The 53681-nt window shown below is 40.1% G+C and overlaps 4 protein-coding genes across 5 annotated transcripts; 3 read left to right on the top strand and 1 right to left on the bottom strand.

Moving 5' to 3' along the window:
* Positions 1-2665: 2665 nt before the first annotated feature.
* Positions 2666-11087, top strand: tlcd3bb (TLC domain containing 3Bb). Its single transcript, XM_074662838.1, has 7 exons — positions 2666-3096; positions 4464-4664; positions 4988-5071; positions 6487-6712; positions 7584-7679; positions 8607-8716; positions 8871-11087. The coding sequence occupies exons 2-7, from the start codon at positions 4540-4542 to the stop codon at positions 9136-9138; spliced, it is 909 nt and encodes a 302-aa protein (XP_074518939.1). The 5' UTR covers positions 2666-3096; positions 4464-4539; the 3' UTR covers positions 9139-11087.
* pagr1 (PAXIP1 associated glutamate-rich protein 1) lies at positions 11068-14795 on the bottom strand. The gene is made up of 5 exons (XM_074662839.1): positions 14584-14795; positions 14080-14290; positions 11714-12023; positions 11550-11638; positions 11068-11457 (listed from the first exon to the last, which is right to left on the bottom strand). Exons 2-5 carry the CDS (start codon positions 14246-14248, stop codon positions 11222-11224), a joined length of 804 nt encoding a protein of 267 aa, XP_074518940.1. The 5' UTR covers positions 14249-14290; positions 14584-14795; the 3' UTR covers positions 11068-11221.
* A 262-nt stretch (positions 14796-15057) lies between these two features.
* On the top strand, positions 15058-24111 carry kif22 (kinesin family member 22). Of its 2 annotated transcripts, none has more exons than XM_074662837.1 (13): positions 15058-15339; positions 15529-15725; positions 15832-15959; positions 16205-16356; positions 17977-18186; positions 18523-18919; positions 19312-19432; positions 19840-19960; positions 20134-20314; positions 21549-21643; positions 21906-22103; positions 22249-22308; positions 23926-24111. In XM_074662837.1, exons 2-13 carry the CDS (start codon positions 15538-15540, stop codon positions 23953-23955), a joined length of 1881 nt encoding a protein of 626 aa, XP_074518938.1. In that variant the 5' UTR covers positions 15058-15339; positions 15529-15537; the 3' UTR covers positions 23956-24111. The 2 variants fall into 2 exon arrangements, with proteins under 2 accessions (XP_074518938.1, XP_074518937.1); XM_074662836.1 differs by having other exon boundaries at positions 15060-15252.
* A 91-nt stretch (positions 24112-24202) lies between these two features.
* Positions 24203-40226, top strand: prrt2 (proline-rich transmembrane protein 2). The gene is made up of 5 exons (XM_074662585.1): positions 24203-24691; positions 27875-28160; positions 28259-28554; positions 37017-37146; positions 38006-40226. The coding sequence occupies exons 2-5, from the start codon at positions 27938-27940 to the stop codon at positions 38020-38022; spliced, it is 666 nt and encodes a 221-aa protein (XP_074518686.1). The 5' UTR covers positions 24203-24691; positions 27875-27937; the 3' UTR covers positions 38023-40226.
* Positions 40227-53681: the final 13455 nt, after the last annotated feature.

The raw sequence follows: 53681 nt of genomic DNA, 5'->3' as shown, positions 1-53681 counted from the left end.
CATTTTTAGATTTATGACATTTGAATAAGACATACATTTTTCAGAAATGTGCAAAAAAAAAAAAAAAAAAGAATAAAATAAGAAAAATATTTTTGCAAAAATTTTGAAGTTTTGAAAACTTGCCAACATTTCATACATTTCTTAAAAACCTAAACAATGCCATTTCGAGAGCTTAATTTTCAAAAAATGAAAAAAATTCCATAAATGCATTATTTTTAAATAAATTTGATTTAAATAAATATTTAAAAAAATGCAGAAATTAAAAAATGAAATTTGCAAAATCTTTGAATTTTTTTTTTATTAATCTAAAAAAATTTAAATAATTGAAATAGAAAAAAATTGCAAAGCTTGCAAAAAATATGCAAAAAATACAAAAATAATTGAAAAGCTTTATTGCAATAGGTGATGCATTTTTAGTTCAACCAATGTAAACACATATGTCTATTAATTGTCAATGTCTTTAATCATCAATACCCTCTGAAAGAAAAATAAAATTGTTTTTTTTAACAATATTTTTTCTAAAGCTACAAGGAGCCACTGCAAAGGAGTCCAAGAGCTGCATTAGGTTCCAGAGCTGCAGGTTGCAGACCCCTGACTTAGAACAAGTTGATCCAGATTCCTGTAACCACAAAGCCTTTCTTAATAACACCCCCTGCCCAGACAGACCCTCTGAGAAACATCAGAGAAACCTGCCACCTCAAAATACAAGACCTCCAAAATCTCTCCAAAACTCACCTGGTATCTACAGACAGAGGACAAAGCTTCTTACACTCACAACAGTAAAAATGAAATTAAATCCATCAATAAACTAGAATGCTATGACTTATTGGACAGAGAGTGTTCTCTAGCACAGTATGTGGTCAGCATGAAAGAGCCCAGACAGAGATGCACATTAACAGCGTATAGACTCAGTGAGCATCAGCTACAGGCCGAAAAAGGACGGTATAAGAAAGAATGGAAGCCCAGAGAAAGGCGAGGACGTCAACACACCATACACATTTGGCTGCTCAGGATGTAACACTCCGCCATGACAAGAGGGAAAACATGTTGATCACAGCTCCCTGATTTAACATGTATCACCATTATTACACTCAGAGAATATTGTGAGCTTATCTGAGATGAACTATGTTAACATATCTTTGTCATTGTATCTCATTCAACATTGAATCCAGCGCCCAACAGAACCAGATTTATGTCAATATTGTATGTAATTGTTTAGCCATCATTTCATTCATGCCATCAAAGCTTTCTGAATCTTGAATCTCACAGACTGACACTCTCTGTCCATCTTTCTCTCTGTCTCTTTTCATTTAATTAAATTTTCATTTAAGGCTAATTTCTTGATCATTGACACCAAACTGGTTGCATGTACAGCAGTGCTTTTTTTTTGTAACCATGGTCACATTGTTTACACTCAAGATAACCTGCAAACCCTACTGGGGGATAAAACTTGTATTGTTTTGGGTAAACGGAAAAAACCATTGATCATATACAGTATATGGAATAGGGATGCAATAATTATTTTCATTTAATGTTCCATTTTAAAATGTAAAAAAGAAACTATTTACCCCAAAACAGCTTAATTTACCTTTATTTATTTTTTTCTGCGAGTAAATTTGAAGCCATTGTCACAGTTGTAGTGGCCCCAAAATTCTGTCGATAGGGCTAGAATATCATGTAAATACCTGGACAGTGATTTGTTGGCTTCATTGCGGAATGTCATAGCAGGGGCGGCGTCATGGGTGGGCCCAACGGTCCCAGGCCCACCCACTTTCTGGCAGGCCCACCTCAAACTTTTCTTTGAATTTTTTTTAAATCAGTTTTAAAGAGGAATATTACAACATTTTGTCACTTTACACTCTCTTTGTTATTGTTTGATGCCCTGTCCTTTATAATATGCGCCAAGTTTAGCAAATGTCAGCCTGTTGATAAAAAAGGTTATGACTCATTTACCCTCATGTTATACTGTTAGGACTAGACAATGATTTTGGAAAAAAAAGTGTAGATTTTTTTTTTTCTTATATTTAACTGTGGTTAATGTTGCTGCTCTTACAGCCTATAAAACATGGAAAGTTGAGAGCTATTGCTGTCTGATGAACTAAAATTTTATCAATTATTAAAGGGCGAAAAAAATATTCATAACTGATTTAAACATACACGGTGACATTACTATATCTATACCTGTTTAGTAAAAATTGTCTACTAACTTTTGTAATTTAAGGCCCCACCCAAAATTGAAATCCTGTATCAAAGTGTGCAAAGTGTGCAAAGAAGGCAAAATGTCAGGACCTTGAACTTCCTACACACTCAGCATCACTGATTCTGTTTAGTTAATGATTTATCACCTTATATGCAAGTTGTGATCCATTCAAGGGTCAAATAAGTTACCACTCAAAGACAATCACTCATCTCTGTCAGACAAATTTGCATTCAGGGGCTTACCATGTCCCCGAGTTATACATCAGTGCTGCTTCTTTTGTTTGTAAATGATAACATTTTTAAATGGAGAGTCATGTATTTAAAATCATGAATGCAACTTGAACAGACTGTCATCTCAAGTTACTGTCGTTCAACGTTTCCCTGCGCCGAAAAGATAAAACCACAGTTATCAAAATGCAGAGCAATGACTGGTGCAAATTTCTCGTCATATCATGAGCCGCTGTCTGGACCTGTTGGAACTAGCTGGCGCAGCAGTCCACTGTGTTGAGTCAACGTTGCATCTGCGAGGCTGAGGCAGCGGCATCACTGCTTTGCTGTGAGGAGATAGATGAGATGACACAGCGACCGGGCCGGCTAGTGTCTCTCTGACGACTGGATCAAATCGCACTGCTACTGTTTAACCGCGTTTTGAGCCGCTGTTTACTTTATATCGCGGGTTGGTCACCAATGCTCTTTGCGAGCTGCCCTCTCATAGATGTCGATCTAACTTGCTGCAAGCTAGCGTTAGCTCGCTGCTGCTACCCTTCAGACATTGAAGTGGTCACATAAACATGCGGATCATCGAGGCGGAGACCCCCGGAACATCTCCAACATTAAACGCTGCCTGCAGGACACGAGTTTCGACTGGCCGCTGACCGGACTCTGTACAGTCTCTGTGTAAATGCTGTTGATATTTTTCATCTATTCTACACATGTGCAAACTCAGGTCTTTTAGCCAGCTAGCTACGATTAGCGTTGACGGCATCGTCAAGCTATGTTAGTGGTTGCTGCTAACTGCTACAAACAAATAACAAGCTAGCAAAACAGTTAAATGACAGTATAACGTGACCATGAATTCATGACAAAACATGAATAGGGTTGCATTTGGTTATCGGTTACTTATGTAAGGGGTCGACATCTTGCTAACTACTTTTATTTGAATTTGGTTACAACGAAATGGTTGCTAACTAATCCAGTAGCGTAATATTTGCGAAGATGCTAGCGTCATTGTTAGCCGGCGATTTAACAGTGCAGACCGCTGGTCATGCTTTCCAAGGCAAAGGAAGACACGTAGAGCTAGCAACATTGTCTGTTTATCAGTGGTACTCTGGGTGACCTATTTTTTTTTGCCTATAAGTTACCCTAACAATAAAGCTAATAGACTAGCGTAATTTATGCATACATGTTGAAACTGTTAGCAAATAGAGTAGCTGGAACCTTATTCAACGGGAGGCGGTATATGTCGCTAGCTAATGGGCTGTAATTGAAGTCAAGTTTATTTAACTGCTTCCAGAAGAACAGAATTAAGACAAAGAAGTCAAGAAAAACATTGCATTGGCGAATAGGTTTTTGTTACCTCATGGTTATATATGTCAGTATGAACTAACTGATCAATCCGAAGCCATGTTCATTTCTTGTATTTGATTTATCGCCTGTCAAACTAACAGTAATTTGTAGTTTTTGATAACATTAGCTAACATTGATGTCATGAACTACGAGCTCCAGCAGTCCATGCCGGTGTCAGTAGTTTCGACGTTTAGAATTTCACAATAGCGCAATGCGTATTTTGCTAATGGACTTCAACTTTTTAATGAGTCAGCTAGTGTAGTGTAAGCAAACTGCCCAAACGCATGGAATTAGCACATGGCTGCCTCAGGAGCTCATGTGAATGACGCTCTCAATGTCATCATATGGACAGGCATCATTCTGCACTAAGGGGCCTCCTTTCTGATACTCTGCCTCAGTACTCGGCACCTGTGTAGCCTACCCTTTAGTAACCATGCACTGTCCAGTGCCTAGTATTACTGACCTGTTTGCTATATTTTATGTCTTGACTGACTTGTGGAACCCCCCTTTGTACCCCATCCTGTGTTATTGTTATATGTTAAACCCTTAAACAAGTTAAAGCACTGTATGACAAATATTTAACTTCTGCTCCATTCATTATTGTTGCAAAAGCAGCCAGTTCCATATGTGTTGGAGTTGTTTTAAGTCAGAGAGATCAAAATGAACTGTTGATTCACTGATTGTTCTGTGCTCTTTAGAGAGAGGAAAGAGCGACGAATCGTAAGGACTAGATTTCCCACCCAAATCTTCGCCCCACACAGAACACCAGGGACCATGCTGACTATCCTTGCTGCTGGATCTGTATTCTTCCCGGGCCTTTTTCTTCTGTCTAAACAATGCCTGAAGACAATCCCAGCACTGAGGTGGAGCGAAGGAGATGCAGTCATTGTATCTGCCAGGTCAGACAATCGGAAAAAATGTACTATGGTTTTTTTATTTAAAGGTGTTTTTGTGCAGTTGTGTACATGAGCAAATTATGCACTCATACTACCTGTACAACCCCCCCTCCCAAAAAGCTTACATGCAATTTTCCCATGAATTTTTAGAGTCAGAGGTTGTAGATTCATATGCCCTGTGGTTTAGGTGAATTCTTACTTTGTTACTTCATAAAATAAGATGGGGTCATTTTTTTATATCGCTAAAAACCTTTCCCCATGTGGCATATAGAAAGATAAGATGGCTCTTTTATTTTGTTTCATTCAATTCTGTTCTGTGCTGTCAGGTTGGTGTCATCAGTTCAGGCAGTCATGGCTTCCTCAGCTGGCTACATCATAGCTTCTTCCTGCAAGGACATCATCGAGGACCAGTAAGTCAAGAAAATTCCAATTAAAATGTATTTTAACCATTCCACCAGCTGTCAGGATTTGTCATTTCCAAGGAGATAAGGGGCATTAGAAAAATTTTGGGGGTTTGGATCTCTTGTCATATACCTGACACAAAATATAAGACAGGCGTATGACAGAGGTCTTCATGTTTTGGAAAGTAACTCCAATCTATGGTGTTGCATCTATAAGCAGATTGAGTTGGCAAAGAAAGTGAGTTGTTGCACAGCCACTGGGTAATGTGCTCTTTTCTCTCCAAGTTGGATTTTGGCAGGTAACAGTGCCACTGGGATTTGCTTCAGTGTTTCAACCTGTTTCACTCTGGAAAATGATTTAAAAAGTGGGCTGGTCAAAGGAGCAACTAGGAACACTGTGTAAAGTATTGTAAAAAGTAGTAGTTACTCATTACTTTCCCAAAAGAGTAATTGAATTGGTACAGGAATTAGTCCTAAAGGGAATTAGTTACTATCTAAAGTAATTATTGTGTTACTTTTTTTTGAAAACCTTCAAATATGTAAAATAATTCTGAATTTTGAGCAGGTTTTGCTCTTGAGCACAATGTGTTAACCTTCCTGCTTCAGCGTCTAGACCGTGGTCTGGGGTGACTTAAGTGGTCTGCTCCAGCACCAGAGTTAGTACTAACTTCAGGGCTAAACCCACTTAACCAGACGGCAGCAGGCAATAAGTAGCACACGGGAATCTAGCTCGGCTTTTGGAGAGCTGTGGCTTTATCTATACATGCACACAAACCTGACCTTTCATCTTTTCACTTATCATTTACGGTTTCCTAACATTTGAGGCTACCACTTGCTTCCTGTGGGCTCCAAAAACTTACACATCACACACACACACCTCCCTCTCTCATACTCAAGTAGTCTTCATATCATGCTTTACACACAGCTATTCATAAACAGACATATGCTGCTTGTACAACAGTTCACTTCACATTTGTTCTTACCTTTTACATCATTGGCTGAGGTAACCTTGCTTACTTCCTGCGCAGAAACATCCTGAAACAACCAAAACATGAACAACCAGGTAGAGGAGGGGGTTGAGGCAGAAACTGACACTGACACGTGTAAAGAGGCCCAGAGGAGACTACTGAGCAGGCTTACTCCTGTAAAAGTTGATATTTTATTTTTTAGGGAAATCCTGCAGACTGTACCTTTAAGCTCTGGTCTCTAGCACTAACATGAGTTGGAGGGAGGAGGTTATAGAGAGTTAACATGCATTTATGTGTGTGATGTTGTAATTCTGCAGAATTAAACCTTAGGTCTTGTCCTGACTTCTCGGGACATGTCAGTGAGGTTGTGCTGTTGCTGCTGAGATGATCACACTGTTTAACTGTCATTTTTTTCTTTTCTTTTCTTTTTTAAATCTTCCTCTTTCCTCTACCTAGGCATTGGTTGACTAGCACTTACATCATATTTGCTGTCCCCTACTTTGTCTACGACATCTACGCAATGTTCATGTGCTACTGGTACAAGCTACGGGTCAAAGGGCACGAGGAGGCCTCCGCAGCTCCCCAACAGATGAGCTCAGCACTGACCAGCTACTTGCGTCGCGAGTTCCTCATGGTGCTGCACCATGTTGTGATGGTCACCGTCTGCTTTCCAGTCTCTGTGGTAACTGTCACTGTCCCTGTTGTGCTGATGTTTGAGGCAGAAAAGCAAAGCCCAGATTATCAAAATGAAACTTCCCAGTCCAAAGTGGTTTTCAGCAGCTTTTAAGAGACTTTAATTTTTTAAGGGAAAGTTGGCGGTTTGTTTTTCTTTCACTCTATGATTTACATTTATCAGGATGATTTGAAGTGTGCATGATAAAAGTAAGCTCACTAGTGAAATTCTTAAGACTTGCAAAAGCAAACATGACCTTCAACAAGACTGATGTTTTCTTTTTCAAACTTTTTATAGCCTGATTCCACTTCCGCAGAGATTTGGCTTTTAAAAGAAAGCAGGGTGAGATTTTATTTATTTGTTTTGTCAGAGAAGAAGATGGTCAAAGTGATGAGACGTACGTCTTTACCTACAGGGAGGCACCAAATACAACACAAACTAAAAGTTCCTTACAGGAGTTTTTTTTTTTTGTTGTTGTTGTTAATTTTTACTTTTTAATTACTGTAATGATTTAAAAAGGACCTTTTTCTCATCAGTTTATCTATTGCAGTTCATGTTGACACGTTTCTGTGTATAATCTTGATAGCAATGGATTAGAAGTGTGATATAATCTTAGTTGTACCTAAAAATAACCTCCCTTCTCATAGAGAGGAAGTTGCTATGTAAGGCCAGGGACATCTTAAAGCCTCTTTTCACCATGCTGCTTGTTGAAACGTTGGAGTTGTATGGCGTCACATTTGCTGGGCTTTACAATAAAAGTCTTTTCTTAAATCAAGGCTAATAATTCAGTAATAGAAATGTATTCATTGAAAGTATCTCCATGGCCACGAAGAAACAAAGTTGTTCAGAAGTATTCATCTGCTTCTTTCCCTCTCCCTAGTTTTGGCGACAAGGAAAAGGAGATTATTTCCAGGGTATAATGTTCATGGCAGAGCTCAGCACCCCATCAGTCTGCTTAGGAAAAATCCTGATCCAGGTGAGTGCCTCCATTCTGCAACCAAGAGGTTGGAGTGCATTGCTGCATGTGCATCTGTCACTGAAGTTGTCCTGCACTCTTCACTTCTTCCCCCTCCTCTCACCTTTTCACTCAATGGGAAAGATTTTCCAGTCTCTCCCAGCATTCAGCTCGTTAATGCCCGTTGGCTGTGTCTCACAGCCACCCTGTCAGAAACATCACCCATTAAACTGGTAACAATGCTTGCTTGAAGAGTAGAAGTGCACCCCTTCAGTTTGTGTCGTAGGCTTGTTTGGGTGTTGTGCTCACTGTGTCAGTGTTGTGGGTAAGTTGTCCCTCTGTTGCTTTCTGCCTGTCCCCAGTTCTAGGCTCCCACAGCTGTTAGTTTCTCAATATAGCCCCCAGTATTTAGACAGGATATTCTACAGATACAATACGGCTTGTCCTCTCACCCCCTATCACTCAGCACCCTGCCCTGCCTGTCCCTGACAACAGTGCATGTGGTTGTTTGATAAACAGCGGGCTAGTAGCTGTGGCTTCTTGTACCTGTGGAATAGAAAATAATGAATGTTCAACATAAAAGTAGTATTTATGAAAAGTGTCATGTCAGTGAGGGGTATGAGACTAAAGAATGGAAACGAGGTAAACCTTGTCAGACGAATGTTTTCAGGCTTGATGTCAGTGTTATCTCACAGGAGCAGGTTGACCGTTCAGATCCAGATCTAAAAACAAACAGGCCCAACACCAGGGTCTCAAGCAGCTCGCATGACGTCCTGTGTGCCCCATCAGCAGTCAGTCAGTCAGTCAGTCCATGCAGATATTAACAAACATAACCATGTCAGTATTAACAGTGTTAGGTAAGCTTAACTCCATCAGCTCTCACCAGACTATACTGCTTGCTTTTCTTCCTCCCTCACTCTAGACCTCTCCCTCTTTTTTTTCGCTCAGTACAAACAGCAACACACTCTCCTGCACAAAGTGAATGGGGCTCTTATGCTGATCACTTTTTTCATCTGTCGAGTCCTCCTCTTCCCTTACCTCTACTACGTCTATGGAAGGTATGTCTGTCTTTCCATCTCTGTTTTTCTCATGTTCTGCTGTCTCGCTGAGCTTGGGTCGGCAACTTGCACATGATCTCTATCTTGATGGATTTTTAGAAAGAGACTCAGAACCACTGCTCTGTAACCCTGTGTCTTTTTCATTTGGATTCAGGTATGCGTCCATTCCCTTCCACATGGTCCCTCTGTCAGTGCCGTGGCACTGCAACCTGGGTGCAGCGCTGCTCATGGCCCCCCAGCTCTATTGGTTCTCCCTCATTTGTAGGGGCGCCTTGCGACTATTCACAGGCTCTTCCCGCTCTCAGAGACCGAGCTCCAACACAGCCGCAGCCAAGGAGCGGCAGACAGATAGCAGTGCGCTGCCGCAGCCTGCCAATGGCTACAGCGCACGCTCCACAGAGTCCGAGCTTGCCACCCACTGAGAAGGGTTTGGGGAGGGGTGGAGGGAAGGAAGGTCGAATGTACCAATGAGTATGTAAAGGAAGGAAAGATATGAGGGAGAAATGAGACTTGAAACAAGTAGCAATACGAAGAAAGCTACTGACAATTGCCTCAAACAGCGCTGAAGTCATTGCAGCCAGCAGTCAAACTCTAAATGCCAAATGTTTGCTTGTTGGCCTTCAAGCACTTCAGCTTCTCAGTTTGTAGGAAACACACGGAGTGTGAGTGCACTCAGTATTTAAAGATGTCATCAGGCACGGTGACAGATAGGAATATGCACTGACCTGAGGAATTTGCCTGGATGTATAGCAAGCATAGGTGGCTATTTCCCTCATGTAGATCAAATTCAGTCCTCTCTGCCTCACTGTACAGGAAGAGCAGGAAATAGGAATGTATTATATTGTATGTTAGTACATCAGCTGTAGATGGAAGGCCTGATTCAGTTTAGTAATGAAGAAGACCTTCCCAAAAGAAAAAAAGCGGCTAAGCAGTATTTTGACTTGTTAGTGTTTATTATCTGTATCCTCTATGTAGTCACTGTCACTCTAACAAAATGTAACCAACCTGCAGACTGACTCACCTTTTTAGAAGGGAGATGATCTCATAAGACTGTATTCTGCTGCCTTATCCCTTTTTCTCCTGTTCTCACTCTTTCTTTACAGTTCCATTATTTTTTTGTCCTCAGAGGAGGAGGAGGCTCCGTCAGACATCCAAATGTGACAGGTGTACATAGCTGATGTAAAATTGTCCTCATTTCCATGTCAGTATTAGGTCAGGTTTGATTTTTATTTATTTTTACTTTCATTTTTTGTCTTATTTCTGCAGCACATTTTTTAATCACATTTCAGCATCAAAAATACGTTTTACAACTCAGTGAACAACTCTTATTGTTTCAGTGTAAATACAACTTCATTCCATTTACTGCATCCACAAAGGTTGTTTTCCGTTCTGCATTCAACAGAGTGATGCACAGCAGCACTCACTTTTAAACATTTGTTTTTGTTTATTGCTTATGTTGCCATGGTTTGATTGGCTTCACGAAGGGATCCATGAGATCGGAGTATGTCTTGCTTTGTGAGCAGCCTCCTAAATCAAAGGGAAACAAATAATCCAGGGAAGCATTCCCTTGTGATTGACATGCAGCACGTGTCCATGATCATTTCTACCATTGTTGTTTTTTAACCATTCTTGAGTCTGAGTCATTTTAGCCTTTTACATTTTAGGGTTTGCTTTGGTCGTTGAGCTTTTTTTCATTTGAGCCACTGGTTCTATGAACCGTTTATGAGCAAACTCTCTAAGTTCCATCATCTTATGTTTTGTTTACAGCAGCTTCACTATCCTGGCAATGGGTCTAAAAAAAACAAAGCTCAGAAACCATTAAGACAGGGCAGCGTGTGCCAAAAACCCATCTGGACAACTGTGGGCATGTTGAACACAGAGTATCCATTCCCCTGTTCCATGAACTCATAGGGTACTGCTTCTAGACAATACTAAAACATTTCAACTGATGTACTGTATATTCCACAAAATGCTTGTTATTTATTTGTAAGTATTTATTTATTTATTTATTTGGTTTGTGGTTTTGAATGCATATTTATGCATACATATTATACTATATGCTTCTGAGCCTTATGTGAAGGCTGTATTGTTACTCGAAACTTAGCTAAAATATACTTCTCTGTCCTGAATCTGCCTGGAGTGTTTATTTCATATACATTTTGTTTGTATAAAAACACTAATTTTGTCACATTTAGAATCCAGTGTTACAGTGTTTGGTAATAGGAAGCCACTAGATGGCGCCAGACCCCCCTACTTTATCTTATAGTCCGATATAGAACATTTGAAAGGGAACAGACCTTTGCTCTCACAAGTCAGCAGTGGATTCTTTCATATCCATGATCTACACTCACAAATAGACTGTGTCACGGTTCAGGGTTTAAAAATTTTATTGTCATGTACAAAAAAAACACATTAAAAAAACATATAAAACTTAAAAAATTCAAGTTTTGAGAACACCTCTGGAAGGTCTTGGCCTCATTTGCTTCATAAAACAAGTCCCACACGTCAGTATCTCCTCTGTCTCGGGGAGAAGATGGTGTTTGGGTTGCTGTCTCGTTCCCTCTCCTTCTCACGCTCCTTCTGGCTGTTGGGAGACAAAGCCTCCTCCAGTTTCTTCTCTGATTTAAAGACATCCCGACCTGTCCGCAAGATGTGCTCCTCGATTTTGCGATGGCGCTGCATGTCTGACAGAACCTTGTCGAGGCGAGCTTCCCTTTTCACCGAGGAGCGTGCTGAAGATCCTGGAAGAGAAAAAGGAAAACAATCAAGTTTTTTTTTTCCCCCAGAAAAAAAAAGGAAAATAACCTTTTCACCATTTTGTTAAGAAGTGTACCTGGTGTTCTGCGTCTGTTGATGAAGGAATTTTTTGGAGTTGCTTGAGTCTCCTTTTCATCAAAGTCAAACTCTGTTGGAGTTGGAGGCCTGGGAAAAAGAAAGTCATTCAATACACACCAACTTTAAACAAAGTAGTACCACTCTAAAAGACCAGATACTGACTTGCGTTCTCTCTCCTCCCGCTCCCTTTCCCTTGCTGCTGCCTCTTCATCATCTCTCTCAGGTGAGGGGGTACGCTCCGGTGTAGGGGGCCTTCTGGGAAGGGGCACAAAGTTCAATTCCAGCATCTCCCCTTTTGCGAGGAGATCATACAGTCTTTTGATCTCTGCAGGAGGGGGCATCCAGTTTGTTGAGTCCTCCATTTCCTCGTCGCTGTATGCAATTTCCCATTCGTCCTCGTTACCTTCCACTCCAGAATCTGTTTGAGCTCCATCTTTGTGCTCCTCTACTTCGGCTGTGTCCATTTCTCCATCTAAAAAGGCAGCAAAAACACAATGAAAACAGCTTTGACAAAGCTGTTCAGTGGTTTCAAACTTGTATCATTTTTTTAAGATTATACTGATACATTTCAATGTAGAATACTTCTGTAAAACCAAAACCAATAAATTATGTTTGATGCTTCATTTACTTAAAAAAAAAAAAAAAACAATATTCACACACACATTACCAAACAGACAAAATATACTATTATTCACCATCAATCATCAAATCTTAAGATCATTCCTGGACCAACAGATCTACATCTATGCCATAAGCTAAACCACATATGTTGTATGCACTAGTTGTATACATTCTTGACATATTTCATGGATTGTGTACAATTGTTCCTCAACTTTTTGCCTTCAACTCTGAGAAAAAGAATCTAGAAAAAAATCCAGAAAGCACATTGTATGATCTTAAAATAATTAATTTGCATTTCATTGCATTAAACAAGTATTTGATACAATTGAAAAATAGAATGGTCCAGAGGAGGCATAGGAGAAGGTCATGTTTTTTTGGTATAAACTCTACTTCACGTGTTGGAGGAAGAGGAAGGACGAGTTCAATCCCAGGAACACCATCCCAACCGTGAAACATAGGGGATCAAATTATAACACTTTGGGGGGGCTTTTCTGCAAAGGGGACAGGATGACAAAACGGTACTGAGGGGAGGATGAACAGGGCCGCGTATCACCAGATTTTGGGGAAACGACCTCCTTCTCTCCGTAAGAGCAGTGAAAATTGGTCGTAGCTGGGTCTTCCAGCACGACAATGACCTCAGACACAAGGCCAGAGTGACCAAGGAGTGGCTAGGTAAAAAGCATTTCAAGGTCCTATAGTGGCCTTGCCAGTCTCTGATTCTGAACCCCATCGAAAAACTTTGGAGGAAGCTGAAACTCTGCATTGCCCAGCGACAGCCCCATCATCTGGAAGACCTGGAGAAGATCTGCATGGAGGAGTGGAGCAGGATCCTGCTGCAGGGTGTACAAACCTGGTCCAGAACTACAGGAAACATCTGACCTTTTTTTTTTTACTGCAAACAAAGATTTATACACCAATTATTAAGATCTATTTTTCCGTTATATTAAATATTTATTTAATGCCATAAAATGCAAATTAATTATTAAAAAACCAATACAATGTGCTTTTCTGGATTATTGCTCTTATAACTGAAGTGTACCTAGGATCAAAATCACAGACTTCTCCATTCTTTGTAGGAGGGAAAACTTGCAAAATCAAGGGTGTATCAAACACTTATTTTCCTCACCATATTTTCTAGGTATGCACGATATTATCAGCACATTATCCGTATCAACTGATACTGGCTCAAAATTAAAACATGGGTTATCGGCCGACACTCCAAATTCAGCTGATATAATTGATAAAAAATAATGGGCTGATGCTGCAGAAATTTCTTGCGCTTTTTGTGATTTTGTTTGCACAGTTCATGCTGAGAAGTCCCATATTTGGCTCCTGTTTTAAGTTAAAGTTGAATTTAAGCAGCAGTCTGTAAGGTACATGAAGCTGACTCATTAAGCACGTTTACCATTTACCAACGTTAACCATTCTATTCAGTTTGGGTTTAATTACTGTACAGCTTCACCTCTCATATGTTCCCTGTGAACAGAGGTTAGGTTTTCTGACTGTCAAATGTGAAAATGGTTGAAGATTTCCCTGGTTGTGGGTAATGTGATTTTCCAAGACAGTTTCAGGTACATATTTTTCTGTTTTTGCCCAAGAAATGAATATTACATAACGAATGTGATTAGAGTATGCACCATAATACAATATGCTACTTCCACTACAGAAGAGAGCTGATAGTCTCTGCAATTATTTGTGCAGAAGAAAATATCGGTATCGCATAAATGAGTTGTTACATATTGGTAAATAATCCAAGTAATCCCAGTAATGTCCAGCAGTGACCAATACTCGAATCTTTGTCATATAGTATCAGTACATCTCACAGCTCCTTCTGTGAGAGATGTGGTGCTGCCATTAAAACACCACTCCTCCGGGTATTTCCATTTCTTTTTTTTTCATGAACCCACCTTTAGCATCTTTGATAGCTGTATCTTCCTCTGCAGCGTCTCTCAACTCTGTGTTTGGTTTCTCTGTGTTGCTCTCCTCGTCTTTGCTCTCTGTAGGTTTGTCTGTGTCCTCCACTCCCAGAGACTCTACACCCTCCTCCAGCAAAGAGTCTGTGGCCTCAGCCTGCATCCCTCCTGCTGCTGCTGATGATGATGTTTTTGGTTTACTGTTCTGAGTAAAAAAAAGGCATTTTTAAAGAAACACATTTCAGAGCACCTAAAACAAACTGTAGAATTGAACTCTAAAGTCCTTGAAAAACACAATGATAATAGATTATAACCGGCAGCAACATGACTCCTGTTATGTGTGTTAGCTGAAAGTTAAGCATTCATTAATGCCACAACCCAAACATAACTCCAGTCTTTAGTTGGCACAACTAGCTAGCAAACGCAGCCCCGAACAGCAAGCTATCCCTTAACAACTAAATACAACAGGATAAAACACCTGCCTCAAACTGTCATTACCAAGTGTCTGGTTGATCGTGGATCCGTAACGGTGTAGCTACACAGAAGACCAAGTTATATTTGCCAGCGAACAGTCACCAAATGTCTTCAAGAAACTTGCTAGGGATAATAAACGACCATGAAGGGACGTAAACATAGCGCCATTTTGGTTTCAAGAGCAGTGTGACGATGAACTCGGTTCTTCCAGGCTGTGAGTTTCCGCTGATTGTTAATCATATGGACAGTTAACTAACGGAGCGCTAAACCGGCAGGGATTAATACGTGTGTAGTAGAGATCTACTTTTTGCATGACTTCCTGTTCGTAGCGCAAGCGCACGAATACCTAGATGCACGATCAAAATCCATTGACCATGTTTTACCTTGTCAAATTTGCTAAGGACTACTAATAAAATGTAGCCTATATATGTTTGAACTGCAAATTACTTCTCAAATTTAAATACATGAGTGTATATAATCAACGAGGGTTGCAGACGTCAAACAGGCGCCAGAGCTTCGGATTGGTTACTGCTCGTTTCCGGTTTAAGCGCTCCTCATTTGAAAATGTGCGGTTGGTCGGAGAGGCGCTGTCGCCATTGTTAAAAGTCGTCGTCTGCAATGTTGCTAAAGCAACTCTGGGGATAAAATAACTTTTTTCTACAAGTCGAGATTTCAAGTTCTGCGATAACCCTGGTAAAATTCAGAAGATCATATTGAGTTTTTATACGCAACTGACTTTAAACGCTCCGAGCAGCTTTACGCCGTTGGAAAGATTACGTGGTCGGTTGTATGCTAGCTTGTTATTAGCCTTAGCTTTTCAGAGCCGAAGTTAATAACCAAAAAACCTACCATATAGCTTTCGTGTTTGTTTACGAAAAAATGCCCTTAAATGCATTGTCTTGTTTTCTATATGACCATTTACGTTCCCACTGTTCTAACTTCGGGTTTGTTTGATCTTTGTATTTGAAGGGCTCTAACATGGCCCAGCGCGTAGCGGTATCTGATGGAGGAAACAAGAAGACATCCAGAGTTCGGGTGGCGGTTCGTCTGAGGCCCTACATGAGCAAACAAGATGAGAAAGACGAGGGACCGTGCGTAAGAGGCCTTGACTCCCAGAACCTGGAGATAGTTAACTGGAGGAACGCTACAGAATCCGTCAAATACCAGTCAGTATCCCAGTATCCACAGAGTGACTATCACTGGACTCATTTTATACCCGTTATGTTGTGAGTTTTTCCCTCCAAACATGAAACGCTGTGTGTGTTCTTTTAGTTTTGATGCTTTCCACGGGGAGCAAACAACGCAGCAGGAGGTTTTCCGCTCATCAGTGAAGCCTATCCTGCCTCACATACTGTCTGGACAGAATGCCAGTGTCTTTGCCTATGGACCAACAGGAGCTGGTATGGACCTGCTGTATTGTCTTTGTCACATTGTCCTTTGTTTACCTGGTGCAAAGGGGATGGTTGATAGAGTTGACAAGTCTCCTTCTTCCGTTGATACTTGTCATATTGGCATAAAAATCAACAGTGGAATCTCATTTTGTAATAGCTTGTCTTAGCTGTTCAATTTTAAAATCTTTGATTTGAAATACTATATATTACTGTGTTGTATATAGATAACTTAATCACTGCGTTCTCTCTCACAGGTAAGACACACACCATGTTGGGTACCCCAGAGCAGCCAGGCGTGATTCCCCGGGCCGTGTGTGAGGTCTTCAATTTGGTCAAAGCTAAAGAAGAGAGTGGAGGATGGGACTACAGCATTGGAATGTCTTATTTAGAAATATACAACGAGAAGGTAAGGTTGACTGGCTGTCTTTGGATTTTAGTTTGATGTATTATCTGCTTCTTCTTTTTTTACTTCTCTTAAAGTAGAGTAGTATTAAAGTTAATGTTGGACAAGTTACTTCAAAAATTGATACATTATATATAAGTATTTAGTTACTGTCATTTGAAAGTAATTAGTTACATTACAATTTAACTGTCTCTGAGATTTGGTACTTCTATACTGGGAATTTTGGTATGAGCCAATACTAAGTCAATACAGGGCTAGCATCAGTGATATCGATGCTGATACCAATAACGATACTTTTTACTTGAAACTTCATGATCACGTAATAATTTGTGATATTGCCTCAAGTTGGTCGATTTTGATTAACAAAAACAGGGCTTTTATGAGAGAACAAAACAAAACAGGATCTCAGGCAAATTGAAAAGTTTTTATTACGAACTACAATGACAAAACAATAGTACCGTATTAAAACAATGAAATAGTTACCTTGTATTTCCTTCATTATTTTCAGCTTTTCTGCTGATCGGATTCTTTTACAATTGTTGGGATGCTGATTCCATTACAGTGGATCTGATTTTAGTGATGTTAACTTTAATTTTTATTAACATCAGACAATATGAAAAAGTTGAATGATAATGATGATGTCTACAGACTATATTAGGTGACGTATTTTTCTAAAAAAAATGCATAAAATATGAGTCACTTTTTAAAATTTATCTGGGGGTCTGACATCTCAACTTTTTTCTAAACCCAGATAAAACAAAGATTAAAATGAAAGATTTAAATTCAAGAAAAAAAACAAAAACATAAAAAAGAGAATCAGTTTTTAGAATTGTTAAACAAAAATCATAATACTTAGTATTTTTATCATCTGCAGTGAATCAAGTCCCCATAGCGCTTCTCTTCCTCTGTCTCACCGGGGCAAACCTGAGTGACCAGCAGAGAGAGCAGTGCGCTGTTTGCACAGAAAAGCTTAGATACACTCTTATTCACTGGGCTTTTCTCTGTTGTTAAAATATCTTGCAGAGTTGGGAGGTTGGGGAATTCTTATAAACCAACTCTTCTCAGCTGAAAATGCACTGTAACACGTATAACTGAGATTTATACTGAGTATATTACCAAAATATTATTCATAAGGCATTACTGCTTTAGAGCAAAAAGTAATGCATTACTGTAATTGTGTTACTTATGTAATGTGTTGCTCTCAACGCTAATTAAAATGTAGTGAAATAGCACCAGTGTGAGAATGTCAGTTGCAATGTTAATTTGTCCGCGAATAGAGCGCCAACAGAGCTGTATATCTGCTACAGATGAGCTCTGTGAAGAAGTTGATTCTTTGAAGTGTATGTGGTAATTTGATGATTGTACTGTAACTGATACCAAGTCTTTTCAAAGTATATCTATTGCTTAAAATAATGCAGATCAGATCATCTAAACCTCTAGTTTCCTTTTTTTAAACGTTAAACCATGAGCACAGTTTGACAAATTTTCTCTACACAGTTCTTAAACTCAGCTGCTTGGGATTTCAGTGACCTTCTCAAAGCTTCATACATTTTTTCATTGTGACAACTTCTTTTATCCATCTCAGTGACACAAGCCACTAATGTTTCCTCTATCATCTCTCAGGTGCTGGATCTCCTGTCACCGGGCTCCCAGGATTTACCCATCAGAGAGGACAAGGACAAAAACATCGTCTTACCTGGTCTCACCCACACGACCATCTCCACCTTCTCAGATTTTGACAAACATTTTATCCCTGCTAGCCTCAATCGTACCACAGCGTCTACCAAACTGAACCAACGCTCCAGCCGCAGCCACGCTATCCTCCTCATCAAGGTCTGAGTAGAGCTTCATGTCCAAGTTGTTTGTACTGACAGTCTGTGGTGTGATCCATGAAGTAGCCTTTCCATGCATGATACCTGGTGTGAGTCAGACAGCATCTTAAACAGGTCGTGGCCTCTGAGCAGTAGGCCAGGATTTGGTAGCTGGTGCTAAAATCAATTCTCTCTGGTTGTTCCCTTGCTTGCAGCTGTGGGCTTTCTGGGACTATTCTTGGGGAGAAACAAACTGGTGTTTTCTGTTCTTTGTATTTCTCAAGTCTTGAATTTTGATGCCTGATGATGCCGTAAAGTGCCATCCTTTCTTCAAATCTATATTCCTTCAATAACCCAGGTTGTGCGGACTCAACACGCCCTGCCCCACAGACAACAGACAGGAAAGCTGTACTTGGTGGACCTTGCCGGGTCGGAGGATAACCGTCGCACTGGCAACCAAGGCATCCGTCTTAAGGAGAGCGGGGCCATCAACCTGTCTCTCTTCACACTTAGCAAAGTGGTGGACTCTCTGAACTCTGGCACCGCCACCCGTGTGCCATACAGAGACAGTAAACTAACAAGGTTGCTACAAGACTCTTTGGGCGGCTCAGCGCACTCAGTCATGATAACCAACATCGCGCCTGAGTACAAATATTACTTTGATACCTTCAGTGCACTGAACTTTGCAGCCAAATCCAAGCTTATAGTGAACAAGCCCTTTACCCGTGAAACCGTGGCGGTACCTGTGCTGCCAGGTGAGTCAAACAGTTTTTATTTTGTGAACTGTTAGGTAAAGAAAAAAACATCAGCGTAAAATAGACTCCCACAATGTTTGATCAAGCAACAATAGGAGGTGCCAGTGTCACATTATTTTGAAGTGTAAGCATGTGGCTGTGTCTGGGAATAATGGTTGTTGTGAAAACTTCTGAAATTAACTTTTATGATTTTTTTTTTCTAATTCTTATCTTAAGTACTCTCCCAAACCCAGTCTTGCTCACACTATAACCTGGGTACTGCATTGCAGCCTTGACCAGATGCTCTGCTGTCTTCAACTGATAGCTTTACGCTCTAGAGAGCCCCTAGAAACAGTGTTGCCTGACTGCGCTGAATACTAAACTGTTAATTTCCTTTCCGCCCTCATCTCCAGTGAAGCGAGCCAGAGAGGACCACAAGGCACGGGGGTCTGGCATCGAGCCACACAAGAAGAGACAAAAAGAGGAGAGAAAAACAGAACAAGATGGTTCCTCACCCTCTGCACATATCCACAGGTTACTATTACACACACACACACACACACACACACACACACACACTTTAAGCCTGTTCATCAGACTCAGCAACAGTGATGTGTGTCATCTGCCTCAAGCTAACACATCAGATCTGCTCCATACAGCTGCGCCTCAAACAGGCCGTGGCCCCAGAGCATCCCTCTCCAGTGCTCTGATTGGCTGCAGCTGCTGTGCCCAGTGGGAGCTTTTTTGGAGAGAGATGCAAGCACAGGTGTTTTTTGTTTGGGCCATCTGTTATCAGGTGTAAAGGTGTACCTGAGCCTTGAATCTTATCAACTGTTATAATTGTTCAGGCTTTCCAATGACTTCTGGCTACACTTTAAAAACCCCAATCAAGAAACCACCTTCCTTTGTATCTAAGATTTTTTTGTGTTTGTCTTTCTTAGTTCATCAGACCCATCAGTAATGGACAGACTAATAGCTCTGGAAAAACTGATGATGAGCTGCCAAGAAAAAGACAGACTCAGCATGCTGAAAGATGTGGCCCAGTATCGCAAGGAGATCCAGGTGATGACACTCACCAACACAACAGCTGAAGCTTTCCCACCTGGGTGTCTGAACCCCTGGTTAAACTTCAGCCCCCTCTATATGTGCTGATGCTGTTGGATCTTTCCACTGATCGACTGTTCTTTCTCAGGGATATTTGATAGCCAGCAATACTGCTGTTTTTGTTTTGGCAGGAGCTTAGAGAGAAGCAGAAAGAGTTTGAAACCAAAGCCGGGCTGTTGGGTCGCCTTGGAGGGGATGTGTCTAATGCCCCTCTGGAGTCTGCCTTCAAGAATGCCACAGCTCCTCCACAGAAAAAACAGTCCACTGCAACAAAACCAAATAAGCAACGGGCTGTGGTCCAACCTTTGCAAGGTCAGTTCAAAGGGGAATAAACAGAGATGATTCTGTTAAAATGCTGATACAGGAATTGAATATATGGTTCTTCTTAGACTCAATTCTTCTGTTTCTTATCCCTCCCTACATTTTTTTCTATTCTTTTAATCTATTCAGCTTGTTTAGGACAAGTGTGCTGTGACATCACATCTATAAAACTATTTGACTTTTTCACTTTTTTTTGACATTTTTTTCCCATTAAAATGAATTGAAATTCAGCTTTTCTTCAACCTAAAACTCTTTTACCTTTGGGACTCTAAAACTTCAGCATACTTCCACTCACGGACTTCATTTTTGCCTTAAAATGTTCACACATTTTTCAGCTATTAATATATGATTTAACTTTAAATATTTTTCACAGTTTTTAAAATTTAACTGTTTGAGCAACATGAACTTATGGAGTTGAAGAAATCACAATACTGACTGTTAGACCAGATCAGACACCGGGAACTTTTGTTTGGGTCGGTATAAAGAAGTCTTAGGCCCCGTTTACACGACAACGTTTCATCTGAAAAAGCTAAAATGCGGTGAAAACGCAGTGAAAAAAATCAGTGTTTACACAGAAACGCTGATGGACTGAAAACGCTGTAGTAAGCATGCCAGGCCAGTAGGTGGTGTTATGTCTTGTCCAGAAGCCGCTTTTGGGAGATCTACACTGAAGTAGAGTTGAGCCAATCATCTGGTGTATTGGGGAATACTAAGCTAAAAAGTGGAGTAAAAGATGCACATTTTGTTGAAAGACAGTCAGCAGATTGAGCAGCACAAGCACAACACGGTAGTTCACGACGATCGTAACAACGATACTGTTGTTCTGTTGTATGCGTGCGCGAGGCAGAGTGTGACGTCAGCGTTTCCACTGAAAACGCCGGCTTACTGTTTACACAGCAACTGTGTCGGGAGTGTTTCAGAAATATTACACTCTAGAGGCCGTTTTCAAAAGTTTGCGTTTAAGGTCGGATAAAACACTGTTTCCGTGTAAACGCGAGGCTGAAACGCAACAAAACTTTTGCGTTTCACCCCAAAACCGTTGTTGTGTAAACGGCCTCTTACTTCACCTTTGGTGAAGTGTTCTCCTGTGGTCTAAATCTCCCTGAAGACTAGTCACTCACCATTCAGTCATGTTAAATAACTGCCCTTAATAGTGATACTATTTTTCTGCTTTCAGATTCAATATTAATATCATCCTTTGTTTTTGTGATTTTGTAACCACCAGTGTCCCAGCTCCAGCCGTTGCAGCAGCTTGCAGTCGTCAGGAAACAATCCGTCTGCGTCAAGAAGAAGGAGAGGAAGCTTTCAGACCAGGTTGAGGTCAGCATCCATGCCGTACAAGCCTGACACATCTGCAGAGTTGCAAGCTTTGCAAACAGGCTGACATTACGCATTAGCTCTAGTTTACTGTTGGACTAGAGGGGAGCTGCAACATCTCAGATTTGTTATGACACAGTTAGCCTCCTTTTAAGACCATTAAGAGCAATGGAGATGTGACACAAAATTGGAACTTAATGATCAAGTCAAAATGGAAATTAAAATGTAGTTTGACAGAACGTTAATGTAGATTTCCTGCCCCCAGGCTCCGGACGGTAAAGAAAACATGCAGCATGGCTGGGAGTCCCAGCTTGACAGATCTCTGCTGGACCAGTCGAGACAGAAAATCCTGCAGGTTCTTAACACTGGCTCCCTCAAAGACCTAAAAGGTCTGCAGCAGATTGGTGACAAGAAGGCAAAGCTCATCCTGGGCTGGAGGGAGATTCACGGTCAATTCACAAAGGTTGGTGGAGAAAATTAGGTAGAGTCTACTAAAAATTTCTTACTACAGAAACCTTTTTGAAAAGGATTTTTTTAAACTCTGACATTTTGTAAACAAGTGTTTTTCCTGCTCATGTTACCTTAATGAATTATTTGGTATTTTGCAGTTGGAAGATCTGGAAAAGGTCGAGGGCATGACAGAGAAGAGATTTTCCTCCTTCATGAAGGTAGGTTCAACTATGCTGATCCAATTAAATTATACCTTTTGTTTGATCATACACTATATTTAGAGTGGACAGCATGGCTCTACATTTAACCATTGTACGGTATGAGGCCATAACTCCCCGCCACATGCACTGCAATTGTGCAGCTGGAGTCTGCCCAGTAAAGACCATAAGTATATCTATATCTATATTTATATATCTATATCTATCTGTCTATCTATCTATCTATCTATATATATATCTATATATATGTATATATATAGATATATAGATATACACACACACACACACACACAGGAGGTCCTCGACTTAAATCTTTTTGACTTAAACCGCGCCAATAAATATATGTACATAGAAAAATAGTAAAGGTTTTGAAGTTTTGGCGCTCCGTTCATTAGCTCCTGCAATGTGTACTAGTTTTTTGATGCACTGTGCGTATCAACATCTCCACTGTCAAACATTATCAATTGTGACAAAACCCAGTTTTTAACCTCTAATAACTAATGAAAAAACTTTAAAACAAAGAGGACTGGAACACAGTACAGCCAAATAATCTCTTAGTATCACCACAATAAACAAATGTGAGAAACATTTCTACCAGGTGTTTTTAATTTTCAAAGTTTGACCACAGCCCATCTGGAATGACTAGGGGATTGAGTTTTAATGTATACTGCATCCAGCCACCTGGGGGAGCAGTTTTAGTAGTGTCCTCCATTTGAGCTGAGCGAGTGACGTCCTTTTTTTGGTGATGGTTTTGATGCAAAGATGTTAGACCTTGAAAAAGTGAATTGTTATATTCTGAGCAGGCCCCTGACTTTTCATCTAGTGCTGACATGAGCCCAAAACAGTGGTTTATGACAAAAGTTTTGCCGTGTACATTTAGCCACCAGTTTCTCAGTATGTAATGTTTACATTTAGCACTAGAGATGGGCACTGAATTAGGTACTTTTATAGGTACCGACCAAATCCGTCAAAAGTACGGAGTACTGATTCCCGTAAAATCAAAAGGTACCATGTTTAGATACCTGAATGCATCCTTGTGACTGTGAGGGAGTGGAAAAATAGGCAATTTTCAATGCTGGACATGAACACAGGACTGCAAGTTTATATATTAAAGAATAAATATGTTAAATTGAAAAAACAACATTTTATTATTAAAAGAATTGATATTTTTTACCACATAAACACAAAAAAGTACTGAAAATTGGTACTGTTGAGTACTATTACCGATTGCCAGGTACCAGGCATCGGTACTGTATTGTTTCAGATGTGAAAAGTACCCATTCCTAATTAGCACCAGTGAAGCTGTGGTCTCCACCTGCTATGTACTGGCTACAGAAACGGGTCATTGCTGTTTATATTTGGAAGCTGTTAAATCAACAACTTTGGAGATCAGCCACTGATCTCCATCTTAGGTCCATAGCCCCAGACTCGTGCGTAACATTATGTACACACAAAAACTGTTTTGGGTAACGCATATCTTGCCTTTTTATCAGGATAAAAAAATTGTTAGCTCTGACAGTAGCTAATTGCTGCACTGTACCCCTACAAATAACGATGGAGATTAATGAAACTGTTTTGATTTTTAAAATGTGATTTCTGTTTTTTTTTCTCTTACAGGCAAACATTGTGAGTGCCATGGGGAAATAAGATATTTTATATTTTTTTAACCATCTCTGTGTAATGTGTATATATTATAGCTCTGAAACCTTTGTCCTTTTATTCTTGGATTCATGGTGTTTTTGTAGATACAGCTGTACACCAGTTGGTGGCGTACCTTTTCTTTTTAATAAATTCTGAATGTCATTCAATGTTTGAGTGTTTATTTCTGGGTCATACATCAATCTATGAGTCTGTTTCTCTTCTGGCTAATATGACACTGCCCTGAATCGTCCCAGAGATTTAACATGAGGGACGTTTTTACCAATTTGAAAACACAGTTTTGCCATGATAGACAGTTAGAGGTCTTGAGTCTCCAGCAGCAGAACATGATAAATATTCATCAGCATGTTGTGGATCGGATGTAGGAGAGGATGCCACAGACCAGGGTCTCCTCCCCCCTCCTCTCACATCACGTACCCTTCTGGATTTCACTTTCCATTTCACACACACCCCTCCTCTCTGATCCAGCCTGACATCCAGGAGCCTCCCCCTTCATCCATCCATCCTTCCTGGCACACTGCACTGGAACACGGCGCTAAAAACATCCCGCTATCTTGCGCCAAAACAACGGGAATTTGACGGATTTTCGACCAGCGGCGGAGGTTTCTGATAACACCGAGGCAGTGGAGAAGAGGTGTGATGGTCAATGTTTTTATGAAGAGACGTTTCCACGATGCCAAATTCAGGGATGCTTCGGGTTTAAGACAAGCGCGGGATTAAAAAGGTAACTATGGTTAATGGTTTAACCCCGTCACACCGTCGTGTATCACAGTAAATGGAGATGTATCATCGTCTTGTAGCGTTGTTCTCATAGTTTATGGAAAACAAATTCATGGAAATGTGTGTGTGTAGGCTTCATCCTCTGAATTCAGATCCTCAGCAGCAGCAGGCTCATTAATGCTCCTCGTCAGTTTCCTGCCCGAGGATTTTTCCCTTTGTCATCATCCTTTGTCTGTCCTATCCCTTTTTACTCTTTGTCTTCAGCAAAACAAGCAGCCAGCGTATGTCAGTTTTAGTTTGTGTACACATGATGAAATGATCTTATGTACACACCTGCATAGAAACCATCGCTTCCAAGGAGCTGCCTCCACCTGCCATGCCTTTGTGCTCCTGGTGTCATTGTGACCTGCTTTTTGTTCTCACCATATAGCTGGCTGCTCTATTTTAATCTGTGCAGTAAACACAATGAAGGCCCGTCTCACTGTGGATCAAGCCTTTATTTCCCTTTATTTACCATAAGTCAGTGTGTTAAGTTTTTAAGATGACATAAGCTTTTTTTCTCCTGATAAACCGCTTCTGAAGTCAAAGTGTGCCTGGATCAAAACTTTGAATTATTTAGAGACAACATGAAATGAGTGCTGGAGACAGTGTGACCCTCCATTTTCCTTCTATCTTGACTTGGAAAAAACACCGGCGTTACACACTGCTAACCAAGTATCACCATTCTGCCTTAAACTGGCAGTATGTAAGAGCTGGATGGTCTCTTTTTAGGTACTCCAGGCATACATCTCCAATTTTTCAGTGTTTTGCTGGGTTCTTATAAGCTGGACATATTTTTTTTTTCTAGTATTTGTAGTCTAAAACACAAGACATCAGACCAACACTGAAAGATATAGATAATATTTCTGTTTTAAAACTGGGAAATGACAAGTAAAAATTTACTAAATCCTTTAAAGAATGTGCACAAATATATCCCTAAAGTCACTGGAGGTTAATATTCAAAGATTTGTTTTTCAAAGAAGATGTGTCAAAGCAAGGTTGACAAACTTGATATTCTTACTGATGTCATTTTTAACTTCTTTGTTACAACAGTTAGACATTATTGTAAAAAAACAGCTGTAATGATCCTGCTCTGTTTTATACATTTGATCAAAAACTAGGTTGTTGTTTTTTTTAACTTTAAGAGCACATGACTGCATAAGTCACAGACTGTGCAGTGCAAGAAATAATTTTCCTTCAGCTTCATTCTTCACTTTTCACTTTTACAATTAGGGATTTACCGATCCAACTTTTCTTGTCCTGATACCGATACCGAAATCTGGGCTTTGGGTATCGACCGATACTGATCTGACACCAGTGGTAAATAATGACCTGCATTCCCTACTGTGGGATCAGACTGGTAATGTTTTGAGCATAAGCCAAAAAATGTGTTTAAATGGAATGACTGAAGTTGATATTTATTTAAACTATAAGTGTTAAAACAGCAGTTTGGTCTAGAAATGCTTTAGAATGTACAGAAATGACTATTTAATTGTAAAATTGTGTACCATGTAGACCAAATCACAGTTTAGCCTTAGTGTCAAGTTCAGACAGAGTCCTTTCCCACTGATACTAGATCCAGTTTTTTAGGGGCTGGATCGGGCCGATAGCAGGATCGGATCAGTGCATCCCTTCTTGTTTTAGGGTATTTCAGTATGATAATGGCTAACTCTTTTTAGAGATCAAAGCAAGATCATTTCAAATATCAAAACCTCTGTGGCTTGGACAGCTCAAAGGGATCCCTTTGTCTTCAGGCTTAGTATTTTTTGTTTGTTTCGTTTTTTTATTTTGAGGGGTGTGTCCTACAAATATGTAATTTGTGATACGCTACACTAGTGGTAACCCCCCGGCCATGAGAAATGAAGTCCATATGGAAGTGCGTAAAACTGCAGTACCTCAAAGTCCCGATCAATGCTGTCCGCAGAAAGAATGAAAACTGCTTACATGCCAAGCCAAAAAATGGATTCTTACACCATTATTAAACATACTTATGCCTGGAGGTGGGGGATATATCGAACATGCTCTGTGTATTTTTTATTTATTTATTCATTTACTTAACCTTGATTTAACCAGGAAGGTCCTATTGAGATTAAGAACCTCTTTTTCAAGGGAGTTCTGGCCGAGAGGCAGCAAAGTTACACAGTAAAATTATGGCAATTTACAATCAAAATTAATATTATGAAAAACAGGTACAATTTTAGGAGGCTGTCTCAAGTGGTCTCAGTCTGGATTTAAATGCATTTATAGAAACAAGATCAGTTAATTTCCAGTCTTTTTGCAACATGTTCCATGCAGAAGGAGCAGAGTATACAAATGCCCTTTTACCCTGTTCTGTGCGGGCAAATGGAACTGAAAGCAACAAGAGGTTGTTTGAGTGCAAACCATAGGAATCAACACATCTCTGAGTGATCAGGTTGTAAATGTAGGAAGGCAGGCTGTTGGACGTGAGATGTATGAATGAATAGTACTGGTGTCATTGTATGCATGAAAGTGTTAAATGTAAAATTTATATAGTGATTTCATGGAGAAATCAGAATATTGAAGTATACATTGTGCATCATAATATCACGATAGCTTAAAAAGATCAAGATATTGGTTTTAGGCCATATAGTGCAGCCCTACTTACAGCCTGCTTCAAAAAAAAAAACCTTTTTGATCTGAATGGCTCAAATGGTGTACACTGTACAGCAGGTAACTCTTTTTATGAATCAGCAGTTTAGACAATATCAAGACCTGTGAGACAGGCTACATCTGTAAGGGATGAGACCTATATCTTGAGTCAGCATTTCTAACATGGCCACAGCCAATGATTGGCTTTAAAACGCTGTATCAGAAACAAATGTGTGACATCACAGATACTATGTCCATACACAATCTATGGTTGCACATACAAAATAAATGCTTCTGATGGAATCATTTGATACTCTTAACATTTTCAACCAGAAATTGATGAAACTTGAATTTACAGAGTAAAACAGTAGAAAAATAATCCCTAAATTTCAGCGATACATCCCTTTTCCAAAATAATCTACAGGATCCCCTCCCTTTCAACACTCATTCCCATCACAGTAATTCAGATACAGATCCCCATCTGTCTGGAAGGAGCCCCCTCTGTCTAAGAAGGCTGAACCTCTCTTCTGGCCCCCAGGTGTATCCACAGACAGCGCACACAGGACAGGACCACAAACAGGGGCTTGATTTTGCTGTCAGCATGGCCGTGAACATGATGCCAAGTACTGCCATTTGGCCAGGGGAGGTGCAGCCATCTCTGATGGACCAAGAGGCCTCTCTGTCGGGCCAAGCCTCTGCCTCGGTGCAGTGCCAGCCCATCGGAAGTGAACAGCTCATCCACAGTAGCCCTGCCAGCACAAGACCCACCCGCAGCAAATCTAAAGGAGAGCTGGTCATCGTGATCAACGAGAAGCTGAAGAACAGTAAGTGACTGAGTTTGGCTCTTTGGGTGGATGTGGGCTGGTTGTGGAGGGGTCGTACATCAGCACGGTCAGCTCACCTTTGTGTCCCTCATGTGCAGGTAATGGGATCCACCAAACACCTGCAGAGAGCACCTCTCCAGTCATCTCCTCCCCTCCAAGAAGACAGCACTCCATCTCTTACCCCCATCATGGCAAGACCAGGAAGGGGAGCAGGGCAAGCTCCATAGGCTACACCGCCTTCTCGCCAAGGCCGTCTCTTTCTCGCCACTCCAGCATTGCCACCAACCCACCTCTGGACCGCACCAAAGTGAAAGACTACCTTCTCCTGTCTGTGCTGGCCTGCTTCTGCCCCGTATGGCCCATCAACATCGTTGGCTTCGTCTACTCAATCATGGTAAGAACCATTGTTCATTCTGCTGACAGACCTGTTTTTATTTCTTCAAATGATCGGTTTACCTAACAGGCAATCTTTAGTGAACTTTTCTAATGTGGAGGTCTAATGTGACATCTTTGCTGAGTCATTAATCAGAAATCATCGCTAAGTTGCTAAGTTGCTAAGTTGCTAAGTTGCTAAGTTAAAACTCCACTGAAAAGTTTGGCAGTGAGAAGTTGGCCAGCAGGAAGAGTTTTATTTCTTTAGATAATTTTCTTTTGAATAGATGTCTGGTACTCATAGAATAGAATAGAATAGAATAGAAAATACTTTATTTATCCCCGAGGGGAAATTCAGGAGTTACCGCAGCATTCAAGAAAACAAAAGTAAGAAAGAGTATAGAAAGTGCAAAAATGTCCATAAGAAATTAGATGACGACATCCCGTCCACCACTCCTCCTCCACTCTCCAGCCCAGTCAGCCTCCACCTCCACAGGGTCCAGGACTGAGCCTCTGTTCAGTCTCTGTTCATGGCTGATATTGGGGCAGGATTAGCGTTACAATCTGGAGGAAATATTTTTGAATTATGTGAGACAGCTCTGCTACAGGGTTACGTGGGATGATGGAACAAAATGGCCACGTGATCACTGTCAGCGGCTGGCGAGTGAGTGAGTAGTGCCCGAAATGTTGTTTTAGTTTTTCTGAGTGAGTGGACGATAGAGTCCACTATATCTTATTCACTATATAGTGAGTAGGGAGTAGGGGATATAGTCTGCAGTTTGTTTGTTCTGTTGGGTGTGTTGTGTAGCATACTACTCTGGTTTGAGTTTCAGAAAGCTGAGCTAAAGGTGATGGGTTTTATTGCCTGTATTATGAATGTACTCCACAAACTATGAGTAGATCTTGAAATTTTAGTTATTTTGTTAGTCATGTTACAGCAGAATCATCATATTTGATTTTTAATCTAACACCTTAAGTTATTTTGTTCACTGAAAATAAATCTGGAAGGGATTTTTATTTTTACAGCTGATGGAAAAACCTCTTCTATATAATCTACATGTGGTTTAAAAAAGTGAATCAGTGTTTTATATGGGTTTTAATGATTTAGTAGGAGAAAACGCCTCTTTTATAACTGGAAGTAACAAGATTCACTTGTTTTTTTCTCATGACTTCACTTCTATCTCACAGACGGTCTAACGTTAGTGTTGTTGTATTGTAGTCATCATGCTGACTCATTCCAGTACATGGCGGTAATTCACCAAAACCTGACACCTGCATAGACAAACATTGTTACCGCCGTGCATTGTGGGAAACAGTATGCCAGGTGGACTGGTTTGTTGCATACTGAGAAATTTTCCTGGATCAGTAGGACGTCCATGGATTTTTGGCATACTGCAGATTTAGCAAGTTTTTGCATAATGACTACTACAGACTGAATATCAGCCAGAGTAGTAGGACTGCTAGTGTAGTAGGCGGTTTGGAAAACAGCCAGTGATTTCGGAAACAACCTAGGTCTCGTATCAATTCAATTCAAATCAATTAAAAAAAATGTATTTGTCAGAGTGTGTTCAAGGAACACAGAGCAGGAAATTAACAAAGGGAAACTACTAACAGTGCAAAAATAATTAAAATCAAATATGTAACCTAAATCAGGGCTCTTCATCGTTTTGTAGAACAAGGACCTCCTTTATGATGGAGAGTTAGCCCCCCACCCCAATATATATACACAATAAATTGTGTTTTATAATAAATTGGACCTGGTACCATGTACAAACCTTGTTATTGGGAATTCAGTACTAAACTATCTAGATAATACACAGACTTTTACATTTATATCTTTTACATTTATATTTTCATTTGTAAGATTTGTGAGGTACGGAGGGTGCCTTTGCCACTGTTCATAAACATACCTTACCAACTGATGCCACCATATCAATTACTGACAGTCAAGTGTACAAGCTATTCAAGTTGACATTTTTATATTAAACACAAGCCTTTCTGATTTAAAGATAACATTTTTGCCCTCCATGTATTAATCAATGTGTGTTTAAAGACATTAACATATATAATATTGAATATTTGTGAAAAAAAATGGAAACAAGAAAAAATTTGCCCAAATAAAAAGCATGTCACAGACCTCCTGCAGTACCTCCACATACCCTCTATAGCATGAGAAATTTGATTAAATAATTTCAAGATTTGCTGAAATGATGATGTCATCATCAGGCATAAGGATCTCCTAACTGGTTCATGACACATTGAAGAGCAGATCTCAAACACCAAGGTCTTTCTGCACACAACAGGCTTTCGGAGGGCTGGCCAATCAGATGGAAGGTGGTGGTGGAGCAGGGGGTCTTAAAGAGACAGGAGCTTTTTTGATGTCACACCAAAAGTTAAATAGTTCATTGAAATTAATCTCTGTCTTCATATTTAGCAGCTGTATGGAGGCCTAGAGGAAAAAAAATGTAATATTTAATTTCAGTAAACAAGGACTTTTAACCCTGCTGTTTATATATCACATCACCTTTAGCTGCTCTTAAAAATGATCCACTGAAATGTTTCCTACACGTCACATCAATACTTTCAACAACACTGAAAACAAGTGAAACCTCAATGTCTTTGTTCAGGAATAAATAAATGTTTAAATGGATGAATGAATAAATGAACCATTTCTGATGAACCTTGTTTAGAAAAAGTGATATTCAGTATCTTCATCAGTGCATTTCTAAACCATACAGATCATTCTGGTAATGCTGTTATTCTGTTTGAAAGACAGATTCATAAGGACATGGCTCTTTTAAAGCATCCTCAACCACACACACACACACACACACACACACACACACACACACACACACACACACACACACACACACACACACACACACACACACACACACACCGGTATACATAACAATCACATCAAGAAATACAACATAAACAATTAAAAGATCAACAATGCTTTAACATCATTTGTTACGTTGCAGACTCTGCAATGTTAAAAAACAGATTTTGAAGCAGAAATATTGTTTTGTTTTTTTGTATTTTTGTATTTTTGAATTTTTTTTTTTTTTTTTGCTGAACACACATTTACAAACACATTTAATAACACATTTACAAGCATTTAAAGGGAATGAGAATTATTGTAATGTTTTCTGTGACTGATCAAGTGTTTACACTCAATGAAACACAGGCATTACAACAAACAAAGTTAAAGGAGGAACAATGGGGGAACATAGGGGGTTTCAAAGGGGGTTCAGAGGGGCCGACTGGTCTCGTGTGAGGAGGTCACTGGCCATCACTAGAGGTTCCTCTGTTTCTTCTGAATAGGCCCAGGAACCTTTTCCTCAAGGATTTCTTTGGTTTTCTTTGGGCCACCTCCTCTATTTGACCATTAAGGACTGCAAGAGTGTCCATCACAGAGGTTGCTGGTCTTACTTCTTCCTCCCCTACAAGAGTCTGCTGGGTGTTGTTGACAGACTCCAGGAGAGTGGCCTTCTCTTGCTGCCACTGGTCCTGCTGTAGCGCCAGATCTTCTTCTACTTGTTCAAGAGAGGCCTTCAACCTGCAGGTCTCACTCTGCTCTGCGAGGAGCTGTGACCTGACGATTTCCCACTGGGACTTCTGGGTCGTCAGCTCCACCTTGACCTGTCTGAGCTCTTCTGACATCCTGTGGGTGTCCTCTCTGTGTTTTGCAGTGAGGCTTGATCTTTCCTCTTCCCACTGGTGTCTGTAGGTCTCTAGGTCCTCTCTGGCCTGGCAGAGGGTGCTCTTCATCCTGTCAGCTTCTGATTCTTGTGCAGACAGGAGATGTGATCTTTCCTGATCCCACAGACGCTGGAGTCTGTCCATGTTCTCTTGTGCCTGGTTCTGTGTGGCCTGGATCATCTTCATCTCCTCAATCTGATTTTCCAGGAGATGAAATCTTTCTTTCTCCCACTGGAGCCTCAGGCTGTTTGTTTCAGCCTTGGCTTGTTTCAGAGCAGCCGTCATCCTGGAGGTGGTCTCCCTCTGTTGTTCCAGGAGACCAGATCTTTCCTCCTCCGACCGCTGCCTCTGATTCTTCAGCTCCTCTTGGGCCTGATGCAGGGAAGCCTTCAATCCACTGGTCTCCTCCTGCTCTGACCGCCGATGGGATCTTTCCTTTTCAACCAGCTGCCTCTGAACATCCAGATGCTCCAGAGCCTGGCTCAAAGAGGCTTTTAGCTTGGAGGTTTCCACTTGTTCTGATCGGCGCTGTGATCTTTCATCCTCCAGCTGCTGCTTCTGATTTTCCAGGTCTTCTTGGGCCTGGCTCAAAGAGGCTTTAAGCATGGAGGTTTCCTCTTGTTCTGATCGGCGCTGTGATCTTTCATCCTCCAGCTGTTTCTTCGCATTTTCCAGGTCTTCTTGGGCCTGGTGCAGGGCAGCCTTCAGTTCACCGGTTTCCTCCTTCTGCGTCTCATGATGGGACCTCTCCTCTTCCAGCTGGATGTTTTTATTTGTGGACTGATCTTCTGGAGCCGTGATCTGTTCTGGCTCTGAGACGGTTTCAGTCTGAGCCTCCTCAGGAAGACTGGACCTGGACTCGGCTGACTGTGTCTGCTGCAGAAAGGCATGAAGCCGATGGATTTCTCCACAGAGGAAAAACCTCTCTTGTGCCCACAGCTGTGCGTTGGTTTGTATGTTTCCCACAACCTGGGACAGATAAGCTTTGGCCTTGTTGGTCTCCTCTGTTTGCAGGGCCAGGCTGTTTTCAGTTTCTCTGCACCTCTGCTTCTCAGCCTCAAGACTTTCTTTGAGTTTTTTCACCTCACTGCTTGCTTCTCTCGTTGAGGCTTCGTGATTTTTGAGCTGCTGTTTAAGCTGCTCTACCTCCTGAAACAGAACCAACTTTTCCTCCTCAACTTTTGAGACCTGGTCCCTTTTGCTGATGAGGCTGTGAAACTCCTGCTCAGGGATCTGTAACACAGCCTGTTTGGGCTCCTGGTGTTTGATGTCCGGCTGGGTCAAAGGTTTCTTTTCAGTCACCTTTTGTTTGCCAGAAACCACTGCACTGAAAGACAAAGCAGAAACAGTTTTTTTGTGAGTTTCTGCTGGCTGTGGTTGTTTTGTTGGTTGACCAGGCTGTGGTACAGGCTGTGGTGCTGGCTTGGGTCCTTGCTGGGGTCCAGGTTGGGGTTCAGGCTTGCTTTGAGGCTGTGGGTTAGACCCTGCAGGCGTTGGTGTTGGTGGCGCTGCAGAGTCTCCTGTCCATTTTCGGCACCCCTCTGCTTCCAGTTCCTCCTGAGTGTAATCCCTGAGGAGGAACGGAAAGGATGATGCCAGGTTGACCTCTCCTTGCCTTTTATTCTTCTTTTTCTTTGAGATCCTGCTCTCAAAGTAGTACTCGTCTAACTCCTCCTCAACAAGGTCGATGGGTCTTGCCCCAGCGTAGGATGTCTGAGTCGTTGGGTAGGAGACGACGTTGTTCTGAGTCTTGTTTCTGCCTTTTCTGGCATTTTTTCTCGTTCCTTGAACAGTTTCCATTGTAGAAATGCTTTTGGATGCTGTGATCTGCAAATGTGGCTCTGTCTCTTGCTCGAGTAAGTGGAATGAGGATTCTGATCTGAGGTTCTGAGGTTAGTTCATACAAGGCTCTCTATGACATCACCACTCTGTGACATCACCACTCTGACCTCACAGTGTGCCAAGGTAAAGGGACAGTCTGTGTTGTTGTTTTTCAAATTTGAATAGAACAATCATTTAAAAAATGCTTTTAGGAAGGTAAAAAAAATGGATGAATGTTTATCCATTTAAAAAATAAATTGACAAGAGTAAATTTATAAATTTACGAGAGCAAAGTCACAAATTTACAAGTATAAATTTATGAGAAAAAAGTCAAGTATTTATGAGAATCAACTTGTTATTTTAGCCTAAAACTAGGCTATCAGAAGAGCAGACACAGACACTAACACACGTAAATAGAGGCCCATAGGTAACAATTCAGCAGGTTTATTCCTGTAAAATGTTATATTTCATTAAAAAGAAAATTCCTACACCTCTACCACAGTCTGTAAAAAACATGGACGTAGTCTCCCCAACATCACCCGTCTGTTTCTGAAACAAAAAATGAAGCACATCGGCTATAGCGGCCAAATTGGTAGTGGCAGGAACTTTGCCAACAGCAGTGATTCCCAACCAAGCGGCAGCCTCTGGTCTGAGAATATGAGACAATGCGGAAGTGCTAAAATCTGCTGTTTCTCCAGTGTTTGCTTGAGGCTGGCTCCGGAGGTAGCGGAAGTCACATACACACCAAGCCAAAAAAAGGCATTTTCAAAGCAGAAATTAACCTATTTACAGCCTGGTTCACAAAACGTCTCCTGTCTGAGTCGCTAATTTTACTACCGGCTCCCACTGCACGGGGGGTGAATTTTTTCCTAACGCGGCCGTTCAGATGATATTAAGCTCGCGAGCACCCCCAATAAGAGACACAGCTGAGGGTCAGGTGACGGCCGGCGCCCTATGGCTGTAGGCGAAGCCCTTGCCACTACCAATATGGCCGCTATACCCAATGCGCTTCATTTTCCATTTCAGAAACAGATGGGTGACGCCGGCGAGACTACGTCCATGTTTTATACAGTCTATGTTCCCAACCTGTGGGCCGTGAAGGAACTGCAAGTGGGCCGCCAAAGCTTATTCAAAATAGTTTGATTTTTATGGGGATGTAATTATGTAAAAATAAAAACGTTGCAACATGTAATAGATGATGTGTTAGTGACTGTGTGACGTTTCTTTTGTATTCAGTTCAGTCCTTCATGTTCAATCTTTATTTGAAATAAAGTGCTCTCAGAACGCATCGTATGGCTGGGTTTCTGCTACATGTATAGGATCGTGGCACATCGCCACGACAAAGTAAAAGCCGCCATGCCTTCTGAATTATGATCTTTTCTTTTTCCGATGTTTCAGACGTAAATTACAATACACATGGCTCTTGTATGCAACTAAAACATTAAGAATGCCACAAACATTTTTTGACGCTGCCCGAAATAAAACACTTATCTTTCAGAAGTGAATCATCTCTCTGTGTGGTTGGATCATATCACGGTCTAAAATAATAAAAGACAGAGCTCTGGTGGGTATTTGGCGTTCACAGTTCTCAGCTCTCAGCATCACGCACAGCGGAGTCCCGCTCCGATGCGCACAAGATGCACGGTTACTGGAGAAAAAACAAGTCCATGCTGACCCTGATCATTCATCAGTGTTTACAGATGCATGTTTTCTGTGTATAGAGTTAGCGCAAGCAGAAGTGCCCCTGTCACTCTGTGGTTTATATTTGCTTTAAACTTCATCCTGATCAGTTAGTGGAGCCTGTGATGATGATCAGTGTGGTGCTTATGCTATTACACAGCAGCTGATCGCTATTCCTTCTCCCGCTCATCCAGGAGTCACCTTTCTGCTCTCTTTGGGACAGAAGTTATAGTTTTGCTGATTTCCTCTCATTCTTTAAAATCAGCAGAGGAGTTTTCCTCCAGCTTTCAGAGATCAGACCTGAAAACCTTCATACCACACTGTACCTCTGTGCAGGGGAGTGTCTAGACTTTCAGACTGGGGGGGCACAATGAGAGCAGCAGCAAACATACAAATTATTACCATTTGTCTTGACTCACTACTTGAACCATGAGTAACTATGGTTGTATAAATATCATAACCCAGTGTATGATTTTAGAATAAAATGTATTATATATTACTGTGCATCAGCCTGTCTAATGAATTTAAAATACTTTTTTAAGCCCAGATAAAAAGATAGAGCTGACTGTAAACTGTGCCATTAGATAAGGCTAAACTATGTTTGTGTTAAATTGATAATTCATCTATAAAGGTTTTAACTTGTGGTATGCTTTTATGTATTAACCAGTTGGAGGTGGGACGCGAAAATGTCCGAGACTTAAAAAAGGGCCCTGAGTTGGAAAAGGTTGGGAACCACTGCTCTAGGGGCCACAGACCTCCTGTTGCAGACTTCTGGTATATAAAGATACAAAGCGTCAAGTATAGATATAAAATTTCAAATAAAAATGTCAAATATAAATATTAAATTTCAAATAAATGTTTTAAGTATAAGTATAAAATTTCAAATAAAATTGTCAAATATAAATATAAAGTTTCAATTTCAGAACCACTAAACACTTAAACTGAACTTGAAACAAAATGCAAAAGGACATAAAGAGAAATATCAGTGGATAGTGGTTAGGCCAAAAAAATGAAAACAGATGTAAACAGAACTATGTACATGTAATGAGAAATGAACAGTATAATGAACTATGATACAATGAACTATAAAGATAATTACTTAATGAGTAAGGTGAACACAGTGCAATGAATCTCTGCTGAGTCTTTAAATTTTTCTGGCCTGTGTCACCTCATGTTATCAAAGAATCTGTACTTTTGGTGAATTTTAATGTCAACTTGGAAAAAAGAAAACCTGCCTTCACGCTAATGTTTTAATGATCTTATCTTCTGCTCCAGTCCAAAAACAGTCTTGAGCAGGGGAACCTCGACGGAGCTGTGCGTCTCGGACGTGTTGCCAAGATGCTCTCCATGGTGTCACTAGTGGGAGGGACGGTCATCATCATCGCCTGCATCGTCAACCTGGCCAGTGAGTGTCCCAAATCTGACCTTTGAAACTTAAACCTCTCCTTTCTACCTTCTGTGTAGCTGTGCACAGCTCGTCCTCCTGAACTCTTCTTGTTTGGCCCAAAAACCTCCTCCTGTCCCTGTTTAAACAACCCCAACATGGCATGTAGCTGTGTTAGCACAGTCTGACTGTAACCCCTGATATTATTAACATCCTTGTTTTGAACTATTTTCCACCAGCTCCAAAGCCTGCACAAGTCTTTATACACTGTGGCACTTTAGCCTTCAGGAACTATGTTAACGCTGCACAAACATCAGAACATATTCATCACATTTGCACCAGTAAAAGCTACATTTACTGACATGTTTCTCTATTTGCACAATTGGCCTCAAGCTGTAACCAACTGCATGCCCAGACTGCTGTGAGTGTATCTGTAGTGTGGACTGTGTGTAGAGTCTGTCTGTTGTATGCCTTGCTTTGTTTGCTAGTAAAAAATGTCCAGTCATTGTCCCTGAACAATGTGTGTTCTTATATAATGTGAATGTCAGAGTGTGAGGAGCTGACCTGATCACAAACACACGTTTGTTGTACCTGCTGAATAAATGAACCCTGATAACAGAAGTTCTAAAGAGAAGGGGAAACATTTGTCTTTGGCTTTACTGTACAGGACAGTTTGTTTTATCACACATCACAGTTCAGTCATTTTTAGCTTATTCACTCACAACATGCAGCTTGTTTAGTATGCACTAACCCAAGAGATAAACTGATTCAATCAATGACTAGGAGAGAAACTGCACACACATTTAAGTTCAGTCCTCTGTGTAACTTTATACACCAGTATTAAGCCTGTCATCTAATATACTTCCTTTTCTTTTTTTAGTCAATGTGAAAACCTGAGTTTCATCCCAGGATGAAACTGGATAAGGCTGAAAACTGACTGTCCGGCCCACACCTGCACCACCGTCTTACCGCCTAGTCATTACCTGGATGTGTGACAAATATGCACCTGATATACAGTGCTTACTTATATTTCTGTAATCTATATCAATCCCTTTTGCTAAATAGAGGAAAAAATATCCAGATGCTGCTGCTTGGAGTGAGGTGGGAGGTTAGGGAGGGAGTTGTCCATCTTGTGTTTCACGGAGATGGGAGAAGACAATAGTCCCCTCATAATCCGGTCAGCATATTCAGAATGAGACACAAAAATCCTTCTGAGAACCCTTTCACCACCCACTGATGCCTCTCAGAGTTGGACTCAAAAACAAAGAGACGGTTGAAGGTGGTTACAGGCCTCCCAGATCACAGCTCCACATCAAAGATCCAACAAAATGTCTGCCACAACCGGACCCATTAGAGACTCAGCTTACTGCTGAATCCCCTCGGAGACGTGGAGAGGCTCTGGAAACGTGGGGTTGGCGTTGGAGTCAAAGAGCAGAAATTCATTCCTCACACAGAAGAAACACTTTGAATCACTGCTTGTCCTTTGTTGTAGACTCTCCGTCCTGATTCCTCCGATATCTTGTGTGTGAGATCGAGAAAACAAGTGGCTAAAGAGCACGAGGAAGAGGCTTACGATGAACTAGCTATGGGTGCTAAGACAAAAGGCATTGTGAAAGTCTCTGACACATGGCACAGTCATCACCGCAGGAAAAAAAACATGTTATAAGAAGAATTTAGAGGGACGTGTTCTTTGGTTTAAAGACGCAGGTCTGATCCCTGAACTGCTGTTAAAGAGAACAACATCCAATGAGCTTTAACTCTGCTGCAGCTTGTCAATCTGCTCCTCACTAAAGACCACTGTGACACACACACACACACACAAATAAATATATACATATATATACATGTATCACTATCAGTCAAAGGTTTTAGAACACCCCAGTATTTTCCATTTCATTGTAAAAATGATGCAGTTTAATGTCACTTTATATTCTGAAATGATAGCATAGAACAAATAAACATTGGAGAGAAAAAAGAAATCATGCAATCAATTTTTAATCGAGAACCCAGAAAAACAGCCCCAGACCATCACGCTTCCTCTTCCATGCTTGGCAGATGGTGTCACACTCTGAGGAATCATCCTATCCTGTACAAAAAACCCTACTTGATGAACCAGATATTTTAGAATTTGATTCATCAGCCCATTCCACCCATTCCTCCTTCCTGTTTTCAGCATATTTCTTCAATTTTCTTTCCCCAATGTATTGGCGACCTGTCAGACCTGTGACTTGAAGTCTTCTCTTCACAGTTAGGACTGAGACTTGCTCACTAACACCACTGTCTCACATGGTGGTAACCCTCAGAAACTTGTCTTCTGGTTCCCTCGGGGCTTTGGCTCAGTCAGATCTCTTCCTGTCAGAGTTTCTGAGTGATGGTGAAGGAAAGCGAACTCTCTGACACCTTGAGCTTCTCTGCAATTTCTCCGTTGCAGAGACATAGATGGTGATTGTTGACAGATGTGTTGTACACTTCTGTAGAGAAGCATTGTGATGGTCTGTCCCTCTTCCATTGTTATTTACATTTTCTGAACCATTTTTGCAGTACAGTACTGCTTAAACGATGCTCACAGTGTGGGGTACCACGGCGTGTTCCTGGTCTACTTTAAAGCAGGCTGAGGGGGTCTAAGTAAAAACTGGGTACAACAACTTTCAAGACTTCATCAAACCGTATTTCTGGAGAAAAGCTTTTATGTTGTCGACTCAACTCTTGTTCCCTGAAAAATGCCTTCATTTTTCAGTTTTGGGTAATAGTCCCTGTTTTACAACCTGGAACAGTTCATCTCTGACCTTTGTAGGGTTTAATGGGTGTTTTGGTATTTGGACTTTCCGTTCAGAAGAGCAAATTTGGTACCGCTTTATATTACGGTCCTGTAATAAGCATTAATAAGACCTTTGTAAGTACTTATAAGATGCTTATTCACATTATTATTTGTTTATAAGACTATATAACTGCTTAATAAGTGTTTAATAAGATCATTGTAAGGGTTCGGCGTGAGGCCCCACAGGTTAGGTTTAGGCATGGGGCCCTGAATGGTTAGGTTTAGGGGAAGGGCCGGGGTAGGGCTCATGAGAGACAAAAGCAGAAGACAAAAAACAAAGAGGGTTGGGTTCCAAAAAGCTTATAGATTAAGCTGTCTTGTATTAACTATTACAATGACCTTATTAAACACTTACTAAGCAGTTATATAGTCTTATAAACAAATAATAATGTTAATAAGCATCTTACTTACAAAGGTCTTATTAATACTTATTACAGGACCTTAACATAAAGCATTACTGGAAATTTAATAGAAAATAAAAAATTGAGTGATTATTTGATTTTTATTTTAAAATTTTAAATGAAAATTGAAATTTAAGCCATTTTTCTTCCTCAGGGCCAAGAAGGGATAGACAAAACTTCAAAACACGGTTGATTTTCGTGTTCTGTTTCTGAAACAATAGATACAATTTTAAAAGACAGAAACAAAAATAAAACCATTTTTTTTTCATTTTGTTCAATATTTTACAATACCTGAAAAAAATACACAAGAACGTCAACTGTCAATCATCGTTAAAGTGACGTAAACCCTGTTTTTAATCTCTCAAAACTAGTGAAAACAAACTTTTAAGAAAAAAATAGACTGGAACACAACACAGCCAAATAATATCTCCAAATCACCACAGTGATCAGATGTGAGAAACATTTCTACCAGGTGTATTCATCTTTTAAAGTTTGACCATAGCCCATCTGGAATGACTGGGGAGACAGAGTTTTTGACCATTACTGCAGCCAGCCACCAGGGGGAGCAGATTTTGTGAAGACCTCACTTGGAGCCGAGCAAGATGATATCCTTCTTTTTTTTCAGTCTATGGTAAAGACAAATACCAATAAATGTTTTGTTTCATAGTATCATTTGTCACTGTGATATACAGGCATCAAAATGCAATTTGAAGTTGCTATGGATTCCCCTCTACAAAAGTGCAAACACACAAAAACTGTTTTTGCCGCCTTACTCCAAATATGTGTCGAGGAGTCCCTGGCCACTTTCATTCCCACGATATGAAAAACGTGACTTTCTTTTTTTGCTGATTGTTGTTTCTGTCTTCTAACATTTTATTTCTTGTTGCCAGAACAGAAAATGAAAATCAGCCAATTAGTGAAGTTTTGTCTATCCTTTCTTGACCCTGGATAAAACGAAATGCCTTGAATTTCACTTTTCATTTTTTAATTTTGAAATGAAAGTCAAACAGCCTTTCATTTTTTGTATGTTTTGTTAATTTCATTTTCTGAACGTAAAAAACAAAAATCAAAAACTAACATGGATCTTTAAGCTAATCATTGGACTCGACATGCTTGAATTCCAGTTTTAAAACATGGGGTGTTCTAAAACTTTTAAATCATACACACACACACACACACACACACACACACACACACACACACACACACACACACACACACACACACACACACACACACACACACACAGACACTTTTTTATAAAGTTTGTAAACATTTTGAGGTGAGACAAATATAACATGTGAAACTTTTCCAGAGCTGCACCGTAGTCTTAAGGTGGTGGTAGAATTGTTCAATATTTGTCAAACAAATGAAATGTTTTGTTGTTGCTGTCAGAGCAGAGACTGGAGCCTCAGAGTGGAGGAAGCTTGTGCTTTACAGGCAGACACACTGAGGCATAAAAATAATATTTACAGCTGTTAAAACTCCATCTGTCCCTGTTAATCTCCATAGAATAGGAAGCTAACTCTACCTGATGGATTTGTTGAACACTGGTGACATGGTTTTCTGGGTGATAATCTGGTTTGTAACTCCTGAATTATTTCCTGTGCATCTTTAACCGACCTCTCCTCTCTTTGATCTACCTGTCACTCTCACTGTGAACTGCAAAATCAACAATGGGTATCCTTTCTCCTGGATTCTGAATCCTCGACGGAAACGCCACAACCTCAACGTCTTGTTGCACCTGCAGACAATTTTGAAACAATTGATACAGCATTTTTTGCTCTCTGTTAGTACTTGATATGTAAATTTTATTATACTCAACAGTTGATGTATTCTGCAGATACACATCTTATTATTGTGATAACTCTGGTTGATAAGAATTAGCGTTGCATAGTTTTTATCCAAAGTAGGCACAGACACTGTCCTTCTGACAGTCATTGTATCACCACTGGGCTTCTATGAACTTTTTGATTAATGGCATGTTGTGGATTTTTATTCATGTAAAACGATAGACGTTGAAAAGACAAAGATAAGCTGGCACATATACTTCTGCAGCACATTCATAATAAAGACAATGCATGCAACAAACTGTTTTTGTTGTTGTTTTAAATCCATAAAAAGGGTAGATTAAAGAGATTTTTGGGTTATTCTGTCCATAAGAGTGATAACCAGAGGAAGATGATGCAGGAAAAGGCAGGAAATGGGAAATTATCAGTGATGTTTGATAGTTACAACATGTAAACTGCAGGGATGTAAGGACATGCTGTCGTAGGCAGGGAGTGGAGACAGGAGGAAGAGCAAAATGCTGCGAGCACAGGCCTCAAGCCAAAGTCGTACACAGCCAAGAACACACACTGTGTTATCAGCAGTAATGAGAGCTCAGCTTCAGATGACTTCAACAGAATCAGATAAAACCACTCTGTGCTGCGTGGAAGAATAATGGCTCTTCAGATTTTACTTTTTCATGTGTATGACAAAAACAATGTTTGGGCAAACATTAAGTTTTCTCCAGTAGATGTCCAAACTAAAACCTATGAATATCAAAACACTGTTTTTATATTGAAAATGTAGTAGAAAGGTTTTGTGATACACTGGCTCATCAAACTTCATTCATCAGACTTCATTCACAGAACATAATACAGTGTCCAGAAGGCGTCAGACGATTTGCAAAAGCAACAACACAACTAAAGTAAAGAGGATAGTTATCCAAATGGGCACAGAAAAGTTGTATGAGTGACTAAATGATTTTCTTTTTTACCTTCAGCTTTAAAAAAATGTAGCCATAATGCTAACATGAAGACATGACTGATTAATAAAGCTAAATCTAAGACAATACATCACTGGTAAATAAACCAATATACACACCACCAGGGATAACATAGTGAGACTCTGTGAAGCTTTATTTATCATAGATGAAGCTTAAAAAGTAATCAGTCATTTCTTTTTCCTTTCACAACTTTTCTGTATCCACAGGGATAAATGACCTCTGTTAACTTCTGCTGTGTTGTAGCGTTTGCATTTGTGTTGATCAGAATTTTAAAAAAGTCAGTCATGATGAAGAAGACTGTGATGAAGTATAACTCGCACTTTCCTCAATGGATAGAGAGGAAACAAGGATGTTAGGGAGAGACGCAGGCTCCGAGTGAGCCAAGCACATGGTCTAAGACAAGGGTTTTCAACCTGTGGCTCTGGAGCCTCATGTGGCTCTTTGACTCATCTGCAGTGGCTCCTTGTAGCTTTGAAAAAATATTATTGAAATACAGAATTTTTATTTTTCGTACAGAGGGTATTGATGATTAAAGACATTGACACTAAATTAAATCCTGCGTTAACATTTAGTTGAACTAAATCTTCATCCCATCTGTCAATAAAGCCTGCCACCGCTCTACTTCACCTCCTACAACATCAACAGCCCACCAACTTTCCATAACAAAATGGAAGATAACAAAATCTATAAAAACACTCATCTCGAAGACAATACAGATTTTAATTCTGTGTGGATGGATTCATTTAACTGACAGTGTGCCAGCTAAATATACATGTTTAATATGTAGCAAGACATTAGCAAACAACTGAAAATGATATATTGAGTGATGTTATCAAGGAATGCAATCAAATTCAATTATTCTTTTAGAAATTATGATTTTTTTCCAAAAGTACTAAATTTCATAGTTACATTTTTTGCAATTTTTTTATTTATGTATTTTTTGCACGTTTTTTCAACATTCAAAAAATCAAAGTTTTGGCAAATGTTTTTAATTTTGGACATTTTTTAAATAAATCTTTTGGAGGGATTCTCTCTCTCTCTCTGTCTCTCTCTCTCTGTCTCTCTCTCTCTCTCTCTCTCTCTCTCTCTCTCTCTCTCTCTATATATATATATATATATATATATATATATATATATATATATATATATATATGTATATATATATATATATATATGTATATATATATATATATTATTTATGGAAAGTTTATTACGAATAAACCAGACATTAAATGTAAAATTTCTAACTTTCTTATTTTTTTTTTCAAATATTGGCACATTTTTTGATATTCAATTTTTTTTTTCAATTTTTGCAAATTTTGGGGAATTTCATTTTTTCTTTTTTTTTCAATTTTTTTGAATTTCACAAAAAAAATTGAAAATTTGAAATTTTTATAACATTTTTTTGCATTTTCTTTTTAAGTAGAATTAACACATCACATGTGCAATTTCATAAATTTAAAAAATGTATTGTTTAGAAAATTATCCACTCGATTTTAACCACCACAATGGCTCCCATGAAAACAAAGGTTGCAGACCCCTAATCTAAGAAGAGCAAGGATGGCGCTGAGAAGGCGAGAAATAACAAAAGACAAGAAATACAGTCCGACGCCACCATGTTAAAAAGGTTGTAACTTTTTTGTCAAGGCGAGTTTAAGGGATTAAAAAGAAACTCCAGATGGAGAGGATGAGACGGGTAAGGAGAGATGTTTGAGAAAATACAACACTGCAAAGCACTGTCTGAGTTTATGACCTGTGTATTGTTTTAACTTCACATTAAATTTTTTAAATAATATTATGATGTAACGTCAGATAACTGAACAGGTGAATGTCTCTGTCTGTAGCCCCTCAGCAGCAGCAGCAGTTACGCAGGATGTGCTCACAACAGTAAGGTTGTTTACATATTTGACCAAACTCTGCCGACATTTGGTCGACCAAAACTAGACTAAGACTAAAAAGTTTCAGATGACTAAATATGACTAAAACTCAATGATGTGTTTTTAAAAAGACTAAGACTGAATCAGAATTTGTTGTCAAAATTAACTCTGATGTTGATGCTTTTTCAAATCCTCTGACACCTACTGGCCACCGTACTATCACCACCAAGTAAACACTCTAAGATGAGCCAGGACAGGAAGCTGTTTCAGGTTCACTTACTCTTTGGAAGTTTACCCAAGCTCAGGAAGAAACAGTAGCTACACTGCAGTCCAATGAGGCTGTTCTCAGACCGTTAGCACTTTGAGCTAAATTAGCTGATATGAACCTATCATCTTTCCATCTGACTGCTTCTGTACATAACCAAAGCTAGAGATCTTAAAACATTTCATGCCTGAATCAACCCCCTGACTGCACGCCTACTTTATATTATTCTAGTTTAGATTAATCTGGGAATAAAGAATGGATGGTGCTCTTCACTTGGTTATAAACTTTGTACGTGTTCCACAGAGACATGCTGCTCTCAGTCATGATGCTTTTTTTAAATGATGTATCATTATCTTTAATCATTTTGGGAGGCTTTTGGTCAGTATTGGTAAATTTTGGACAGGAAAGTTGAAGAGAGACCAGAAACATGGGACCTAGGAGCTGACATGGAGCAAACATCTGTAGCTTGGGGGTCAAACCAGACACCACTGCGACAAGGTTTATTGCCTCGGTACGTGGGAGGCCAACAGAGCTCCATCATGTGCGTATTTCAACAAGGACTTAAATGTACTGTACTTTCAAAGTGATCTACATCCAGTCGTTCCTGTTTTATAATGTAGAAATGAAGATTTCCAGAGGTCCCGAAAAAAAACAACAAAATGAGCAGAAATAAAAGAGCAAACACATCAAATCTCAGCAGCAAATTCATCTCTGACAATGTTACCATCCTGACAAGCAAAGGTATTTTATTTAGTACTCAGCTAATTTAACAGGAGGTCTACAGTGAGCACAGCTTGGAAAGGGTATCAGCACATTAGACAGGGTCACATCCAACTGCAGTAAGTGGGTCAGGGATAATCCAGCTGGGTCATATAAACACTGAGGCAGTGAGTCAGCCTGGCAGTGTTTGCATGCATCATGATCATCCTGTCAGTTTGAGCGGTAAATAACAGCAAAATGAGACACACTGACCTGTGGCCATGCTGCAGCGTTACAGCCTGTTTCATTTCCTCAGGGAATTAGAGCTAAAAATAGATTTTACTGAGTGTCAACTGATGCTGGGATGGAGTTATTTTATCAAAACCAAGAAAATGAAAAACTAGTCTTCTTCTGAAACATTAATGCACTTTTCAGATTTGAAACACTTGTGGATCTAATAAGTCACCATGTGAATATTTTACAATGACTTTTTTAATGGAGTTAAAGGAAATCAGAACTCGGAAACTCTGAGTCATGGTTTAAAGAAGGCCTATATATGACAAGATGTGAGAAATATGAGAAATCTGTTCTTCACCTTTCACCACATAACCAGTAAATGAAAAGGGAACCTGTAAGACCTGAATTTACACCACTAGAATAGAAAACAACAGAATAGAATAGAATAGAATAGAATGTACTCTATTAATCCCAAAGGGAAAGTCAGAGTCACATCAGCAATACAAGAAAGTGTATATAATATATTAAAGAATATATAAACAGGATAAAAAACAAGTGTCCAATAAAAAAAAAAAAGTCCCTCAGAGGCGACAGCTTGTCCATCATTCCCCGTCAGCCTCCACCTCCACAGGGTCCAGGACTTAGCAGTCTGTTCAGTCTCAGTCTCCTGTATCCTGTCTGCTCTCAGCAGGTGAAATCCTTCCAGTGTGGTGCTGGTGTCTGCTGTTAGCTCTGTTAGCCATGTGTTAAACCCTTACCAAGAATGTGGCTCTGTGGGTAACAACGATCCATAAATGACCCATAAAAAATACAGAGAACCACCTTGAACAATTACAAAAGGGATTTATCATTATTATAACAAACAAAGACTCAAACTTTAAACAACAGGAAAACACCTTTAACAATTTTAAATGAAATTTTATATTACATTGCAACATTAAATGAAAAAACACAAGAAGAATTCTTCCAGTGAGGAAGCAGGGCAGCAGTCCCCAACTTGAATTCTTCTCTGCTCCCCTGCTGAGAGCAGCAGTGAGCTTCTGAAGGCTGTGACCAGGTGAGCTGATTGACTATTAGTGGCCCCACCTGGAAACAAGCAGGAGAGGCAGGGAACACACAGAGAAACACACAGCCGTAACACATGTCTGTGAACAGCATCATGCTACTCTGCCCTCTGGTATCCCTTCTGGTGCAAGGTTAGCACGGCTAGCTTGTCCATCTTATTGGAGATAAATCTTACATTCCCAATAACCATGGATGGAAAGACACGTCAATGTTGTTTCTTCTTAGCTCACACTGCAGCACCAGCAGTTTGCCCTCTCCTCCTTTTCCGCTTGCAGGGAACATCTACCCTAGCACTGGTTAGCATTGGCATGCTACAGGCGGCTAACAAGTGAAATCTTGTGTGTAAAAAAATGCAACCATGGTTACATGATTGCTTTCGATGCACACAGGAGCAAGACACCACTGCAAACTCAACCAGTTTGGTGTCAGTGTCCAAAAAATGAGACACAAAAAGTAAAGACAGGCTACAAGTACGAAGAGAACCAGAAAGAAAAAGAAAGATGGAAAAAGAACAATGAAGAGAGAGCTGCTGCAACAGGCAGCCACTCGGGCAGCCCTAGCTAATGTCCACATGGGAACATTTGGGCAGCACTTGTATCTGCAAATCTAAAGTTGTATAGGACCAAATCCATCCATCCATGTTTGGATCTGCTGCCGTGGCTGATGCTTTTTGCATCATTACATCACTTGCTGTAATACATTTTGGGAAGTCTGTTTTTTTTTCTCTTAAACCTTGTCTGAATGGTTGGGACAACATCAATCCCGCTTTGGAAGGTGCACCTTGTTTGACAAGAAAGAGTCTCTGACACACCTGAACCAAATGATATGAAAATTGAAAGTTTAACAGATATTTGATTCTTTTTCTTCTACAGCTTTATCGATAAGTGAGCTGCTGTTAGATAACCACACTAATTTACTCTTTTTGATTCAAACCTTGGCTGTGTAGGGCTGAATTCCTGAGTTTGAATAAATCTACTCATCCCAGTCACTTTAATACTCATATCTCTTTAGACACAGGCTGAGGGGAGGGGCTGGAGCTATCTTTAATTCCATTCTTCAAAGTAAGCTCAGGCCAAGACTGAATTATAGCTTTTGAAAGCCTTGTCCTAAATTTCCCTCATCCAGCTGCTAAAACTGTACAGACAGCTTATTTGTATGGTTTTCTGCCCTCCTGACCTATAGTCTGAATTTCTATCTGGAGTCTCAAAGTTTTTATCAACTTTGGTCTCACTAAATTTAAAGCTACCAGCATAGGTTGTGTATAAAAGTGGCTTGTATCTGAACCTATAAACTGGAATGAAATTATAAGCTATGTGTTGATTTGATTTGATGTGGGCTTTACTTGGCCCGTTACCACAACTCAGACCTGCTGCCACACTTTCTGTTACCTCTTCCTTACAGTCACAGACAGGCGGCTGCATTACTTTCTTTATTATCATAATTGATTGTGTATTATTTTTAGTCTCAGAAGGAATTTGTGGCTTTGTTTCTCTGTGGGAAAAGTATCATTTTAATATTTTCATTCAGTGTCAAAGACTGATCCCATACGACTGTCTCCTCTTCATCAGGTCACCTGTAACGCAGCAGAAATCTTTCCTATACTGTGATTTTCAATTTCAGAGACAATTCTGTGAAGAAGACCGGAGCTTGAGAAACTATTTGTAAAAAGGAAAGTCAAAAAACTGCAGAGCTACCAGCAGCAGTTATGTAGTTAAGCATAATTTGCTATTTTAATCAACAATAGTGCCGCACTGATCTCCACTGGGATGATGAGGCCTGGATTTGAATAAGTACCTTTCACATAAATCTGCTTAACTCTGGAGTAATCCCCACAGCAAATATGAATACTTTCTTTATTGGCCGATTTGTTCCATATATTCTGCACAAACAGACAGTGAAGTAATGGTTTGGTCTTTAGTGATACTCTCTTAAATGTCTTTTTCATATCTGTACAGTCTGTGATAAATCCTTCTTTTCTGTTAGACTTCCCAGTAGAACCTTTGAAGTAGAGTTATTCAGTGTTTTTCATAGTGGGGTCCCAGGACCTCCATGGGTCAGCAAACCATAGCTTGGGGCGTTGAATAATTTGAAAACAATTGCAAAAGTGTGTTATATCACTAAGATCATATCAACAACTAGGATCTCCTACACCAATAAAATCAGATATTTTTCCCCAATATTCTCTTCCAATTAAGTTTTGTGCCATGACATCAACTCTCATATATCACTTCATAGTGCACAACAAGAGATACAGAAAAAAAAACCTTGGAATAAAAACACCTTGGTGCAGTGGCCTACACACACTATTTGAAAGGCAGGGTCAAAAAGAAGAAAGAAAAGGAAGATACAGCGTGTGTTTTTGGCACCCAAGAGGTCACTTCAGAACACATTTTAGCACCATAGAGGTCATTTCTGCATGTGTTTCTTAAAGGTCCTATATTATGCAAAAATCACTTTATTAAGTCTTTTAGTGAAATCTGTGGGTATCACAAAATGTGATATTTAATGACAAAACCTGTATTTAGTAGTGCTTGTGAATGTAAAATCCTGACCTAAAACGAGCTGTTTGGAATTTGGGGATTTGCCGACGTCAGCGATTCCCTTACTTGACCAATCAGGAGCAAGTCTGACCTGATTGGTCTACCGGTGCAGATAACCCCACACCCCCTCCCCGCCCACTCCCTTCCCTGCTGCTGGAAGGATATGCCAAAGTTGAAGAGCCATCACTGCTCTGTTGTTGGCTGTATACAGCCACATACTTCCATGCTCAAGCTTCCCATCTCGGAAGAAGACAAGACTGAGTGGCTAGAGTTCATTTATCAGGAAATGTGCCAGCTACACTCAGTAAAACTGTGCATGTGTGTGCTAGTCACTTCACGGCCAACTGCTTTTCCAACTTTGGACAGTACAACAGAGGGCCAGCGAATAGACTGGTCCTGAACCCAGACGCGTTACCAACCATCCTCCAACAAACCTCAGACCCTGGAAATGTGAGTATTTTAAATGCTGTGTGCTGTGGAGCAGATGTAAGAGCTTTTCCTCAGTGTCCCCCCTGTCTCTGTGTTAGCTTCAGGATTCTAACTTTAGCTGCAGTTAGCCTGTTGTTTTAGCCTGTTATGTTACAGTAAACGACGTTCGCTGTTTTCTAAACATCGTGCACTCGGAGCTTGAGGTGCCGCTCTCAGTGACGCTGAAGAGTGGGGCGGTATCAGCGGTGGGTCATTTACATATGAAGGCCACGCCCACTAAATCAGAGTGTTCTGAACAGAGGGGCTATGAGAGCCTGGAAACAATGCTGCTGTGCTTGATTTATTGGCTTTTTGGACCAAAACATGTTCCTACCATTTCATGAAGACATCTATGATCCATACCAAACTGCAGAAAAGGAGCATAAAGTGGGACCTTTAACAACTGGGCCATGAAGGATCCAAATGACCACCCCCTCTGTGTACATCACTGCCTTGGTGTCAAATTTTCTCCGAGTTTAGCTGCAATAAGCTTCATTTGCTTTTACGACCACCCTACCTCCTTGGGTATGTGTTAACATCTGTCATACAGCAGATTCATCTGATTCTATCAGTCAGTCAGCTCTGGAGCTCACGACATCGCTCTCTATCCATGACCTGAAACAGTGGGCAGCAGAGTCTCTGACATCATTATCTGATGCTTTACCGAAGATGAACTCTGACCTTGTTGTTACGGAACAAAATCTATAATTGGGGCTGAAAGCAGCTGGTTGTCACAGGATGGTGAGAGTTAATCAATAAACAATAAAGAAGAAAATCAATTTTGTTTTCAGTGAATGTTGATCCATTTGGCGGGTTCATTAAATGACTAATTGTTACAGTAAGTAGATTGATACATGGGTTAAAAATAGAGCTTTAAAGACAAAAAGAACATACACATATTTACAACCTTGGTCTGAAGTCTTTTTTCTCAATTTCTGTTTTTTTTTTTTAAAATACAGGATATTCATTTTTTTATTGACACAAGGATCACAGCATGTTTGATTTAATTTTCATTTCAGTTGCTCCAATGTTAAGAAATTGAAAACATGTGTTCAGACACTCATGTTGCCCAGAGATTTTAATGAAATCCTGAATTCTTTTAGATTCAAATTAAAAGAAAAAAAAAGAGTTCTTTAACCATAAAATATTAGGAATAGTTGGACTGTTGAGTCAGTCTTGTTTTATACACTAACTGGTCAAAAGTTTTAGAACACCACCACAAGCGGTTCACGTCTGATGAATTACTTGAAGTGGTGAAAATGTATGAAGGGAACTGCCAAATGTTGAAAAAAAGAGGAAGTTACACAAAATGAAAAGAGGTATGTATCAGAATTAATCAGAAAGGTTTTCTCAGAGAACAAGAGATGGAGTAAAGATCTTGATAAAAGCTTTGAAAGTTTGTTTTCCTGCAGGTGTGTCACTTTCCTGCTTCACCACCCTCTGTCTGTCTAAACTGTATCATTAACAGATCATCATAACACTGAGTTTCTCCTTCAGAAATTATAAAGAAGGTCATAGTGTCAGTGAGTTACCTTATCATCTAAAGACACTGACAGTGTAGCCAAAGGATGTTTCCTCAATGTGTGACGTCAACATCAAACATGGAAGAGGACGTGTGATGGTCTGGAGCTGTTTCTGTGGATCTAGGGTCTGAACAAAAAGAGCTTCCACAGCATTCTGCAGCGCCGTGTGGTACCAGGGCCTGGTAAGTCTGGGCTTCATTCTACAGTAAGATCGGGTCCTGACCTGATCGGGGTCTGAGCTGAGCCAGAGTGGTCTGAACTGATAAAAGATGATAAGCTTGGAAACATGGAGTGGCTGGTGTCCTGACTCAAACCCCATCAAGCTGGTTTGTGATGAGAAGAGTGGACCCAGAACAAACGACAAGTGTTACACATTTATGGGAACTTCTGCACAGAGCTGTAATAAAATCTCTGACGTCAACTTGATCTCCATTTAGGAAGACTGCCACAGGTGTGTCCAGCTGTTATACCTGCCAAAGACGGCTGCTTTGATTAGTCAAAATGTAGAATATATTTTAGTTTATAATTTGATTCCATGATTTTTTTTTTTTTTTTTCAAGTGTTAATTATATTACTATGCTTTCCTTTCTGAGTACAAAGAGAATAAATTGCATACTTCTCATTTAAAAACAAACAAACAAATATATATATATATATATATATATATATATATATATATATATATATATATATATATATATATATATATATATATATATATATATATATATATATATATATATATATATATATATATATATATATATTAATATAAAAATTCAAAGCTTTGGACTCGTGGTGTATCCACCTTTTTTATATTAGTACAGCACTGATTTTTGTCTGACTGCTGTCAAAGAAAGAGGTTTTGTCTTTTTTAAAGCATAGGGGGCAGTGTTGGCTTTACTGTATTCACTGAGCTGAGGTGAGCTTCACTGACTGATTCAGTAAAAAAGCAGCAAAAAAGTCACACCTGACCAATCCACACACCCAATAGAGCCTGCCCACTGACCTTTAACCCCCACCTCTGGATGAAAACCTGTCTGACTGAGTCTGAGTGACCATAAGAGTTTATTTGTAGTAAGTGAATCCATCATTTATAAAGTATGAACAAAGACTTAGTTAAATGATTATACAGGGTCATATTAATTGGTAATAACACATTTATAACAGTGTTTTTTACACTGTTAGGGCTGCTGACACATCTCCGCCCTCTGTGTGCCTTTGATTATCCTTGGTACTGTCTGGGTGAGGTGTGTGTGTGTGTGTGTGTGTGTGTGTGTGTGTGTGTGTGTGTGTGTGTGTGTGTGTGTGTGTGTGTGTGTGTGTGGATGTGCTCCTGCAGGTACGCCGCAATTGGCTGATTGGACGGTCCGTCGGTCCAATCAAGTGGAGGCAGCTGGATGAAGAGGCTGCAGGGCGAGCACGTCTGGGGGCAGAATCCTGTTTAGAGCTCTCTGTTAGCCAAGCCGGGCAGTTAACTGTGTGAAGGCGGTCTTTGTTTTCAGTTAGGTTGCTTTATGTTAGTGTTGTCAGGGTGGGGAGCTGCTCTCGCTGTTGATCCAGAGGGGTAATTAGGTTCCTTTGTTGTGTAGTCCACAGAGATGGTTTAAACCCCTAGCAGAGTTACTTTGGTTAACCCAGTTAGTTTATTTCTTCGAGCAGTACTCCCCTCACTTTGGTTTGTTAGTGTTAAAATCCGCACACCTTAATTTTCTTGGTGATAAATAACTTTTGGTCACAAACTTCCGGGGTTTTATGTTGCTTCCACCCACCCTTACAAGCTTGGGTCTTAACATACATGATTTACAAATGAGTACTTAAGAACAAGATTATAAGCACCAACACAGGTTATTCCTGAATACTACTTCTTAGTTTCCTGATTGGGTCGAGCAG

Source organism: Halichoeres trimaculatus, unplaced genomic scaffold (assembly GCF_033239565.1).
Source record: "Halichoeres trimaculatus isolate MK-OKI-2021-1 unplaced genomic scaffold, fHalTri1.1 fHalTri1_scaffold_23, whole genome shotgun sequence".
Classification (NCBI taxonomy): Eukaryota; Metazoa; Chordata; class Actinopteri; order Labriformes; family Labridae; genus Halichoeres; species Halichoeres trimaculatus.
The sequence above is the reverse complement of the archived record's forward strand: the minus strand, read 5'-3'. Positions and strand labels throughout refer to the sequence as shown.

Bases quoted from the DNA above. Each gene is read 5' to 3' on its own strand.
- tlcd3bb (XM_074662838.1), top strand. From the start codon at position 4,540: ATGCTGACTATCCTTGCTGCTGGATCTGTATTCTTCCCGGGCCTTTTT. The intron at 7,680-8,606 runs GTGAGTGCCTCC...TTTTTCGCTCAG, and splicing joins TAGGAAAAATCCTGATCCAG to TACAAACAGCAACACACTCT. The intron at 8,717-8,870 runs GTATGTCTGTCT...ATTTGGATTCAG, and splicing joins CTCTACTACGTCTATGGAAG to GTATGCGTCCATTCCCTTCC.
- pagr1 (XM_074662839.1), bottom strand. From the start codon at position 14,248: ATGCAGGCTGAGGCCACAGACTCTTTGCTGGAGGAGGGTGTAGAGTCT. The intron at 12,024-14,079 runs GTGGGTTCATGA...CTGCCTTTTTAG, and splicing joins AGCTATCAAAGATGCTAAAG to ATGGAGAAATGGACACAGCC. The intron at 11,458-11,549 runs GTACACTTCTTA...TTTCTCTTCCAG, and splicing joins CAACAGACGCAGAACACCAG to GATCTTCAGCACGCTCCTCG.
- kif22 (XM_074662837.1), top strand. From the start codon at position 15,538: ATGGCCCAGCGCGTAGCGGTATCTGATGGAGGAAACAAGAAGACATCC. The intron at 16,357-17,976 runs GTAAGGTTGACT...ATCATCTCTCAG, and splicing joins TAGAAATATACAACGAGAAG to GTGCTGGATCTCCTGTCACC. The intron at 19,961-20,133 runs GTGATGACACTC...TTGTTTTGGCAG, and splicing joins AGTATCGCAAGGAGATCCAG to GAGCTTAGAGAGAAGCAGAA.
- prrt2 (XM_074662585.1), top strand. From the start codon at position 27,938: ATGGCCGTGAACATGATGCCAAGTACTGCCATTTGGCCAGGGGAGGTG. The intron at 28,161-28,258 runs GTAAGTGACTGA...CCTCATGTGCAG, and splicing joins CAACGAGAAGCTGAAGAACA to GTAATGGGATCCACCAAACA. The intron at 28,555-37,016 runs GTAAGAACCATT...CTTCTGCTCCAG, and splicing joins GCTTCGTCTACTCAATCATG to TCCAAAAACAGTCTTGAGCA.